Source organism: Eptatretus burgeri, chromosome 8, assembly GCF_056783735.1.
Source record: "Eptatretus burgeri isolate ZD-2024b chromosome 8, Ebu_testis_v1, whole genome shotgun sequence".
Taxonomy (NCBI): Eukaryota; Metazoa; Chordata; class Myxini; order Myxiniformes; family Myxinidae; genus Eptatretus; species Eptatretus burgeri.
In genome coordinates this window covers 15,930,161-16,002,249 of record NC_140968.1, presented here as the reverse complement: position 1 = coordinate 16,002,249, position 72,089 = coordinate 15,930,161, and the positions used below count along the sequence as shown (strand labels likewise).

At 45.0% G+C, this 72,089-nt stretch overlaps 2 protein-coding genes and 1 pseudogene across 3 annotated transcripts in view; 2 read left to right on the top strand and 1 right to left on the bottom strand.

The window, feature by feature from the left end:
- Window positions 1-6,894, bottom strand: part of LOC147021192 (uncharacterized) — a 33,905-nt gene extending 27,011 nt beyond the window's left edge. Inside the window, exons 1-2 of the mRNA XM_085893685.1 lie at window positions 6,660-6,894; window positions 2,944-3,376 (exon numbers count right to left, since the gene is read on the bottom strand). Of these exons, the coding sequence (XP_085749811.1) occupies window positions 2,944-3,364 (421 nt within the window). The 5' untranslated portion in view covers window positions 3,365-3,376; window positions 6,660-6,894. The remainder of the gene's footprint in view (window positions 1-2,943; window positions 3,377-6,659) is intronic.
- Window positions 6,895-25,369: 18,475 nt separating this feature from the next.
- LOC147021191 (uncharacterized) lies at window positions 25,370-56,175 on the top strand (annotated as a pseudogene). Its single transcript, XR_015061324.1, has 5 exons — window positions 25,370-25,616; window positions 28,343-28,478; window positions 31,445-31,877; window positions 54,309-54,443; window positions 54,580-56,175. The product of XR_015061324.1 is annotated as an uncharacterized LOC147021191 (transcript).
- Window positions 56,176-56,378: 203 nt separating this feature from the next.
- LOC147021190 (uncharacterized) lies at window positions 56,379-62,903 on the top strand. The gene is made up of 2 exons (XM_085893684.1): window positions 56,379-56,882; window positions 59,761-62,903. Exon 2 carries the CDS (start codon window positions 59,767-59,769, stop codon window positions 61,426-61,428), a length of 1,662 nt encoding a protein of 553 aa, XP_085749810.1. The 5' UTR covers window positions 56,379-56,882; window positions 59,761-59,766; the 3' UTR covers window positions 61,429-62,903.
- Window positions 62,904-72,089: the final 9,186 nt, after the last annotated feature.

The following is a 72,089-nucleotide window of genomic DNA, read 5'->3' as shown; positions in this document are numbered from 1 at the left end:
TTCATTCTGGCTGCGTGCCAAATAAGGGTAGGTGTCATTTTCTGCTCAATGGGCAACGCGCAGAACAGAGCCGGGGCAGTCCTTCGCAGGAAGGCGGTGCTGCGATACGCCATCCACCCAATGGGAGCAGGCGAGGAGAGAGTGGACCTTGCCCCAAAAGGACGACGAAAGATGATTGAGGATTGCGTCCCGTCTGCTCGAGCGCGCTTCTGTCTGGGTCTGCGGCTGATTGCATCGCGCGCATCCAAGGCGTCTCGTCTAATGCATGACAACAATCGGTCGACCATCTCAACACGGGAGATCATGTCGTCTCGCCTCCTCTGGTCCATTCTTTGGCGACTGGTGCTCCGGGAAGGTGCAGACGTCAAGCCTCGCGAACGCGGCCAGGTAGCCAGCACATTCTCTTCCCTCAGCTCATCTTCCCTCCGAGCTGGAGGGGAAATAAAGACCTTAAAGTCCATCTCTTTCTGTGTGTGTGTGTGTGTGTGTGTGTGTGTGTGTGTGTGTGTGTGTGTGTGTGTGTGTGTGTGTGTGTGTGTGTGTGTGTGTGTGTGTGTGTGTGTGTGTGTGTGTGTGTGTGTGTGTGTGTGTGTGTGTGTGTGTGTGTGTGTGTGTGTGTGTGTCCGTGGGCCCTGTCTCGAAGTATAATTGTTTAAGGAATTGTTGTACATTTGATACCCTTCTTTATTCGGGCAACTCTGCCCTTACGTGATCCCCTCGTACCCCGATTATTGTTTTTAAATTCCCCTCTTGTTGAATGTACCAGTTCATTCTTTGTCATTTCTGCCATTGGTTTGTCACGGTGCGTATTGGGGATTAGGAAGGCCATTGTTGCGGTAATTGTGCATTTGGACCAATGGGCCTCGGTAAACATCAGCTCGGGCCACACACGGTAATGGCTCGTTCCACTCGAGGCTTGTCGAGGGTGTGAATTCCCCGGTAAGCTTTTCCGCGTGGGCACTTTGGTATATTGAAGTTGGCAATTAACCCTACTCCACGTGGTCGAATTATTGGCGATTCATGGTCCTGTCAGGGACCGTGCCTTCCGGACTTATCCGAGGGTCACGACCTAAATTCCGGTGTGTTCGTTGGAGCCGACTCCACTGCTCCCTCTCGGGGTCGTGCTCACCACCGATACCCAGCCCCACAACAATATGAGCTCGACTGAGTGCCATTCTCAATATATTTTTGTTCAATATTAATATTTATGTTCATTGCACGTGTTCAAGAAAGGATGATGGAGAGGAGTTCAGGTGTGCCAAGGAAGGACTTTGTATGACAAAGGATGCAGAGTCAGTCGCTGACTTTTGAGGACAACTTTGAAATGTGGCTTGTGCAAGAAAGATCATGGCTGACAGTGAGACCGAGGATTTGAAGTGAATGAGCTTCAGGAAGATTGTTAGAAAAGTAGATGGGGTGGGGAGGAGAGGGGGAGGGGGTTACCAGATAAACCTTATGGAATGGGATAATGAGAGTATAATACTTGTCAGGATTGAAAGACATATTGAAAGTGTTTTGCCTTCTTGAGATTTTGTTAAGGTCTGGAGAGGGGGAAGATGCTGCAGGCTACCTGTCTGAAGAAAGAGGGATGTCAGCACAGAGTGAGATTACCAAGAAACACACAAAATAGGATTTTCCAGAGTCAGAGATCATTCATGAAGATTAGGAATTGGACTGGACTCAAAAACTGCTTTGGGACACTCCAGCCTTCACAGGGAGAAGAGATGTTGTTTCGTCTGCAGCCTGTGGCTGCTGGTTACATCATTTTTTTTATATTCGCATGGCTGCGCCGCTAATTCAGTGCCCATGTTACGAGTAAGCTGGTACTCATTTTGCAGACCTCAGAAGGATGACCAGCTGAATCAACCCACTTGGTGTGATTTTAATGGAAGCTCGTTTGTCATCAATCCAGTCATTAAAGAAAATGCTTCTTCCTTTAAAATCGTATTGAAATGCTTATCTTCCCTTCTTTATCTGGCATCAGCACTCCACGTGTTCTTCTTCATTATGATTTATTTTTCCTATTCTTCTTGTTCTGCTTCTTCAACACAGGCGTATATTGTAAACCTGTCTCACGGAAACGCTGTTTCTGTCATCCGTCCTCAGGTTGTACAGGTCGACCTTTCTCTGTGCTTTGAACAAAAATGCCATCCACCCATCCCACGATGCTCATCTCAGAAAGTGAAATATAGGACTCATGGGAAGGTGTGTGCAGAGGTTGTCTGCACACAACAATCAAATCCCATTCACGATGTTTTGCAGTCATACCCCTCCATGTCAGTACTCTCTCAAACATCGACTCCAAGCCCACGTCCTTCCACATGTCCCACTCTTCAGCATCCCTCCACTTCATGTCCCCTCTTTCTGCATCCCCCTGAAGCCATCCTCTTCAAACTCCCCCCCCCCCACTCGTCCTGCCCCTCGTAATTTACCTTTCATCTCATCCTCTCCCACATCTACTCAGCCTACGCCCACGCAAAACTATCTCCGCCATCCCTCAATGTGGGTACCTCAAACATCTGAGGCCTCTACTCCATCCTAGCAGATCTTTCAATCCAGGTTGCAGCTCACAGCCCAGATATTATGTGGTGAACTAAATCCTTTCTCCAATGGGATGTCCCTCATTCTGTCCATGCCTATATCAGTGGCAAACAAACTACTTTCTGCATGTGCATAATTTAAATGTGCTGTTACAAGGAAATTTTACACAGGCGGAGGCCATTTGGCTGATCTTGCCTGCGTCAATTAAACACTGAACACTTTGGAATTGAATGTGAGTTGGAAGAAAAAACATTCACTTTGCATATCAAGAATGTAAATGTCTTCGACAACAAAAAAATTGTTCCAAAAGAGATTCCATAAGTTACAAGAAAAAAAAAACACATCAATGGTTGACATCAAGGCATTTTTTGACGTGATAGGTTGTATAAAATAGTGACATACCAGACTTGGGTGTGAATCCATCATCATGATGGTGGAGGTTGCAGACATCACTGAAACCGATTCCCCGGAAACCAGGAACATTTTCCAGCTGCACCTTCTGGAAACCACGAAACTTTTGGCAGAAACTGGAAAGTTCTCGAATAACATTCTCCAAGTTGACGAATAGACTTCCCAACAGAGAAGAGCCTGCAAGCTGGACAACCTGCAGCTTCAAAAAAGATTTCACAAATTTACAGAAGTCAGCATACATTGCAAATTTAAATTTCTCTTTGGCGAGAGAGAGGAGCTCTGTTCGCAATGAATCGGAGTCTGTACAAACTCGAAGAACCTTCTGATTCTCAATTACAAGTATACTGATCACTGCTTGGGCTGTTTCTGCTCTCAGACCTTGTGATTGGAGCCATTCCAAGAAGTTGTCCATTTCACCGATGACCTGCCAGGGACACAATGCTTGCGTTAACAAAGGAAAGTTTATCCATGTTATTTTCTGGACTGTGTATTTTATCCAACCAATGCAGGGATTTACAGCCAGTTTGTTCACGCCATGTGCGCTGGCAGAACGGCCTTGAGGTAGGCACACTTGCCCCCGAGTTATGTAGCTTGGGTTTGAATCCCGACACGGCTATAAACTGTCGCCGTGGTAAAGGGAAAGGAAAGCGATTTTTTTCACAGGAAAAGCGATCAATGTGTTTGCCATCCTTCGGAGGAACATTTAACTGGACATCCCCTCTCACAGCATTAGTTGGTGGATGTTAAAAATCCCATGGCAACTTCCTCGAATCGTAGGCCAGCTATCACCGGCACACTGCCCAAATTCCAAATTTCTTCTCGAATTTACAGGGGGGCTCCACATCAGTGGCACAGCAATGATGCAACCATCAGCCACTGCAATCAAGATGAAAGAACCAAAAGAATAAAGCATGAAAGAACCCCTCACCTCAACTCTCCTGCATTGCTCTCTCATTATTGTTTCATGAGAAAGCAAATAATCAGTCCATGAGCAAAATTGTAATGCATCAAAAATAACACCATGTTTGCACAAAATAAGGACAAAACAAGCAGAAAAGCCATGGTCGGGAAGAACCTCTTATTCCTTTTCTTCTCCCTCATTTCCCTTTCATGGACACCCAGCAGGATTGAATACAAAACCGACAAAAAGGGTGGAGGAGCTCCTTATGAGCCAATGGCCATCCATATCTGGTGCCAACTGCATCTGTGAACGTCCTCATGCAATTGATTACCTTGCCTTGGAGTTTGGTGGCAGTATTTGCACTCTGGCCACCACAATACACTGTGAGAGCAGTGGGAGCAGGAGGCAGTGGTGAGTGGGCAGTGAGAGCAGGAGGCAGTGGTGAGTGGGCAGTGAGAGCAGGAGGCAGTGGTGAGTGGGCAGTGAGAGCAGGAGGCAGTGGTGAGTGGGCAGTGAGAGCAGGAGGCAGTGGTGAGTGGGCAGTGAGAGCAGGAGGCAGTGGTGAGTGGGCAGTGAGAGCAGGAGGCAGTGGTGAGTGGGCAGTGAGAGCAGGAGGCAGTGGTGAGTGGGCAGTGAGAGCAGGAGGCAGTGGTGAGTGGGCAGTGAGAGCAGGAGACAGTGGTGAGTGGGCAGTGAGAGCAGGAGGCAGTGGTGAGTGGGCAGTGAGAGCAGGAGGCAGTGGTGAGTGGGCAGTGAGAGCAGGAGGCAGTGGTGAGTGGGCAGTGAGAGCAGGAGGCAGTGGTGAGTGGGCAGTGAGAGCAGGAGACAGTGGTGAGTGGGCAGTGAGAGCAGGAGACAGTGGTGAGTGGGCAGTGAGAGCAGGAGGCAGTGGTGAGTGGGCAGTGAGAGCAGGAGGCAGTGGTGAGTGGGCAGTGAGAGCAGGAGGCAGTGGTGAGTGGGCAGTGAGAGCAGGAGGCAGTGGTGAGTGGGCAGTGAGAGCAGGAGGCAGTGGTGAGTGGGCAGTGAGAGCAGGAGGCAGTGGTGAGTGGGCAGTGAGAGCAGGAGGCAGTGGTGAGTGGGCAGTGAGAGCAGGAGGCAGTGGTGAGTGGGCAGTGAGAGCAGGAGGCAGTGGTGAGTGGGCAGTGAGAGCAGGAGGCAGTGGTGAGTGGGCAGTGAGAGCAGGAGGCAGTGGTGAGTGGGCAGTGAGAGCAGGAGGCAGTGGTGTGTGGGCAATGAGGGCAGGAGGCAGTGGTGAGTGCGCAGTGAGGGCAGGAGGCAGTGGTAAGTGGGCAGTGAGGGCAGGCAGTGGTGATGTGGCAGTGAGAGAAGGCAGTGAGGGCAGGCCGTGGTGAGGAGTCGTGTTGGCAGGCAGTGGTGAGGAGGTAGTGATGGCAGGCAGTGGTAAGGGGGCAGTCAGAGCAGGCAGTGGTAAGGGGTCAGTGAGAGCAGGAGGCAGTGGTGAGTGGACAGTGAGAGCAGGAAGTGGTGAGTGGCAGTGAGAGCAGGCAGTGGGGAGGAGGCAGTGATGGCAGGCAGGGGTGAGGAGGTAGTGAGAGCAGGCAGTGGTGAGGGGCAGTGAGAGCAGGCAGTGGGGAGGAGGTAGTGAATGCAGGCAGTGGTGTCATAGATTGGGTCTTGTCAAGGGATACTGTGTGGTTGATGTTGTATATTCTTCGTCCCAAAACACCCTTTTCCCAGCAACGAATTTTTTTTTTTTTAATTTCTTGTATTTCAACACCCTGGTGATATCCCAGTATGATGGGGGTGAGGCAGGGTGGTGGGGCCGGCCTATTGGGGGTGGGCTTGGGTCAGCTGGTTGGGGGTGGAGCTGGGCATGGGCGGCAGGACCGGCCTGATGGGGTGGGGCAGGCCTGATTGGGGTGGGGCAGGGGGGGGGGGCCAGCATGATGGGGGTGGGGCCGGCCTGATGGGGGGCAGGGTCGGCCTGATTGGGGGCAGGGCCGGCCTGATGGGGGCGGCCGAAGTGATCGGGATGGGACAGGGTCGGCCTGATTGGGGCAGGATCGGCCTGATTGGGGCAGGATCAGCCTGATTGGGGGGGCAGGGTCGGCCTGATCGGGGTGGGGCAGGGCGGCGGGGCCGGCCTGATGGGGTGGGGCAGGGTCGGCCTGATGGGGTGGGGCAGGGTCGGCCTGATGGGGTGGGGCAGGGTCGGCCTGATGGGGTGGGGCAGGGTCAGTCTGATGAAGCGGGCAGGGCAGCGGGTGCAGTGCGACACGGAAATGGGGGGGGGGGGCAGTACCTTCCTCCGAGTTTGAGATTTCCAGAATGATTTCCTTTTGAAGTCCAATTTACCTGAGATGGAATGTCCGTGGAAGGTTAACGAGGATGTTACATTTCAGACCCACACGATGTTTATGAGTTTTTGGATTATGAATCAGGTTTTTCATCTCCATTCGGGTTCTGAACGTTAAATATCCCACGGAACAGGTAAAGTAGGTTATCGTACCTCGTGCCCTTGTTACACCTCCTCATGTAGATATCAAATTGGATTTACAAGTTAACTATTAAAGGTTTCTGGTAGTTTTGTAGTTAAAAGGAAGAATGAGGTTTAATCCTCGTTGTAGGAAGTTTAGTGACGATGTGATATAAAACAATGTGGTGAATCAAACAAAACGAGTTAAAATCACCTCATGAAATCAACAATCAAACACCTCAACAAACATTCAATAAAAACTCCATTAACTTTCCTTCATTTCCATCATCAAGGAACAGAAAATTATTTTATATTTAAATTAACGCTTCACGGATCTTTCTCAATGTTAATTAAGAATTCCGAAAATACCTCTTCGATCAGTTCCTCCTCGACCACGAGGACCTGAGTTCGAGTTCCGGTTCAACTTTTGCCGAAAATCGATGGTTTGGTTCCTTCCAAAGACGAGATTATAATTAGAAATTTATCATTTGTCTCCTCTTGAGCCTGAAGTCCTTCACACACCTCCGACTCATCGCTGCTTTCTTCCACAGGCCTCACTCTCTTCGTGCCCCACCTCCCCGGAAGCTCTTGCGGAGGACGAAAACCACTTGCGCATGACACGCCCAGTCAGAGGACACGCCCAGTCGGAGGACACGCCCAGTCGGAGGACACGCCCAGTCGGAGGACACGCCCAGTCGTCGTGTGCCACTCCACCCTTCATTCCGTCATTGTTGTGGAATCGAAACAAGCCGATTTCACGATGGAGGCTTTAATTCACCCAATCAAGGTGATATCTGAAAGCATAAACAAAACACAAGTATAAATATTAACAATCGTAATAAGACAGTAAATTGTAAACACAATACATTACTTTAAACGAGATCAACGAACGTCTCACCGAATCACATTGCGAAGACACCTGAAACGCCCGGATCTCACAGCTTACGACAACGACAACAACAACACTTTAAAGATTCATCACATTCACCCCACCTTTAAAGTTCAACCAAACAACTCCCAAGATATTCACGAGGGTGTCTGATCCGTTCAGATCGCCGCGATGGGGACCGTTTAACTGATGACGAGGTTTCAGTTGCACTCGTTTCCTCAGCTAAAGTCTGTTTCTCTGCCGAAGGAGAATTGCTCGGTGTTACCTCTCCATTTTCGAAACCAGACTGCTGTTGCTCCACAGGTAGGTCATCACCCATCACGTTCCCAGATGGAACATCACCAGGAGGTGCCAAATGTCATAGTGATACAGTGGTCTCCCGGCCATCAGAAAGTCTGACGTGGGCATTCTCCGGATTTGCGTCAATGAATTGGACTTCATCCACCGAGGGATCAAACTTGCTCTGGCGTTCTTCTCCCCTCATCAGAACAGTGCCAGAAGAAGCCAACCAGGTGGGTATAGAATGTCCGCTGGTAGATCGGCGCTGGTAGCCAAACAGTCGTTCGTGTGGAGTGGCATCATAGTCCAGCAGCCATTTCTCATATGAGGCCAAATAAGGAAATTCGTTCAACACCCCCTACAGAAAAGGTTTGACTTGACAGGGTGGTAGAATAAACCCGATAGAACACCTCCAGGTCGTATGTGGTTTCAAATTGTGGCATCATTAAAATTCTACAGGCCATTATACAGACCAAGGGTACTTACCAAAAGGGTCACTCTGGGCTCGCAAAATTTAGGGGGAGGGGTAACGTAAACGTGAATATCTTTGTCTGGACAACCAATTTTCAACATTGAGTTATCATTGGCTTCCTATTATAATTCTCTATCAGAATATGGACAGTTATTTGAAAATGGCTTTTGCCATGGCATCAACAAAGCGAAAATATCACACTAATTCAAAGTTTCTGACATTTTTAATTGTGTTCTCATATGAAGGTGAACGGTGTTTCTCAATTACTACTGGTATGTATACATTTTGGAAATCAAACACTTAAGAAAGTATTGTTCTGCAGAAATTCATATACATACAGAGGCACAAATAAAGAAAACTGCAACTGTAATTTTTAGCGTTCGTCTTTTACTAGTGTATAGCAACACGGAAGCACATACATCAGAGCCAAGCATAATCGTTGTCTTTGGCAACACGGAAGTACATTAGTGAAAGCCGAGTATAATAGTTGTCTCTGGCAGCACGGAAGCTACTCATTCATCATAGTGGATGATAATAGTTATCATGGTAGGCACTGGGAGCTGTGCATAACATCACAGAAGCACATTAGTGAGAGCGAGGAATGTACCACAGCATTGAAGCCACTCCAGCTGGGTGCTTTTTGTTTTTCTGTGGCGAAGAGCTCCCTCCACCTCAAACAGCTTCATTGGTGTCAACTTTATCAATGCCCAATGAAGATCCATCTTACAGGTTGCCGAATGCAAGTTTCATTGCATTTGAACCACTCAGCTTGTATCTTCCTGGCGAAACTGGTAACAGCAGGCCGCTTTCCGTATGCACTGTACTCTCTGAAGGATTGGCACATCCCAGTGGATTCAAGTGTCCGTTTTCTTTTTGTCTAGTCTGAATAGACCCTCGGCTCGGGGACTGGACCAAAGTGCCCTCGTTGATAGAGGACTGCTGTAGTGGCATGAGTTGTCCTCTTTCCATCGAGTCTCTTCAGTCATGTCATTATTGTCTGCTGCCACCTGGACAAAGACGCCTGGGGAGATGTTTGATGGGAATACCGTACCAAAGATGTCGCTCTTGGCTAAGATCTCCTGTGTAAGGCTTGTGTTCGTTGCCTCAACATCATCGTAGGAGTAACAGTGGCCGATTCTGCTCAGCATGGGAATGAGCTGTTTTGACCTCGTCATATGGCGAACTGCAATTCCCAGGGCCACATGCTTGGGCATGTTAGTTGTAGCATGAGTCGCACAGTGTGCAACATCGTGAGCAAGCATCAAAACACGTCTTTCATCTGATGAGTTGCTACATTCTGGTGCGGAAAACTCATCTTCATCTTCCTTTTCTGGTTTGGCAATAACCCAGCGTAGTAGCCAGTAAAGACTGTCTGGTATCACAGATTTGGATTTTGTCAGGGTTAGATCCATGATATTAGGTAGTCGGACTGATATGCCTTGGCATTCATTGATCTCCGACTTGATGAGTTTCGCAGTGCGGTACAGCAGACTCACCCTGTCGCAATCATCCATCGCTGTTGAGGGCTGTTTTCTTGGTACACCCGTGGCTGTTGTGGTGTTACACTGATAGGCAGAGTTGATGACATCTTGAAGAGATATGGAGCTTGAGTACAAAAGCTCAGACTTACTTAGATCATATGGCTTATGGAAGACAACGTCATCTCCAAAGTATTTGTTTAGTCGAAGTTTGAGTCGCTGGGTAGTGTTGCTGTCGACTGCCACTCCCTGTCTGCGCAGAAAATGATTGTATCTGCCCATACCAGAAGAATTGTCATATCAAAGGCCTTCCCACCATTCAGGTCAGCAGAGATATATTCAGCCAATTGCTTGAATGCCGTATCGTAACAAGTTTCTTGTCTCCCTTCATGGAAGCCAGCATACTGCAGATTAGCTTTGCTGATGTGTGAGGCATGGCAAGCTCTGTGGTATCGAGCTTCTGCTGCCACTAGATCGTTATTGACAGCACCAGTAGTCCGTAACATGTCCTCATCGCCCTTTGCGTTCGCTGCTTGCACAATAGTTTCAAAAGCTTGGAAAGTTCTGACCATGGTCATCTCCTTTACCCTTCTGTGTGTTTTCTTCTTGCACAAGAGGCACATAGTCCAGTCAGTGGACATTGACTGGGACCTGGATACCCTGGAGGTCTCCGTCAAACTTGTTTCAGATTGTGTGCCAATCTTAGATTCTTCTGCTGGTGGCAGATCTTCTCCTCTGCATGTAACGCAGGTTTTCTTTGCTTGTTCATTTTTCGCAGCAATTTGAGTGCCATTTAACATCCGCAGTTGCCAAACTATCAAAATGTGATTTTAAACGTTCTTATACTTCATCTCGTCGGAGTTCCAGTGCTGCAACAAGTGTCTGTATGGAGGTATCTCGGGCTTTCCTCAGTGCCTCGTTTGAGTCCATCTGACAAATTATGCACTTGTGAAAGTTAGTCAACTTCTGTCTCTTTACAGGTAAAAGTTGCACTAATACCTGACTCTCTGAACTGGCCATTGCTTCAGTTGCTAGTAGGATTCTTTCAGATGTTCAATCTGGAATGACACAGAAAAGCAACTATGTTAACCCACAGCCTCTTTTACCATCATTATTAACACTTGTGCGGGCCCGGAGGTGCGTGCCCGTAGGTGCGTGCCATAGGTGCGTGCCAGTATGTGCAGCTTCGTTCCTTCGCTCTCGTAAACGATGACTAAATTGGGGCATTTTTTCAATTAGATCGGACCAACCGTATCATAAATGACCATAACTTGGGAAACACCTGGGAAACATACTCAGGTCCCCAGCGTCAATTGTGATGTCATATCAAACGAAGAAGAAGAATTGTGACGTCACCTCTCTCTCTCCCCCCCCCCTCACCCATCCTCTCTCCCCCCCTCTTCTCTCGCCCCTCTCTCTCGCCCCCACTCTCACTCACCCCTCTCTCACCCCCTCTCTCCCTCCCCTCTATCGCCCACCTCTCTCCCCCCTCCTCTCTCCCACTCCTCTCTCCCCCCTCCTCTCTCACCCATCTCTCTGTAAATTTATTCACAAATGTCTACCAAGCACAACGATTAATTCAAACCTTGGGAAAAAAACAGCTTTCAAACCCTTGGGAAACAGCTGTTTCCCTTGGGAAAATTCAAACCTTGGGATTAAATAATAATTTGAATAATAATCAAACCTTGGGAGTAAATAATTAAATTAATTAATAATTAAATAATAATCAAACCTTGGGATTAATTAATTAATTCAAACATTGGGAAAGAACAGCTTTCAAACCTTGGGAAACACTTGGGAAACAGCTGAAATGGATGAGGAAGAACGATATCAAACTTTGAAAAGGCACATACTCAGGTCCCCAGTGTCGATTGTGACGTCATACCAAACGAAGAAGAAAAATAATGGACGTCAATCCTCCAAAAAATAATTAATTAATTAAACAAACATTAATTGTGACGTCATTCGTGACATCGTAGCACCGTGTCCTGTCATTGGTTGACAAATAAATGGCCGTAACTTGGGAACCGCTTGTCCGATTGATATCAAACCTCGAAAAGGCACATTCGCGGGGCCCCGGCAATATTCCTGGCAAGTTTCAATCCGATCGGACCGGTGGTCGTCTGGTTATTAATAATTTGGGAAAAAATGGCATGATAAGGTGAGAAGGTGGAACGACATCTTCAGCTGCCGTATATAAACCTTTTCAACACTGAAAAAGCAATAAAATGACCGTAACTTGGGAACCGCTCGTCCGATTGACATCAAACCTCGAAAAGGCACATCTGCAGGGCCCCGGCAATATTTCTGGCAAGTTTCAATCAGATCGGACCGGCGGTCGTCGAGAAACGGCGGTCGCAGACACACACACACACACACACACACACACACACACACACACACACACACACACACACACACACACACACACACACACACACTGCTGGAATTATAGATGGACTAGTGCATGCCCGTAGATGCGTGGCCATACGAGCAAACACTCCCCCCGCAAAAAACTCAAACCGCGTGCCAGAAACAACAACCACACAAGCCGTTCCTTCGCTTTCACGTGCCCGTACGTGAGTGGCTGTACGTGTAAAAAAAAAAAAATATATATATATGTATATATATATACATATATATATATATATATATATATATATATATATATATATATATATATATATATATATATATATATATATATATATATATATATATGTTTATACTTTAAAACCACTTGCCAGAAACAACCACACAGGCCGTTCCTTCGCTCTCGCGTGGCCGTACGTGCGTGGCCGTACGTGCGTGTCCGTACGTGCATGGCCGTACGTACAAAATAAAATAAAAAACTTTCAAACCGCGTGCCAGAAACAACTACCACACATGCCGTTCCTTCGCTCTCGCGTGCCCATATGTGCGTGGCCGTACATGCAAAAAAAAAAAAAACTTTCAAACAACCACACAGGCCATTCCTTTGCTCTCATAAACGACGACTGGATTGGGGCATTGTGTTTATCTATAAATGCGGATAAGAAATCGAGAAATTATTAGAATACAGTAAGTCATCACTATCCATAAGTAGTGCGTGCCCGTACGGAATGTTCACATCATTCCATGAATTATCGCTTGCATTGAAGTAACAACTGCTGTGATACTTACACACAGAGTTAATTAAAATCAAGTTTACCTCCCTGTCTTTGCTTGCCATGACATTCGCTGCCATTTACCATTGGCACTCCTACCCCACGGTAAGTGAGGCACCGATCGATCCCCATCGTAACCAGCACGGCACGTGACGTCATCGTCGGCCGGCCGTGCACCAGCCTACGCAGCCACGCCTACGCAGCAACGTGTCCTGTGATTGGTAACTAAATGGAGCATCGGCCACGCCTACGCAGCATGTGTCCTGTCATTGGTTGGTAAAAAATGGCCATAACTTGGGAATCACTTGTCCGATTAATATCAAATCTTGAAAAGGCACATCCTCAGGTCCCCAGCAATATAGCTGGCAAGTTTCAATTAGATCGGATCAGTGGTTGTCGGGAAACAGCGGTCACAGACACACAGAAACACACACACACACACACACACACACACACACACACACACACACACACACACACACACACAGATTGCTGGAATTATAGATAGATGAAATGAGGTCAATGAGATGACAAATGAAGGGGTTGAATGCAGACTGCAGAGCAATGAGTAAGGAAACCCGTCGTTGTGAATTGTTTTTACCACCAAATTGAGATGTATTTCGTTGGCAAGCATGTTGAGTGGAGCTGAATTCCTTAACACCTCCAAAGGCCACAGCGTTTTGACAATTGGAAACAAAAAAAGTTGTGCACTTTTTTTGATAAATTATTTTCGGAACAATTTTTCTTCAACAAATAAATAATAATAAAAATCGTCTCCATGTACATTGTACACACCTTTATCTCGTTAGCATTTCTTCATAAACAACATCGCTGAGGAAACGGCGCTTCTTCTTTGTTTCCTCGTCCAGGGCAAGAATACGGAGGCTTTACTGGCCAATTATTCAATTAGCGCCAACGTATTTTGCCTTTTCGCAAGGAAAAACACGAAGAGAAGAGAAAAGAGAAAAGAGAAAAGAGAAAAGAGAAAAGAGAAAAGAGAAAAGAGAAAAGAGAAAAGAGAAAAGAGAAAAGAGAAAAGAGAAAAGAGAAAAGAAATTCCCGTAAACCCGTAATGGCGAACCTGAACCCTGAAAAAACGCGTAATGGCGAACGCGGCTGAGTTTCTCTTCCCCATGACCATGGCGACGCAGCAACGCTTCCTGTCATTGGTTGATTAAAAATGGCCGCAGCAACGGTTTCTGTCATTGGTTGGTAAATAAATGGCCATAACTTGGGAAGCACTTGTCCGATTAATATCAAACCTTGAAAAGGCACATACTCAGGTACCAACTCCCCAGCAATATATCTGGCAAGTTTCAATTAGATCAGACCAGCGGTTGTCGAGAAACAGTGGTCTCTCTCACACACACACACACACACACACACACACACACACACACACACACACACACAGACACACACACACACACACACACACACACACACACACACACACACACACACACATTGCTGGAATTATAGATAGATAGTGTGATCATTATTCTGAGATATCTTTGGGAAAAATGGCATGATAATGTGATAAGGTGGAACAACACCAGCTGCCATATATACACCTTTACAACACTGAAAAAAGCAATAAAATGGGCGTAACTTGGGAACCGCTCGTGCGATTGATATCAAACATTGAAAAGGCACATCCGCGGGTCCTCGGCAATATTCCTGGCAAGTTTCAATCAGATCGGACCGGCGGTCGTCGAGAAATGACGGTCGCAGACAGACAGACACACACAAACACACACACAAAGATTGCTGGAATTATAGATAGATGACATTTTAAAACTTTATTTTTGGAATTATCTCGTCTATAAGAATTTCATAAAAGATAGACTAACATAGCATTTTTTAGTCCAGCAGTATGAACCTGTGAAAAATTCAATTGTTCAACAGAAAAGTTTGACTTGATAACTTAATATGCTCGAAAAGATGCCTAAAACATAAAAAAGCTCATAATATTTGATTTGTTTGTGATTTTTACCTCTTGTGGTTGTACAGTTGAATGAATATCGAAATTTCTGCACATATTCTGAAAGAGAATTATAATACGAAGCCAATGATACCTCAATATTGAAAATTGGTTGAGTCTGGACAAAGATATTCACGTTTACCTTACCCCTCCCATAAATTTTGCTAGCCAACAGTGACCCTCTTGGTAAGTACCCTTGGTATGTATAATGGCCTATAGAATTTTAATGATACCACAATTTAAAACCACATACTACCTGGAGGTGTTCTATGGGTTCTATTCTACCACTCTGTCAAGTCAAACCTTTTCTGGAGGGAGTGTTGAACGATTTCATTTTTATTTCATGTCCTTGCTCCTGGACTATCAGTGGATGTGGAGAGTCACGACCGAACAGAATGCAGAGCATCGGCAAGAACAGCCTCCACTGCACAGTCTTCAGTTCTCACGACTTAAGCACTTAGGTCACAGCTTTCCAGATGATACCATTGTATCTTTCCACCAGTCCGTTTCCGTGTGGGTTAAAGCCAGTAGTTCGACTGGTGGCAATGCCGCGTCCATACAGAAACCGCTTGAGTTCTTCAAACAAAAAGGAAGATCCTCGGTCAGAGTGTATATAAGAAGGCATACCAAAGATTGCAAAGAGTTGGCAGAGGCATTTTATGACGGTTGCTGAAGTCATGTCAGCACATGGAAAGGCAAAGGGAAACCTTAAAAACTCATCAACAACAGTTAACACATAGCGATTGTCCATCACTGATGGCAAGGGTCCTTTAAAATCGATGTTTCGCCTCTCGAAAGGCAAGGTAGCTTTGATGGGATTACTTGGGGTGGCCTTATGGAATCTCGGTTTGAGTTCAGCGCAGACTGGACAAGATGCACTCATCCTTGGAACTTCTTCGACAGAAAAGGGTGGATTTCCGCAGCGCACGAAGTGGGCCATCCTTGTTACACCTGGATGGCATAATCAGTTGTGGAGATCTTGCAAGGTTTTGCCGTTAATAACTGAAAAGCAAATTCGTGAAAAGGCGTCGGCAGCAGCGTTTTCTTTCCCCGGGCGATAAATATGTCATAGCTGTAGCATGACAGCTTGATGCGCCACCTCATAATCTTTTCCTTCTTATGTTTTCCAGCTTTTTTGTTATCCAACATAAACGCAACAGACCTTTGGTCAGGAAGAAACTGAAAATGATTTCCCAGCAGATAATGCCTACACTTCCCCAGTGCCTCCACAATCGCATACGCTTCCTTTTCTACTGCTGAATGCCTTTGTCGCCACCAGAAAGAGTCCACGAGAAGAATGCAACACGTCTCCCGGACTGTAAAGTGTTGCGGCAATAGCGTGATCCGAAGCGTCGGTTTCAACTATGCAAGGGACAGTTTCATCTGGAGCCATCGCAACGGAGTTGAGAATGTCTTGCTTGAGAAGTTTGAAAGCTTCAACAGCAGCTAATGATAGAGGGAAGCTTTTACACTGTGCAAGGGGAGGAAGCTTTCAGAAAGTTTGCAATCCACTGTGAGCAATGAGCAATCATTCCCATTGCCCGATGCAATGAGGGCAAATCATGTGGGGGTGGAAGCTCCTGAAGTGGTCGAAGGTGCTCAGGATCTGGTTTAATTGTTCCATTTTCAATTGTATGGCCAAGGACGTCGAGAGATTTTGCAGAGAATTCGCATTTGTCATTGTTCAATCTCAGATTATACTTCGAAGTGACATTGAGAAATTTATTCAGGTTTTCATCATGTTCTGCTTGGTTCGATTGACCGTATCCTTGCTCTTCGTGTCTTCAGCAAACACAGACGAGAGTTTTGGCAGGGGCTGCTTGCAGCCTATGTTGATCTCTGTAAAGCGTTCGATTCAGTGAATCAGGATGTCCTCTGGAGGAATCTTAGTTTTCGTGAGGTGCCACCAAAATTGATCGATCTGATATCTGAACTCTACTCTGGTACTGAGAGTGCAGTGAAGTGGGGTGGTACCATCTCTGACTTATTTCCAGTTGTTACTGGAGTTCGTCAGGGGTGTGTACTGGCCCCAACACTTTTCAGCACTTGTATGGACTGGATTTTAGGGAGGATGTCGGAGAGATCAAGCTGCGGTGCATCGTTTGGGAATGTCAAGATCTCGGACCTTGATTTTGCAGACGATGCAGTCATCTTTGCAGAGACTTTTGATATCCTTTTGGGGGCCCTCGAGGTGCTGAATGAGGAGTCGGAGCCACTGGGATTACGGGTTTCTAGGGTCAAAACTAAGATCCAGGCTTTTGGTGACATCTTGGATGCTGCTGTCCTGTCTGTGTCTGTTTGTGGTGAGGATGTTGAGGTCGTGGAGAGATTCACTTGCCTTGGCAGTGATATTCATGTCTCTGCTGGCTGTGAGTCAGAGGTCGATAGACGTCTGGGTCGGGCCTGGGGAGTCATGGATTCACTGGATCAGGGGGTGTGGCGCTGCCGGTACCTGTGCGGGAGGACGAAAGTCCGAGTCTTCAGGTTCTTGGTACTTCCAGTCTTGCTCTATGGATGCAAGACTTGGACTCTGACCAAGGATCTGAGACGGAGACTTAATTCCTTTGGTACCAGGTCTCTATGGAGAATCCTTGGCTATCGCTGGTCAGATTTTGTGTCCAACGAGCGGTTGCTGAGAGAGACTTGGATGAGATTTGTTACCTGCATAGTCCGTGAGCGTCAGCTGCGGCTGGATGGACATGTGGCTTGTTTTCCTGACGCTGATCCTGTTCACCAGATTCTCTCAGCGAGGGAGTATCATGAGTGGAGGAGGCCAGTGGGCCAACCACGTGCCTCATGGTTGCAGCAGGTTGACCATCATCTCAAGGAGATGGGGATGGGCCTGGCATCTGCCTGGGGGATGGCCAGACGGAGGCCCCTGGAGTACCGGCGGAAAGTGGACGCAGCGACGCGCTGTTCTGGCACGTTCCCATACCTGACCTGACCTGCCTGGTTCTTTCCACACACCGTAACATTGTCCACGTAAGCAAACGTATTCTCGAGATTCTCCTCCAAGATAACATTGTTGATTATCGTCTGGAAGCTTGCAACGCCATTAGTAACGCCAAATGGAATCTGGCGGGACTGATATAGTTTTTGACAGGCTTCGAACGCTGCAAATGGTTTGTCTTCTTCTGTTTTGGGAATTTGATGATAGGAGCTGCACAAATCGATTGTACTAAATATCCGATATTTATCTACATTTCCTACCATTTCGTCTATTCACGGCAATGGGTAGGCATTGAGTGGAGTGAAACGGTTCATCGTTTGTGAGTAATCAATGACCATCCGCTTTCGATGATTATGGTTGGTTGTAACTAATAATTGGGCACGCCATGGAGACTCGTTAGGTTCAATGATTCCTTCATCAAGAAGCCTCTTGGTTTCGGATTCAATAAACTTGGTATCTGCGCTGGTATATCAGTGTGACCTCAGGGCTATTGGCTTACAGTTGGGAGTGAGGTTGGCGAACAATGAAGCTGGAGAAACAGTGGCAAGTCCGCAAACTTTTAGAGATAGCTTGGCTCCACCAAAGGGAATCTCAACACTAGAATGCTGTTTCAAGAAATCGTGACCCAGGATGAGGTCAGCGCATAGGTCCTGGAGAACTAACAGCCGAACATCACTGTAGGTATGTTCTGATAAGATCAGCTCAACATTGCAATATCCCTGAACATTTGAGTACAGGGAAGTGGAGGCCATGGAAACTTTACTGTTGGCAGGGAAGAGCTTCCACTTGTGGGTTTTTACCAAATTTTCACTCACGAAGCTTTCGGAGCTTCCAGTGTCGATCAATGCTGTGACTGAGTGCCCATTGATCTGCACTTTCACAACAGCTTTAGCAAGGCAATCCGGCGAAGCAGAAGACTGCATTGCAAGAGGCAGGGGCGTGCCCCTTGTCCCTGCCAGGAAGGCAGGGGCGTGCCCCTTGTTCAATTACGCCACAGAGAGCACCTTTCCCATGACATGCCGGCCAACGAGGGTTGAGATGGCCACAGAGAGCGATTTTCCCATGGCACGTCGGCCAATGCGGTTGAGATTGCCATAGAGAGCGAATTTCCCACAGCACTCCGGCCAATGGGGTTGAGATTGCCACAGAAAGCGACTTTCCCACGACGCCCCATCGAATGAGCATGCAGAGCTCCTCAGACAGCGATCTGCTCACCCCGGAGGAAAAAGGAATACATAGAAACACCAGGCTGGGGGAGAAAAAAGGTGTCATGGTCATGATTGATCGTCGTCGTCGTCGTGGAGGTCATCATCATCGTGTTGTGGGTTCGAGTCCCGCCGGCTGGCTAGTTCGTCTGGTCCTGGATCATCGTCGCCTCTGATCTTCTCCTTGGTCTTGGTTGATTGGTGCATGGCTTGTTGGAGAGTGCGGTACCTGGTGCTTGGAGCGGCATTGTCTTGCTGGTTCGAGTCCCGCCGAGCCGGATCGTCGAACACCACACGAGGGGAACAGGTCCAAGCACAGGCTCTGGTCTCCAACTCTCCTTTCCTTGAGCTGGAAGCCTTCAATAAAGACCCGACAGGGTCCGTGTGTGTGTGTGTGTGTGTGTGTGTGTGTGTGTGTGTGTGTGTGTGTGTGTGTGTGTGTGTGTGTGTGTGTGTGTGTATGGGCCTGCCCGTCTTCACGCAGAATTGCATTTGTGCTTGTGTGTAAATTTGCATTTCTTATTGTCATGATATTTCTGCTCTTTGTGTGTTCCCTTCCCCCTATTGTAAATAAATACCCCTATTGTTGAATGTTCCAGCTCGTTTCTGTGTTTCTTTCATTGGCTTAGCATGGTGCGTGTTGGGAAATTGGGAAACGGTAAATTGTACATTTGGACCGACGGGTCTTGGTAACCATTGCTCGGGTTACGCACGGTTCTAGCACGATAACGGCTCGTTCCGCTCGAGTCTGCCAAGGGTGTGAATTCCCCGGTAGCTTTGCCACGTGGATACTTAGGTATATTGAAGTTGGCAATTAACCCTATTCCACGCTACCGAATCATTGGGGATTCACGGTCCTGTAAGTGACCCGTGCCTTTCGGAGTTCGCCGAGGAGCACGATCTCGATTCCAGGTGTTTGGTGAAGCCGACTCTACTGCTCCACCTTGCGGTCATGCTCGCCGCCGAAACTCGGCCCCACAACAATTGGTGTCAGGAGCAGATTTCGAACCCCTCCTCCTCCGTAGAGAAATTCACGGGATTCAGATCAGGCATGTACAGAGCAACCCCCCCCCTTGCCCCCAAAATTGCGAGCATCTCTAATTTTATTCTCAACATGCAACATGGCGAACCAAGATGGGCTGAAGCAGGTGGGTGTAGATATAATAGTAGGTTTAAAGGAATCCGTGACCCAGGACACCACCTGTGAGGAAGAAACACCCTTACGAGTCCAGGAGAGACCTGAAAAAAATGAAATCGTTCAACACTCCCTACAGAAAAGGTTTGACTTGACAGAGTGGTAGAATAGCCCCGAAAGAACACCTCCAGGTTGTATGTGGTTTTAAATTGTGGTATCATTAAAATTCTATAGGCCATTATACATACCAAGGGTACTTACCAAGAGGGTCACTGTTGGCTAGCAAAATTTATGGGAGGGGTAAGGTAAGCGTGAATATCTTTGTCGAGACTCAACAAATTTTCAATATTGAGGTATCATTGGTTTCGTATTATAATTCTCTTTCAGAATATGTACAGAAATCTCAATATTCATTCAACTGTACAACCACAACAGGTAAAAATCACAAACAAATCAAATATTATGAGGTGTTTTTTTATATTTTAGGCATCTTTGAGAGCATACGAAGTTGTCAAGTCAAACCTTTCTGTAGTGGGTGTTGAACAATTGAATTTTTCACAGGTTCATGCTGCTGGACTAAAAAATGCTGTGTTAGTCTATTTTTCATGAAATTCTTCTGGACTAGATAATTTCAAAAATAAAATTTTAAACTGTCATGTTCATAATGATGGGAAACGAGGCTGTGGGTTAACATAGTTGCTTTTCTGTGTCATTCCAGATCGAACATCTGAAAGAATCCAACTAGCCAACTGAAGCAATGGCCAGTTCAGAGAGTCAGGCAGTAGTGCAAATTTTACCTGAAAGAGACGGAAGTTGACTAACTTTCACAAGTGCATAATTTGTCAGATGGACTCAAACGAGACACTGAGGAAAGCCCGAGATACCTCCATACAGAAACTTGTTGCAGCACTGGAACTCCAACAAGATGAAGTTTACGAACGTTTAAAATCAGATTTTGACAGTTTGGCAAACGCGGATGATAAATGGCACTCAAATTGCAACGAAATATGGACAAGCAAAGAAAAGCTGCATTACATGCAGAGATCTGCATTCTCACCGACACCAACAGAAGAATCCAAGATTGGCACACAATCTGAAACAAGTCTGACGGAGACCTCCAGGGTATCTCGGTCCCGGTCAACGTCCACTGACTGGACTATGTGCCTCTTCTGCAAGAAGAAAACACAGAAGGGTAAAGGAGAAGACCCTGGTAAGTACATTCTAAGCCTATGAAACTATTGTGCAAGCAGCGAACGCAAAGGGCGATGAGGACATGTTACGGACTACTGGTGCTGTCAGTAACAATCTAGTGGCAACAGAAGCTAGATACCACAGAGCTTGCCATGCCTCATACATCAGCAAAGCGAATCTGCAGTATGCCGGCTTCCATGAAGGGAGACAAGAAACTTGTGACGATACGGCATTCAAGCAATTGGCTGAAGATATCTCTGCTCACCTGAATGGTGGGAAGGCCTTTGATACGACAATTCTTCTGGACAGATACAATCATTTTCTGCGCAGACAGGGAGTGGCAGTCGACAGCTACACTTCCCAGTGACTCAAACTTCGACGAAAGAAACACTTTGGAGATGACATTGTCTTCATTAAGCCATATGATCTTAATAAGTCCGAGCTTTTGTACTCAAGCTCCATATCCCTTCAATATGTCATCAACTCTGCCTCTCAGTGAAACACCGCAACAGCCACGGGTGTACCAAGAAAACAGCCCACAACAGTGATGGATGATTGTGACAGGGTGAGTCTGTTGTACCGCACTGCGAAACTCATCAAGTCGGAGATCAATGAATGCCAAGGCATATCAGTCCGAGCACCTCATATCATGGATCTAACCCTGACAAAATCCAAATCTGTGATACCAGACAGTCTTTAATGGCTACTACACTGGGTTATTGCCAAACCAGAAAAGGAAGATGAAGATGAGTTTTCAGCACCAGAATGTAGCAACTCATCAGATGAAAGACGTGTTTTGATGCTTGCTCACGATGTTGTACACTGTGTGACTCATGCTACAACTAACTTGCCCAAGCATGTGGCCCTGGGAATTGCAGTTCGCCATATGACGAGGTCAAAACAGCTCATTACCATGCTGAGCAGAATGGGCCACTGAGACTCCTTCGATGATGTTGAGGCAACCGACATAAGCCTTACACAGGAGATCCTAGCCAACAACGACATCTTTGGTACGGTATTGCCATCAAACTTCTCCCCAGGCATCTTTGTCCAGGTGACAGCAGAAAATAATGACATGACTGAAGAGACTCGATGGAAAGAGGACAACTCATGCCACAACAGTATTCCTCTATCAACGAGGGCACTTTGGTCCAGTCCCCGAGCCGAGGGTCTATTCAGACCAGAGAAAAAGGAAACGGACACTTGAATCCACTGGGATGTGCCAATCCATCAGAGAGTACAGTGCATACGGAAAGCGGCCTGCTGTTACCAGTTTCGCCAGGAAGATACAAGCTGAGTGGTACAAATGCTCTGAAAGCTTGCATTCGGCAGCCTGGAAGATGGAACTTGCTTGGGCATTGATAAGGATGACACCAATGAAGCTGTTTAAGGTAGAGCTCTTCACCACAGAAAAACAAAAAGTACCCAGCTGGAGTGGCTTCAATGCTGTGGTACACTCCTGTGTTCCCGTTCGCACAAACATCGGCTGCTGCCCTATGATCGATGGTTCCCAAACAGAGTTCAGCACCGCATACACAGTTATGAAGAATGTGCTTCCATGCAAACATGCACAACTATTATGATTCGCTCTCACTAATGTGCTTCTGTGTTTTAATGCACAGCTCCCAGTGTCGACCATGATAACTATTATCATCCACTATGATGAATGAGTAGCTTCCCTGCTGCCAGAGACAACTATTATACTCGGCTTTCACTAATGTACTTCCGTGTTGCCAAAGACAACTATCATGCTTGGCTCTGATGTATGTGCTTCCGTGTTGCTATACACTAGTAAAAGACGAACGCTAAAAATAACAGTAGCAGTTTTCTTTATGTGTGCCTCTGTATGTATATGAATTTCTGCAGAACAATACTTTCTTAAGCGTTTGATTTCCAAAATGTATACATACCAGTAGTAATTGAGAAACACCGTTCACCTTCATGTGAGAACACAATTAAAAATGTCAGAAAGTTTGAATTAGTGTGATATTTTAGCTTTGTTGATGCCATGGCAAAGGCCATTTTCAAATAAGTGTACATAATCTGATCGAGAATTATAATCGGAAGCCAATGATAACTAAATATTGAAAATTGGTTGAGTCGAGACAAAGATATTCATGTTTACCTTACCCCTCCCCCTAAATCTTGCGAGCCCACAGTGACCCTCTTGGTAAGTACCCTTGGTATGGAAAGTGGCCTGTAGAATTTTAATGACACCACAATTTGAAACCACATACTACCTGGAGGTGTTCTCTAGGATCTATTCTACCACCCTGTCAAGTAAAACCTTTTCTGTAGGGGGTGTTGAACCAATTTCCTTATTTGGCTTCATATGAGAAATGGCTGCTGGACTATAATGCCACTCCACACGAACGACTGTTTGGCTACCAGCGCCGATCTACCAGCGCCGATCTACCAGCGGACATTCTATACCCACCTGGTTGGCTTCTTCTGGCACTGTTCTGATGAGGGGACAAGTTCGCCAGAGCAAGTTTGATCCCTCGGTGGCTGAAGTCGAATTCATTGACGCAAATCTGGAGAATGCCCACGTCAGATTTCTGATGGCCGGGAGACCACTGTATCACTGTGACATTTGGCACCTCCTGGTGATGTTCCACCTGGGAACGTGATGGGTGATGACCTACCTGTGGAGCAACAGCAGTCTGGTCTCGAAAATGGAGAGGTAACACTGAGCAATTCTCCTTCGGCAGAGAAACAGACGTTATCTGAGGAAACAAGTGCAACTGAACCCTCGTCATCAGTTAAACGGTCCCCATCGCGGCGATCTGAACGGATCAGACACCCTCGTGAATATCTTGGGAGTTGTTAGGTTGAACTTTAAAGGTGGGGTGAATGTGATGAATCTTTAAAGTATTGTTGTTGTCGTTGTCGTAAGCTGTGAGGAGATCCGGGCGTTTCAGGTGTCTTCGTAATGTGATTCGGTGAGACGTTCGTTGATCTCGTTAAATTAATGTATTGTGTTTACCATTTACTGTCTTATTACGATTGTTAATATTTATACTTGTGTTTTGTTTATGCTTTCAGCTATCACCTTGATTGGGTGAATTGAAGCCTCCATCGTGAAATCAGCTTGTTTCTATTCCACAACAGTCACGGAACTAGAACGGGCACTCGTAGAGCGCATACCTTCGCGGCAGCCACTACTTACCTTTGTATTAAGTTGTCCACAACGCATCTCAATACAAATATGGATTTCGTGACCCCCATGATCTTTGACCCACAACCGCTACCTAGGGTGACAATAGTACGACACCTTGTGTCATTTCAGAAGATGGGGAATTGAACACTGAACAATTTGGAGTTAATTTGATGTAAATCAGAAACATATTAACCGTTTTCATCATGAAAAAACGATGTTGACCTTTTTGTGACCTTGACCTTTGATCCGATCGCTCCCAAAATCTAATGGATTTGTCCTTTCATGATACCAAAGAAATACAAAACAATTAAAGCCTCTTTGCGTTTTTTTGTTTTTTGCGTTAAGTTGTCCACAATGCTTTCCGATATAAATGTGAATTTGTGGGAGCCCCTTGACTTTGACCCCAACCGCTGCCTTGGGTGACAAAAAATTACGATACCATGTGTCATATTGGAGGATGGGGAATTTAATTTTGAACATTTTGGAGTTAATTTGCTGTAAATCAAAACAAAATTGACAATTTAATCGCGAAAAAACGATTTTGACCTTCTTGTGACCTTGACCTTAACCTTTGATCCGATTGCTCCCAAAATCTAATCGATTTGTCCTCTCGTGATGCCAAACACATCCACAAAATTTCATGACAATCTGCGAAGTGGTTTTTGTGTAATGTTGTCCACAACGCTTCCCAATCAAAAACTCCATTTTGGTGACCCCCTTGAGCTTTGACTTCCACAGACTAACTAGGGTTGCAAACATTATACCATACGCTATATCAGTGGATCGGGATTTGAATACTGAACATTTTGGACTTAATTTGATGTAAATCGGAACAAAATTGACACTTTAATCGGAAAAAAACGATTTTGACCTTTTTGTGACCTTGACCTTGACCTTTGATCCGATCGCTCCCGAAAGCTTCGCCTGGCGTCCTTGAGTAACTGCACATCATCTCTGAAAATTTCATGCAAATCGGTCCAGCAATTTTTGCGCAATGTTGTCCGCACACATATTTACCAATAAGTAAATACACAGGGTCAATACAATACCTTCGTCAAACGAAGTTTGCGAAGGTAATTAAGGGTGGAGCGGCACACGACGACTGGGCGTGTCCTCGACTGGGCGTGTCCTCGACTGGGCGTGTCCTCGACTGGGCGTGTCCTCGACTGGGCGTGTCCTCCGACTGGGCGTGTCCTCGACTGGGCGTGTCCTCCGCATGAGCTTCCGGGGAGGTGAGGAACGAAGAGAGAGAGGCCTGTGGAAGAAATCAGCGCTGAGTCGGAGGTGTGTAAAGGAGTTCAGGCTCAAGAGGAGACAAATGATAAATTTCTAATTATAATCTCGTCTTTGGAAGCAACCAAACCATCGATTTTCGGCAAAACTTGAACCGGAACTCGAACTCAGGTCCTCGTGGTCGAGGAGGAACTGATCGAAGAGGTATTTTCGGAATTCTTATTTAACATTGAGAAAGATCCGTGAAGCGTTAATTTAAATATAAAATAATTTTCTGTTCCTTGATGACGGAAATGAAGGAAAGTTAAAGGAGTTTTTATTGAATGTTTGTTGAGGTGTTTGATTGTTGACTTCATGAGGTGATTTTAACTCGTTTTGTTTGATTCACCACATTGTTTTATATCACATCGTCACTAAACTTCCGACAACGAGGATTAAACCTCATTCTTCCTTTTAACTACAAAACTACCGGAAACCTTTAATAGTTAACTTGTAAATCCAATTTGATATCCACATGAGGAGGTGTAACAAGGGGACGAGGTACAATTACCTACTTTACCTGTTCCGTGGGATATTTAACGATCAGAACCCGAATGGAGATGAAAAACCTGATTCATAATTCAAAAACTCATAAACATCGTGTGGGTCTAAAATGTAACATCCTCGTTAACCTTCCACGGACATTCCATCTCAGGTCAATTGGATCCACAGGAAAATCGTTCCGGAAATGGAGAACTCAGAGAGAAAATGCTGTCGCCCCCCCCATTTCCGTGTCGCACTAAACCCGCTGCCCTGCCCCCCTCATCAGGCCGACCCTGCCCCCAATCAGGCTGACCCTGCCCCCCCAATCAGGCCAACCCTGCCCCCCCAATCAGGCCGACCCTGCCCCCCAATCAGGCCAACCCTGCCCCCCAATCAGGCCGACCCTGCCCCCCAATCAGGCCGACCCTGCCCCCCAATCAGGCCGACCCTGCCCCCCAATCAGGCCAACCCTGCCCCCCAATCAGGCCGACCCTGCCCCCCCAATCAGGCCGACCCTGCCCCCCAATCAGGCCGACCCTGCCCCCCAATCAGGCCGACCCTGCTCCCCAATCAGGCCGACCCTGCCCCATCCCAATCCGGCCAGCCCCACCGCCCTGCCCCACCCCCGTCAGGCCGGCCCTGCACCCCCCCCCCATCAGGCCGACCCTGCCCCACCCCGATCACACCAGCCCCGCCGCCCTGCCCCCCCCCAATCAGGCCGGCCCCGCCGCCCTCCACTCCCCCCCCAGGCCGGCCCCGCCTCCCCCCCCCCCCCCCCCCAGGCCGATCCCGCCGCCCTGCCCCACCCCAATCAGGCCGGCCCCGCCGCACATGCCCAGCCCCACCCCCAACCAGCTGGCCCAACCCCATCCCCAACAGGCCGGCTGGGATATCACCAGGGTGTGGAAATACAATAAATTAAAAAAAATAATTCGTTGCTGGGAAAAGGGTGTTTTAGGATGAAGAATATTCAACATCAACCACACAGTATCCCTTGACAAGACCCAATCTACGACACCACTGCCTGCATTCACTACCTCCTCCCCACTGCTTGCATTCACTACCTCCTCACCACTGCCTGCCATCACTGCCTCCTCCCCACTGCCCCTCACCACTTCCTGCTCTCACTGCCCCCTCCCCACTGCCTGCCAACACGATGCCTCACCACTGCCTGCCCTCACTGCCTTCTCTCACTGCCACCTCACCACTGCCTGCCCTCACTGCCTTCTCTCACTGCCACCTCACCACTGCCTGCCCTCACTGCTCTTCACCACTGCCTGCCCTCACTGCCCACTCACCACTGCCTCCTGCCCTCACTGCGCACTCACCACTGCCTCCTGCCCTCACTGCGCACTCACCACTGCCTCCTGCCCTCACTGCGCACTCACCACTGCCTCCTGCCCTCACTGCGCACTCACCACTGCCTCCTGCTCTCACTGCGCACTCACCACTGCCTCCTGCTCTCACTGCGCACTCACCACTGCCTCCTGCTCTCACTGCCCACTCACCACTGCCTCCTGCTCTCACTGCCCACTCACCACTGCCTCCTGCTCTCACTGCCCACTCACCACTGCCTCCTGCTCTCACTGCCCACTCACCACTGCCTCCTGCTCTCACTGCCCACTCACCACTGCCTCCTGCTCTCACTGCCCACTCACCACTGCCTCCTGCTCTCACTGCCCACTCACCATTGCCTCCTGCTCTCACTGCCCACTCACCACTGCCTCCTGCTCTCACTGCCCACTCACCACTGCCTCCTGCTCTCACTGCCCACTCACCACTGCCTCCTGCTCTCACTGCCCACTCACCACTGCCTCCTGCTCTCACTACCCACTCACCATTGCCTCCTGCTCTCACTGCCCACTCACCACTGCCTCCTGCTCTCACTGCCCACTCACCACTGCCTCCTGCTCTCACTGCCCACTCACCACTGCCTCCTGCTCTCACTGCCCACTCACCACTGCCTCCTGCTCTCACTGCCCACTCACCACTGCCTCCTGCTCTCACTGCCCACTCACCACTGCCTCCTGCTCTCACTGCCCACTCACCACTGCCTCCTGCTCTCACTGCCCACTCACCACTGCCTCCTGCTCTCACTGCCCACTCACCACTGCCTCCTGCTCTCACTGCCCACTCACCACTGCCTCCTGCTCTCACTGCCCACTCACCACTGCCTCCTGCTCTCACTGCCCACTCACCACTGCCTCCTGCTCTCACTGCCCACTCACCACTGCCTCCTGCTCTCACTGCCCACTCACCACTGCCTCCTGCTCTCACTGCCCACTCACCACTGCGTCCTGCTCTCACTGCCCACTCACCACTGCGTCCTGCTCTCACTGCCCACTCACCACTGCTTCCTGCTCTCACTGCCCACTCACCACTGCCTCCTTCTCTCACTGCTCTCACAGTGTATTGTGGTGGCCGGAGTGCAAATACTGCCACCAAACTCCAAGGCAAGGTAATCAACTGCAGGAGGATGTTCACAGATGCAGTTGGCACCAGATATGGATGCCATTGGCTCATAAGGAGCTCCTCCACCCTTTGGTAGGTTTTATATTTAATCCTGCTGGGTGTCCATGAAAGGGAAATGAGGAAGAAGAAAAGGAATAAGAGGTTCTTCCCGACCATGGCTTTTCTGCTTGTTTTGTCCTTATTTTATGCAAACATGGTGTCATTGTTGATGCATTACAATTTTGCTCATGGACTGATGATTTGCTTTCTCATTAAACAACTCGAGGGGGAGCACTCGGTAGAGTGCAAAACCTCCGCCGCCAATACTGCAAGGTCACTCAAGTGAACCTGATATCCTATTCATTCAATTTAACGTCAACAGTGCTAACAGAGTTATAGTTTGCAACTTTCCCTTTTACTTTTAACTTTTACATACTCAATTCATTCGTCATAACGAGATTCCTTGAGACAAATTTATTTTACGTGGGTAAATCCACCTGAAGTTTCAAAATCAGCTGCAATTATAATTTTGGCATGTTTTTTTTTTGTTGGAAATCACTTATAACATGTTGAAATGCAAAAACAAAAAAATCGAAATTTTGTTGAAAAAAAATTTGCAAATTTTTTTCTCTAACTATATTTTTGGGTGGGGGGGGGGGGGTTAAAACACTTAAAACATGTAGAAATGCAAAAAAAAAAAAAAAATGGATATTTTGTTGAAAAAAAAAAGTTGCAAAAATTTTTTTTCTCCAACAATTTTTTTTTTGGGGGGGGGTTGGAAATCACTTAAAAAATGTGGAAATGCAAAAAAAAAAATTCAAATATTTTTTCAAATTGGCCACCATAGCAGCCATATTGGATTTTGGACCAAGTCCAAAATCTAATGGCATGATCCTTGGACCAGACCTACCCCCCCCCACCAAGTTTCGTCGAAATCTGTCGAGGAGTTTTTCTGTAATACTGTTCACAAACAAACAAACAGAAAGGGGTGAAAACAGAAACCTCCGATCTTCGATGGCGGAGGTTAACTCGAGGGGGAGCACTCGGGAGAGTGCAAAACTTCCGCTGCCAATACTGCTGGGTCACTCAAGTGAACCTTATATCTTATTCATTAAATATGATGTCAACAGTGCTGACAGTTATAGTTCTTTTCTCCATTTTTTGGGGGGGGAGGGGGAGGGTGTTGGAAATCACTTAAAACATGTAGAAATGCAAAAAAAAATTTTTTTTTTCTCCAACAATTTTTTTTTTGGGGGGGGGACCAAATCCAAAATCTAATAGCATGATCCTTGGACCATAACTAACCCCCCACCAAGTTTCGTCGAAATCCGTCGGAGTTTTTCCTGAATACTGTTCAGAAACAAACAAAAAAACCAATGTCCGCAGCAGCCACAGGCTGCATACGAAACAACATCTCTTCTCCCCGTGAAGGCTGGAGTGTCCCAAAGCAGTTTTTGAGGTCCAGACCCGTATCTTGCCAAAAGGTGACCACGTGTGACTTCTTTAAGGTCACACTGAGGTGAACAGAGCTGCTATCCACCAGGAGCGACTCCTTGAGGAATATCTGCCTACGAGAGATTCCGATGAGAATTGTTCGACAGAATAACCATGAAAAATATGCGTTTGCCTCATAACGTCACCAAATGACGTCATAATGTCTCAAGCTTGACATATCTAGAAAGCACTCATCGAGGTGTTCAATTTGAGGTACTACACGATTTGGTTCCCAAAACTTGAAAATTTGACCTTGGGGTCAAATGTTTGACCTCAGGCGCTAATCATGAAGGTCAAGGCCGATCGCGACCAAAAATTAATCAGCTGAGCGCTAGACCATGAACTATATTCCCATGAAGTTTGAAGACTATCCGATCAAAATTACTCAAAAAATAAGGGTTTCGTCGACTCCCCTGATTTGTGACAAAGTGACTTTGACCTTTGACCTTGACCTTCAAAATTGTATGTGCTGAAAGGGATCTCAATAGGACTGATATGCGAAGTTACAAAAATTTCCAATGATAACTGTGCTCTGCAGAATTTTGTATACGTGATTACAGACAAAAAAATAAAAATAAAAAAAACATACAAGCTGACTAACATATCTTGCAAAAACTTCGTTTTGGCAAGATAACAAAAAAAACATATGAAGGTCAAGGCCAATCGCCACCAAAAATTAATCAGCTGAGCGCCAGACCATGAACTATATTCCCATGAAGTTTTAAGACGATCCGATCAAAATTACTCAAAAAATAAGGGTTTCGTCGACTCCCCTGATTTGCAACAGTGACCTTGACCTTTGACCTTGACCTTCAAAATTTTATGCACTGAAAGGGCCCTCAATAGGCCTCTGATATGCGAAGTTACAAAAATTTCCAATGATAACTGTGCTCTGCAGAATTTTTTATACGTGATTACAGACAAACAAAAAAAAAACATACAAGCTGACTAACATATCTTGCAAAAACTTCGTTTTGGAAAGATAACAAACAAACAAACAGGGGTGAAAACAGCAACTTCCGATCTTTGATGGCGGAGGTTAATAATGAGAGAGAGAGAGCAAGGCAGGGGAGTTGAGGTGAGGGGTTCTTTCACCCTTTATTCTTTTGGTTCTTTCATCTTGATTGCAGTGGCTGCTGGTTGCATCATTGCTGTACCACTGATGTGGAGCCCCCCTGTCAATTCGAGAAGAAATTTGGAATTTGGGCAGCGTGCCAGTGATAGCTTGCCTTCTATTCGAGGAAGTTGCCATGGGATTTTTAATATCCACCAACTAATGCTGTGAGAGGGGATGCCCAGTTAAACGTTCCTCCGAAGGATGGCAAACACATTGATCGCTTTTCCTGTGTGTGAAACACCACGGCGACAGTTTATAGCAGTGTCGGGATTCAAACCCAAGCTACATAACTCGGGGGCAAGTGTGCCCACCTCAAGGCTGTTCTGCCAGCGCACATGGGGTGAACAAACTGGCTGTAAATCCCTGCATTGGTTGGATAAAATATAGAGTCCAGAAAATAACATGGATAAACTTTCTTTTGTTAACACAAGCATTGTGTCCCTGGCAGGTCATCGGTGAAATGGACAACTTCTTGGAATGGCTCCAATCACAAGGATTGAGAGCAGAAACAGCCCAAGCAGTGATCAGTATACTTGGAATTGAGAATCAGAAGGTTATTCGAGCTTGTACAGACTCCGATTCATTGCGAACAGAGCTCCTCTCTCTCGCCAAAGAGAAATTTAAATTTGCAATGTATGCTGACTTCTGTAAATTTGTGAAATCTTTTTTGAAGCCGCAGGTTGTCCAGCTTGCAGGCTCTTCTCTGTTGGGAAGTCTATTCGTCAACTTGGAGAATGTTATTCGAGAACTTTCCAGTTTCTGCCAAAAGTTTCATGGATTCCAGAAGGTGCAGCTGGAAAATGTTCCTGGTTTCCGGGGAATCGGTTTCAGTGATGTCTGCAACCTCCACCATCAGGATGATGGATTCACACCCAAGTCTGGTATGTCACTATTTTATACAACCTATCACGTCAAGAAATACCTTGATATCAACCATTGATGTGTTTTTTTTTTTTTTCCTGTAACTTATGGAATCTCTTTTGGAACACTTTTTTTGTTGTCGAAGACATTGACATTCATGATATGCAAAGTGAATGTTTGTTTTTTCTTCCAACTCACATTCAATTCCAGTGTTCCATGCTTAATTGACGCAGGCATGATTGGCCAAATGGCCTCCGCCTGTGTAAAATTTCCTTGCAACAGCACATTTAAATTATGCACATGTGGAAAGTAGTTTGTTTGCCACTCATATTGGCATGGACAGAATGAGGGACATCCCATGGGAGAAAGGATTTTGTTCACCACATAATATCTGGGCTGTGAGCTGCAACCTGGATTGAGAGATCTGTTAGGATGGAGCTGAGGCCTCAGATGTTTGAGGTGCACACATTGAGGGATGGCGGAGAAGGTTTTGGGTGGGCGTTGGCTGAGTAGATGTGGGAGGGGTGAGATGAAAGATAAACTATGAGGGGCAGGACGAGTGGGGGGGGGGAGTTTGGAGAGGATGGTGTCAGGGGGATGCAGAGAGAGGAGACATGAAGTGGAGGGATGCTGAAGAGTGGGACACGTGGAAGGACATGGGCTTGGAGTTGATGTTTGAGAGAGCACTGACACGGAGGGGTTTGACTGCAAAACATCGTGAATGGGATTTGATTGTTGTGTGCAGACAACCCCTGCAAACACCTTCCCATGATTCCCATGTTTCACTTTCTGAGGTGAGCATCGTGGGATGGGTGGATGGCATTTTTGTTCAAAGCACAGGGAAAGGTCGACCTGTACAACCTGAGGACGGATGACAGAACCAGCGTTTCCGTGAGAGACAGGCTTACAAAATATGCCTGTGTTGAAGAAGCACAACAAGAAGAATAGGAAAAATAAATCATAATGAAGAAGAACACGTGGAGTGCTGATGCCAGATAAAGAAGGGAAGATAAGCATTTCAATACGTTTTCAAAGGAAGTAGCATTTTCTTCAATGAATGGATTTATGACAAACGATCTCCATTGAAATCACACCAAGTGGGTTGATTCAGCTGGTCATCCTTCTGAGGTCGGCAAAATGAGTACCAGCTGACTCGTAACATGGGCACTGCATCAGCGGCGCAGCCACGCGAATATAAAAATAAACCAATGTCACCCGCAGGATGACCCGTATCTTGCCAAAAGATGACCACGTGTGACTTCTTTAAAGTCACACTGAGGTGAACAGAGCTGCTATCCACCAGGAGCGACGCCTTGAGGAATATCTGCCAACGAGAGATTCCGATGAGAATCGTTCTACAGAGTAACCATGAAAAATATGCTTTTGCCTCATAACGTCACCAAATGACGTCATAATGTCTCAAGCTTGACATATCTAGAAAGCACTCATTGAGGTGTTCAATTTGAGGTACGACACGATATGGTTCCTAAAACTTGAAAATTTGACCTTGGGGTCAAATATGTTTGACCTCAGGCGCGAAACATGTAGCTCAAGGCCAATCGCCACCAAAAATTAATCAGCTGAGCGCCAGACCATGAACTATATTCCCATGAAGTTTGAAGACGATCCGATCAAAATTACTCAAAAAAATAAGGGTTTCGTCGACTCCCCTGATTTGCGACAGTGACCTTGACCTTGGACCTTGACCTTCAAAATTTTATGCGCTGAAAGGGACCTCTATAGGCCTCTGATATGCGAAGTTACAAAAATTTCCAATGATAACTGTGCTCTGCAGAGTGATTTATACGTGATTACAGACCAAAAAAAAAAAATATATGCAGGTCAAGGCCAATCGCCACCAAAAATTAATCAGATGAGCGCCAGACCATGAACTATATTCCCATGAAGTTTAAAGACGATCCGATCAAAATTACTCAAAAAAATAAGGGTTTCGTCGACTCCCCTGATTTGCGCCAAAGTGACCTTGACCTTTGACCTTGACCTTCAAAATTTTGTGCACTGAAAGGGACCTATCGGCCTCTGATATGCGAAGTTACAAAAATTTCCGATGATAACTGTGCTCTGCAGAATTTTTTATACGTGATTGCAGACAAAAAATAAAAATAAAAAACATACAAGCTGACTTACATATCTTGCAAAACTTCGTTTTGGCAAGAAAAAAAAACCAGGAGCGACTCCTGGAGGAATATCTGCCTACGAGAGATTCCGATGAGAATCGTTCTACAGAGTAACCATGAAAAATATCCTTTTTCCTCATAACGTCACCAAATGACGTCATAATGTCTCAAGCTTGACATATCTAGAAAGCACTCATCGAGGTGTTCAATTTGAGGTCCGACACGATATGGTTCCGAAAACTTGAAAATTTGACCATGGGGTCAAATATGTTTGACCTGAGGCATTAACCATGAAGGTCAAGGCCAATCGCCACCAAAAATTAACCAGCTGAGCGATAGACCATGAACTATATTCCCATAAAGGTTGAAGACGATCCGAACAAAATTACTCAAAAAATAAGGGTTTCGTCGACACCCCTGATTTGCGCCAAAGTGACCTTGACGTTTGACCTTGACCTTCAAAATTTTGTGCACTGAAAGGGACCTCTATAGGCCTCTGATATGCGAAGTTACAAAAATTTCCAATGATAAATGTGCTCTGCAGAATTTTTTTATACGCGATTACAGACAAAAAAAAACAAAAAAAAAACATACAAGCTGACTTCCATATCTTGCAAAACTTCGTTTTGGCAAGATAAAAAATGATGTAACCAGCAGCCACAGGCTGCATACGAAACAACATCTCTTCTCCCTGTGCAGGCTGGAGTGTCCCAAAGCAGTTTTTGAGGTCCAGTCCAATTTCTAATCTTCATGAATGATCTCTGACTCTGGAAAATCCTCTTTTGTGTGTTTCTTGGTAACCTCACTCTGTGCTGACATCCCTCTTTCTTCAGACAGGTTGCCTGCAGCATCTTTCCCCCTCTCCAGATCTTGACAAAATCGCAAGAAGGCAAAACACTTTGAATATGTCTTTCAATCCTGACCAGTATGATACTCTCATTATCCCTCTCCATAAGGTTTATATGGTACCCCCCCGCCCCCCCTACTCTCCTCTCCACCCCATCTACTTTTCTAACAATCTTCCTGAAGTTCAGTCACTTAAAATCCTTGGTCTTACTGTCAGCCATGATCTTTCTTGGACAAACCACATTTCAAAGTTGTCCTCAAAAGTCAGCTACTGACTCTGCATCCTTTGTCATACAAAGTCCTTCCTTGGCACACCTGAACTCCTCTCCATCATCCTTTCTTGAACACGTGCAATGAACATAAATATTAATGTTGAACAAAAATATATTGAGAATGGCACTCAGTCGAGCTCATTGTTGTGGGGCTGGGTATCAGTGGCGAGCACAACCACGAGAGGGAGCAGTGGAGTCGGCTCCAACGAACACACCGGAATTTAAGTCGTGACCCTCGGATAAGTCCGGAAGGCACGGGTCCCTTACAGGACCATGAATCGCCAGTAATTCGACCGCGTGGAGTCGGGTTAATTGCCAACTTCAATATACCTAAGTGCCCACGCGGCAAAGCTTACCGGGGAATTCACACCCTCGACAAGCCTCGAGCGGAACGAGCCGTTACCGTGAGTAAACCAAGCGGATGGATACTGAGGCCTATCGGTCCAAATGCACAATTACGGCAACAATGACCTTCCTAATCCCCAATACGCACCGTTGCAAACCAATGGCAGAAATGACAAACAACGAGCTGGTACATTCAACAAGAGGGGAATTTATCAACAATAATCGGGGAACGAGGGGAGCACGTAAGGGCAGACTTATCCGAATAAAGAAGGGTATCAAATGTTTAAGCAATTCCTTAAACAATTTTACCTTGAGACAGGGCCCACAGACGCACGCACGCACGCACGCACGCACACACACAGTAAGAGATGGACCTCGAGGTCTTTATTGCCCCTACAGCTCGGAGGTAAGACGAGCTGAGGGAAGAGAATGTGTTGGCTATCTGGCCGCGTTCACGCGGCTTGACGTGTGCACCTTCCCGGAACACCAGTCGCCAAAGAACGGACCAGGGCAGCCAAACCCAGAGGAGTCGAGACGACGTGATCTCCCGTGTTGAGATGGTCGACCACTTGTAGTCATGCCTGAGACAAGACGCCTCGGATGCGCGCGATGGAGTCAGCCGCAGACCCAGACAGAAGTGCGCTCGAGCAGACGGGACGCAATCCTCAATCATCTTTCGTCGTCCTTTTGGGGCATTGTCCGCTCCCTCGTCGCCTGCTCTCATTGGGTGGTTTTTGTGTCGCGGCTCCGCCTTATTGCAAAGGACCGTCCTGGTTCTGGTCTGCGTGTTGCCCATTGGGCAGAAAATGACGCATACCCTTATTTGGCACGGAGCCAGAACGAAACGCTTCGAGACCATTTTTGGTGCGACGTCCACACCGCCTGGGATGTGGAATTCCGCCCACACACATGCCGGCGAGCGCGCGAAGAATTCCGCAAACAGAGTGTTGTTGTTGTCGTTGTTGGGGTAAAAATCCTACCTATAAAATAACTGTGCAGCGCACGTACACTTAATTACCCAGTAAACATAGGACGGGACCCCACCAAGAAACACATCCTTTCCAATATAACTGATATATTAGGACCTGAATGTTGAGTGCTAATGGCTGCCAGATTCGTATCAACAGCTCGACCAGGCTGAAAAGTTTACGTTTTGTATCGCACTGACAGGCCAGATCTGGATCCGGACCTGAACCAAAATCTAATCGGATTTTTTGATTTTTTTTTTTGTATACCTTGTCGACGCTCATATGAGGTCAGGTCAGGAATGGGAGCATCCGCCAGAGCAGCGCGTCGCTGCGTCCACTTTCCACGGGTACTCCAGGGGCCTCCATCTGGAAATCCCCCAAGCAGATGCCCGGCCCATCCCCATCTCCTTGAAATGCCGATCAACCTGCTGCAACCACGAGACACGTGGTCGGTCTATTGGCCTCCAACACACATGAGACTCCCTCGCTGAGAGAATCTGGTGAGCAGGATCAGCGACAGGAAAACGAGCCACATGTCATACAGCCACAGCTGACGCTCACGGACTATGCAAGTAACAAATCTCATCTGAGTCTCTCTCAGCAACTGCTCGTTGGACATAAAATCCGACCAGCGATAGTCAAGGATTCTCTGAAGAGGCCTGGTACCAAAGGAATTAAGTCTCCGTCTCAGATCCTTTGTCAGAGTCCAAGTCTCGCATCCATAAGCAAGACTGGAAGCACCAAGGACCTGAAGACTCGGACTTTCGTCCTCCCGCACAGGTACCGGCAGTGCCACACCCCATTATCCAGTGAATCCATGATTCCCCAGGCCCGACCCAGGAGTTTATTGACCTCTGACTCACAGCCGGCAGAGACATGAATATCACTGCCAAGGTAAGTGAATCTCTTCACGACCTCAACATCTTCACCACAAACAGACACAGACAGGACAGCAGCATCCAAGATGTCATTGAAAGCCTGGATCTTTGTTTTGACCCAGGAAACCCGTAATCCCAGCGGTTCCGACTCCATATTCAGCACCATGAGGGCTCCCAAAAGGATATCTAAAGTCTCCGCAAAGATGACTATCATCTGCGAAATCAAGGTCAGAGATCTTGACATTCCCAAACGATGCACCGCAGCTTGATCTCTCCAACATCCTCCCAATAATCCAGTCCAAACAAGTGCTGAAAAGTGTGGGGGCCAGTACACACCTCTGACAAATTCCAGTAACAACTGGAAATAAGTCAGAGATGGTACCACCACATCTCACAGCACTCTCAGTACCAGAGGAGAGTTCAGACATCAGATCGATCAGTTTTGGTGGCACCCCACGAAGACCAAGAATCCTCCAGAGGGCATCCCGATTCACTGAGTCGAACACTTTACAGAGATCAACATAGGCTGCAAGCAGACCCTGCCGAAACTCTCGTCTGTGTTCGGTGAGGACCCAAAGAGCAAGGATATGGTCAATCGTTGACCTCTTTGGTGTAAAGCCTGACTGCTCTGGAAGCTGGTGCTCAAGCAGATGGTGGCGAACCCTATCAAGAATTATCCGAGCGAAGACCTTGCCCGGCACTGAGGGCAGCGTCACCCCTCGGTAGTTGTTGCAGTCTTGGCGATCACCCTTCCCTATCCAGAGAGGGACAACAAGGCCCCTCTTCCAGTCAGTTTGGATAATGCAGAGCTCAGAACTGCATGCAACGACATGAGTGCAGCATTTCCATCAGCCTTGAGAAGTTCAGCATGGATGCCACAGATCCCTGGAGCTTTACCTCATTTCAACCGGCTCACCGCAGCCTGTGTTTGCACAAGCGAAGGTAGACAACAGTTGATTGGAGGGTCAGCAACAGGGATTGTAACACCCCTGACGTCCAATTCGACAGCTGGTGGATCAACCTGGTACAACCGATCAAAGCAACCGGCCCAGCGGGCCTTCACTTCGGACTCCTCTGTCAAGAGCCTCCCACCCTCTGCTCCAACTACAGTGCACCGAGGGATGGTCTTGGATGAACGCAATGCGTGAATTCCCCTGTAAGCAGGACTGGAATCCCTTGACCACAGGTGATGCTCTACCCCCTCACAGATTCCTCGGACATCGGCCTCCTTGTCCGCCCTTAGCACACTGCAGTTTTAGGCCTCAGCTCCCTGAACAGCTCAGCTCTGCCATTCAGCCTGACACTGTGACACCATTCTCCTGGATGTAAGGTGCAACTTCAGGGTTGCTACAATAAGCCGGTGTTTAGTATTGAGGAACTGAGCACTCCGATAGTCCCTGCAGTTCTGGATCATCCTTCAGCGATCATCAATGAGGACATGGTCAATCTCCTTTGCCACACCGACAGCGTTGGAATAACAGGTCCAGTGATGAGCTTGTGGGTGCTGACACCATGAACCGGCCACCCTAAGTCCATGACTTCTTGCAAAGTCAAGGAACTTAGTGCTATTCTGGTTCATAGTTCCTGACCCATAGGGACCAACACATGTCTCATAACCATCCCCATCAGTTCCAGTCGAGGCATTTTCATCCCCCAAAACAAGAAGTGTATCTCGTCTGGGGCGCTGATCAACCACAGACTCGAGCTTGGCGCAGAAAGCATTCTTCACGGTGAGATCACTCGCCTCAGTTGGAGCATAAACAGAGACCAGGGAAATGATACTTGAGTGACGAATCCTCAGTCTCCTACGCTCGTTGACTAGTGTTCCCTCAATTATTGTTGGAGTCAGCTCATTTGACACAGCTGCAGCAACTCCTCGGGAATGCTAACCATCAGAGTGACCAGACCAATAGTAGGTTTTACCACCCACCATGATCTCGCCGCAATCCGGTCTCCGAACTTCAGAGAGTGCTGCAATACCGATGTCCAAACGCTTGAGCTCAGATGATAACAGAGTCAGGTGCTCATCCTCTCTTCGGGTGAGGACATTCCAGGCACCCACCCTAAGGGACCGCCTCAGATTAACCCAAGGAAGGGACCGCCGTCTGGTGGACGACAACTCAGCACCACTCCGACACACTCTCCCGCAATCTGACCCGGGAATGTTACCCCGTGTTTTCCCTCCTATCATCCAAGATTGGGGGTCCTGAAGGCTTTGCCCCAATCCCGTCATCCGGTGAGCTGCCCTGTGAAGGGAAGCTGCACAGGAGGTACTCCAACGGAGTGTGTTTTCAGATCTCTTTGCGTTTTTGTGTTTTGCGGAATGAAGGGTTTTATGGTGGCCGTAATGCAAATCTTGCCACCAACCTTATGAGAAGTAACCCAACTGCAGGAGGATGTCCGCAGACATAGTTTGGCACGAGATATGGATGGCAGTTGGCTCACAAGGACCTCCTCCACCCTTTGACAGGTTTTGTTTTTAATCCTGCCAGGTGTCCATATCATACACCCTCCTCACCAAAAAACCTGGTGGTGGAGAGGGTTTTGTCGCCGACGAAAGTCCGAGTCTTCAGGTCCTTGGTGCTTCCAGTCTTGCTCTATGTATGCGAGACTTGGACTCTGACCAAGGATCTGAGATGGAGACTTAATTCCTTTGGTATCAGATCTCTTCGGAGAATGCTTGGCTATCGCTGGTCGGACTTTGTGTCCAACAAGCGGTTGCTGAGAGTGACGCAAATGAGATTTGTTACCTGCATAGTCCGTGAGCATTCCCGGGTCAGATTGCAGGAGAGTGTGTCGGAGTGGTGCTGAGTTGTCGTCCACCAGACGGCGGTCCCTTCCTTGGGTTAACCTGAGGCGGTCCCTTCGGGTGGGTGCCTGGAATGTCCTCACCCGGAGAGAGGATGAGCACCTGACTTATCATCTGAGCTCAAGCGTTTGGACGTCGGTATTGCAGCATCAGCTGCAGCTGTATGAACATGTGGCCCATTTTCCTGATGCTGATACTGCTCACCAGATTCCCTCAGCGAGGGAGTCTCGTGAGTGGAGGATGCTAATGGGCCGACCACATGCCTCGTGGTTGCAGCAGCTTGATCGGCATCTCAAGGAGATGGGGATGGGCCAGGAATCTGCTTGGGGGATGGCCAGAAGGAGGCCGCTGGAGTACTGCCGGAAAGTGGATGCAGCAACACGCTGCTCTGGCACATGCTCCCATACCTGACCTGACCTGCAGCAAGTCACAGATCTAATCTGGCCTGACCTGACATCTCGTATCAGAGCTAACACATAATGCACAGCTAGCAGGGCATGAGACCAGAGAGGTGGGAGAGGGAAGGACAAAACCGTGGAGAACAGAGACATTAGGAGATCTGTGGAAGGGAGAGGGATGAGGCAGGGAGCATTTGGAATACAAGATGGACATTACAGGGACTTTCAGGAAGGAAAGCAGGGAAATTGAACGAGGTGGGTTTGGGCTGGATCAACAGGGGTAGAAAAGATTGAGGGTTTGGATGGCGGAAGATAAGAGGTGGTGGTGAACTGCCGTTTTGAAGACGTGGAGCGAAGAATGGGATTGAGCAGAGTGAGGGAGTTTCGTCTAAAGGCAGGAAAAAAGTGGAATGAAAGTGTTAAGGTGAGCAGTAATTCGTGATTTTGAGAGGTTGACCAGAAGGGGGTTGTTGGCGGACCTTGAGCCCCTACAGAAATATGGTAGTGACAAATCACAGACAGAGCAGGGGGTGGTGAGACTGGGGAGGAGACTGTAAAAGACAGAAAGACCAGTGACCTGCCTGTGGTGAGAGAGTGAGAGGCCCAAAGACTCAGCCTCATCACGGAGAGACTAATGATCCGAAATGCCCTGGTTTCCCGAGCGTGATGCCGAGAATTGTGGGAGGCAGGAGCGCCAGCCCAGAGTGGAGAGCCGTACTCCATCAGGCTGCGGACAAAAGCTTTGTATGTGTTCAGGAGCTCAGGTGGGCCGAGGACGGACTTTGCACGACGGAGGATTCCCAGTCGGCGACTGGTTTTGGAGGCCAGGTTGGAAATGTGGCTTTGCCAGGAAAGATCATGGCTGATGGTGAGACCCAGAAGCTTGAATGAAAGGAATTCTTCCAGAGGATTGTTGAAAATTTGATGGGTTGGGGGGGTGGGGGAGTGTTACCAAGTGGTCCTTTCGCAGAGACAAAGTGAGTTTGATGTCTGGATTGAAGGACATGTTCCACGTGTTGGAGCAGTTTGTGATTTTACCCAGATCTGCAGAGCGAAGAACCTGCTGCTTACCAGTCTGAGGGATGACAGATGGTACGGCAGAGGGTGGAGTCATCAGCAAAGATGAGTCGGAGAGATCGTGATCTGGTCTGAAACCAAATTGATGATCGGAAATCAAGCCATTGGAGAAGAGGAAGGATTTAATGTCTGAAGCGATGATGGATTCCATAACCTTGCTGATGATTGGGAGAAGGCTGATTGGTCTGTCGTTACAGGGATCTGTTTTTGCACCTTTTTTTGCAGGGAAGTAATGTTTGCTGATTTCCAAGCAGATTGCAAATGATCTTCAGCAAATGAGAGGGTGAATAGAACAGAGAGAGGGTGAGCAAGAGCAGAGGAGCAGGTTTTTAGGACATGTGGGCTGATGCCGTCTGCAACGGTTGCAGAATCTGAGCCGGGGTTTGACAGCAAGCTCTCCACCTTGTCAGGCGAAAAGGACACAAATTCCAGGGGCAGTTGGGTGCGACGGGGTAAAGTGGGTAGAGAAAGCGATGGGTTTCGGCCACAAGATTTTGATGCAAACACCGAGATTCTGCATTCAGCCTTTTCACGCGTTGTATCAGCAGTGCATCCATTTGAGGTGAGGGAGGGGATGGAAGGGGAACACACACCAGAAACAGATTTGATTAGATGCCACCAGCATTTGGAGGAGGGAGAGAGAGAGTTGACAGGGAAAGACTTGAGCTTAGAAAGTTGTTTTCTGGCTCTCCTGAGGGTAGATACACACTTGTTCTGAGCTTTATGGAGGAAACTGAGATTACCCTCAGGGTTTACTTTCCACGAGGCAAAGGCAAGTTGTTTCAGTACAACTGCCTCGCCACAAACTTCAGTGAACCATGGGCGAGAGGAAGGGTCGAACAACTGAAGACGAGAGGGGATAAATCTGTGCATGAGGGAGAACAAGTTTCTTGGAAAGAATTCCCAGGATGAGTGGATGTTGGAGAAAGTAGTGATGGCAGACCAGTCTCGAGGTTTGATGGCTGCTTGGAGACCCTGCCCAGTAGGCTTGAGTGGAATGCCAGACTCGACGGCGGTGAGGTGGTTCTCTGATAACAGCCAGAGAGATGTCCACTTTGACAAGCATGTGGTCAGAAGAACTAATTGGAGCAGAGGAAGAACAACATATATTTTCAGGGAAATTTGTCAAAATCAGATCCAGAAGAGACAGAGTACCGTTGGTTGAGATCCGGGTCGGGAAATTAACAGATCGTTTCAGTCCCAATGAGTCGCAGAAAGCTTTTGCTGAAGTGCCATGACAGCTGAGAGAGATTCCCACACCTCGCCAACTGGCATGATTACAATTGTTGTCACCACATCTGAGGAAGAGAGAGTTTGGATGAGAAGATAGAAGTTGGTCCATGTTTTCAGATAGAGAGGTGTAAATGGAGTCATCACTGTTTGGTGGACGGTACAGTACACACATAAACATGAGGTGGGAGTGCAGGGGAAGCCGTAGCCACCAACAGACGTTTATATATAAATATATTCTTCTTCGTTTCGAGCTTGATCTTGATTCCTGGGAGTGTGGGGGAATGAGGGCAGTGCATGGAGAGTGAGGAATGGAGTCTTTGATGAAGAGAGCAATTCCTCCACCAGGACGAGGCTCAGTTCTGTCATTCCGGAGGAGGGAGTAACCAGGGAGAGATACTTTGGAGTCAGAGACGTCTTGAGCTGGTAAAGTTTCTGGAAGCAGATTATGTCTGGTTTGTCAGTGACAACCTGTCTGGAAAGATCTGTAATGTTTGAGCGAAGGCCCCAGATATTTGAGGTCCACACTGTTTTGAGTGAGGAGGCTTTGGGTGCAGGTGTAATCGTTGGTGTAATCGTTGTAATAATGGTGGAAGTCGTTGGTGTAATCCTCAGAGAGGTCATAGTTGAAGGCGGCCTTGAGCCACTCAATGTTTCGAGCAGCAGTGGCAACTGTCCTTGATGTCCTGCCAAAACCCGGATCAAGAAAGCTGGAACGTGAGTTTTGTGCTTCTCTCGCCCGTTGGTGTGATGCTCCATATGCAGTTAGGCGACGCTCTCTCTCTGCAGCTGACTCTGCTTGCCTGGCTCTTTCACGAGCAGATCGATCAGCAGTTAGCTGTTGCCGTGCGCGTGCAGTTCGAGAATTCAAATAACAGGAGGAGAATGTGTATGTTTAAAAAGTCAACGAATACGAACATTTTGTATTTCAAAAAACCCAAGCGTGTTTAACCATGAAGCCTTTTGTTACGATTTATATGCCGGCGCACTATTCGAAAGGCATTTTTTTTTCTCATGGAAATTTTATTATATATATATATATATATATATATATATATATATATATATATATATATATATATATATATATATATATATATATATATATAATTTAGCCTGGTGTGTTGGCGCAGTGGTTAGGGCAGCGGCTTGGGATCCAAATGGTCCTGAGTTCAAGCCCCGTTGGGCTACTGAATTAATACACCAGGGGGTTGACTCAGCCTGTCATCCTTCCGAGGTCGGCGAAATGAGTACCAGTGTACTGGGCCGGTGTATACCCCGGTCAAAATAGGTGTACCATATCCCTGTGTCGTAAGAGGCGACCAGGGTTGTGTCAGGAAGGGCATCCGGCGTAAAACATGTGCCAAATCACTATGCGGATCATACGGATGATCCGCTGTGGCGACCCCTAACGGGAGCAGCCGAAGGAAGAAGAAGATATATATATATATATATATATATATATATATATATATATATATATATATATATATATATATATATATATATATATATATATAATTTTTTTTTTTTTTATTAAATAAGCCTGGTGTTGGCACAGTGGTAAGGGCAGTGGCTTAGGACCCAAAAGGTCCTGAGTTCAAGCCCCGTTGGGACACTGAATTAATATATGTATGTATATATATATGTATATATATATATATATATATATATATATATATGTATGTATATATATATGTATATATATATATATAAACCAAGTCGAAAACACCAGGGGGTTGACTCAGCCTGCCATCCGTCCGAGGTCGGCGAAATGAGCACCAGTTGTACTGGGCCCGGTGTATGCCCCGGTTAGAATAGGTGTACCATATCCCTGTGTGTCGTAAGAGGCGACCAGGGTTGTGTCAGGAAGGGCATCCGGCGTAAAAACGTATGCCAAATCATTATGCGGACAACAAAACGAATTTCCATACCGGATCGGTCGAGGCCCGGGTTAACAACGACCGCCACCGATACCGGTGGTCAGCAGGGTACCAGTGGAAATTGTGCTACTGCTGGGCGAAGGAGGAGAAGGAGACTGGGAAGGCGAGTCCGGAGGCAGTGGGAGAGGGGGAAGGGTAGAAGTGTGGAGGTGAGAGTTGGAACTCTGAATGTTGGGACGATGACTGGCAAAGGGCGAGAGTTGGCTGATATGATGGAGAGAAGAAAGGTTGACATACTGTGTGTACAAGAGACCAAGTGGATGGGGAGTAAGGCTAGGAGCATTGGAGGTGGTTTCAAACTGTTCTGCCATGGTGTGGATGGGAGGAGAAATGGTGTCGGGGTAATCCTGAAGGAAGATTATGTCAAGAGGGTATTGGAGGTGAGGAGAGTGTCTGACCGAGTGATGAGTGTGAAGTTGGAAATTGAAGGGGTGATGATGAATGTCATCAGTGCATATGCCCCACATATGGGGTGTGAGATGGAGTATAAAGAAGATTTCTGGAGTGAGTTAGATGAAGTAGTGGAGAGTGTATCCAAGGATGAAAGAGTGGTGATGGACATGTTGGGGAAGGGAATAAAGAGGATGAGGAGGTGATGGAGAGGTACGGTCTCAACAAGAGAAATGTGGAAGGGCAAATGGTGGAAGAGTTTGCAAAAAGAATGGAAATGGCAGTGGTAAATACATATTTCAAGAAGAAGGAGGAACACAGGGTGACATACAAGAGTGGAGGAAAGTGCACACAGGTTGATTACATCTTAAGTAGGAGATGCAACCTGAAAGAGATTAGTGACTGTAAGGTTGTGGCAGGGGAGAGTGTAGCTCGACAGCATCGATTGGTGGTCTGTAGGATGACTTTAGAGGTGAGGTTGAGGAAGAGAGTGAGGGCTGAACCAAGGACCAGATGGTGGAAGCTGAAGGAGGAAGACTGTTGCGTGAAATTTCGGGAGGAGGTGAGACACGCGTTGGATGGTGGTAAAGATGGGTGGGATGATTGGGCAACGACAGCAGAAGTTGTGAGGGAGATAGCTAGGAAGGTACTTGGTGTGACATCTGGACAGAGGAAGGAAGATAAGGAGACTTGGTGGTGGAATGAGGAAGTACAGGAAAGTATAAGGAAGAAGGGGTTGGCGAAAAAGAAGTGGGATAGTCAGAGAGATGAAGAAAGTAGGCAGGAGTACAAGGAGTGGCGTCGAAAGGCAAAAAGAGAGGTGGCAAAGGCCAAGGAAAAGGCATATGACGAGCTGTATGAGATGTTGGATACAAAAGAAGGGGAAAAGGATTTATACCGATTGGCAAGACAGAGGGACAGAGCTGGGAAGGATGTGCTGCAGGTTCGGGTGATAAAGGACGCAAATGGGAATGTGCTGACGAGCAAGGAGAGTGTGTTGAGAAGGTGGATGGAGTACTTTGAGGAGCTGATGAATGAAGAAAATGAGAGAGAGAGAGAGAGAAGGTTGGAAGAGGTGGAGATAGTGAATCTGGAAGTGGGATGGATCAGTAAGGATGAAGTGAGGACTGTTATGAAGAAGATGAAAAGTGGAAAGGCGGTTGGCCCAGATGGTATACCAGTGGAGGCATGGAAGTGCTTAGGAGAGATGGCAGTGGGGTTGTTAACCAGATTGTTTAATAAAGTCTTGGAAAGTGAGAGGATGCCGGAGGAGTGGAGATTAAGTGTACTGGTTCCGATTTTCAAGAATAAGGGTGATGTGCAGAGCTGTGGAAATTACAGAGGGATAAAGTTGTTAAGCTTCACCATGAAGTTGTGGGAAAGAGTAGTGGAAGCTCGGTTGAGAGGAGAGGTGATGGTCTGTGAGCAGCAATATGGGTTTATGCCAGGAAAGAGCACCACTGATGCGATGTTTGCTTTGAGAATGTTGATGGAGAAGTATAGGGAAGGCCAGAAGGAGTTACATTGTGTGTTTGTGGATTTAGAGAAAGCTTATGAGAGGGTGCCAAGAGAGGAGCTGTGGTATTGTATGAGGAAGTCGGGAGTGGTGGAGAAGTATGTGAGGATCGTGCAGGATATGTATGAGGACAGTGTGACAGCGGTGAGGTGTGCGGTAGGAATGACGGACCGGTTTAAGGTTAAAGTGGGATTGCACCAAGGATCGACCCTGAGCCCTTTCCTGTTTGCAATGGTGATGGACAGGTTGACGGATGAGATCAGACTGGAGTCTCCATGGACTATCATGTTCGCGGATGACATCATGATCTGTCGGGAGAGTCGGGAGCAGGCTGAAGCGAGCCTTGAGAGGTGGAGGTACGCACTGGAGAGAAGGGGAATGATAGTCAGTCAGAGTAAGACGGAGTACATGTGCATAAATGAGAGGGAGGGTGGTGGTATGGTGCGGTTGCAAGGAGTTGAGGTGGGGAAGGTGGATTGGTTTAAATACTTGGGATCAACTGTCCAAAGTAACGGAGAGTGTGGGAGAGAAGTGAAAAAGAGAGTGCAGGCAGGATGGAGTGGGTGGAGAAGATTTGCAGGAGTGATTTGTGACAGAAGGGTAGCTGCAAGAGTGAAGGGGAAAGTATACAAGACGGTCATGAGACCAGCTATGTTGTATGGTTTGGAGGCTTTTTGTTTGGAGGTTTGTATGTTCCACTAACAATAAGACAGGAAGCGGAGCTGGAGGTGGCAGAGTTAAAGATGCTGCGATTCTCGTTGGGAGTGACGAGGATGGACAGCATAAGGAATGAGTATATTAGAGGGACAGCGCAGGTAGGACGGTTTGGAGACAAAGTGAGAGAGGCGAGATTGAGATGGTTTGGACATGTGCACAGGAGGGAAACGGAGTATATCGGGAGAAAGATGTTGAAGATGGAGCCGCCACGCAGGAGGAGAAGAGGAAGGCCAAAGAAGAGGTTCATGGATACGGTGAGGGCAGACATGCGGGTGGTTGGAGTGTCAATGGAAGATGTGGAGGATAGAGCGAAATGGAGACGGTTGATCCGCTGTGGCGACCCCTAACGGGAGCAAGCCGAAAGAGGAGGAGGAGGAGGAAGAAGAAGAAGATATATACATATATATATATATATATATATATATATATATATATATATATTAAATATATATTTTTTCATTTTTATGGAGAGCCACTTAGCGTATCCTGGAGCTGAATGTTAGTTTTATATATATATATATATATATATATGTGTAAAGTTTCATCAAGATTGGTTCACTGGTCTCGGAGCTTATTCATTACAAAAAACAGGACTGCCATATATATAGTCATCCCCCGTTTATTGCGGGGGTTACGTTCCAACCCCCCCCCCCACCCGCGCGAGAAGTGAAAATCCGCGATGAATGGACGCCTCCCCCAAAAATGCCTAAAAATGCCTATTTTTTTTTTTTATAAACGCGGTGTATAAACACGATTGGGTTTGATTTCTATATTGCGAATGTTAAATGCTGTGTTGTGTATTAATACGTTTGGGTTTGATTTACATTGAGTGACTATTTAACGCTGGGCGGTGTGTAAACACGATTGGGTTTGATTTATATCGAGTGAATATGTAACGCTGGGCGGTGTGTAAACACGATTGGGTTTGATTTATATCGAGTGATTATTAAACGCTGGGTGGTGTATAAACACGATTGGGTTTGATTTCTCTATTGCGAATATTAAACGCTGCGCGGTGGATAAACACGATTGGGTTTCATAGGCTCCTGATGTTGGCTTGGTCCTTCTTGATGTAGCGTATGGTCGATTCATTCAAACCATAATGGCGTCCAACTGCGGCAAACCTTTTTCCTTCCCGAAGCATATCGAGCACCTTCTCCTGGAGCGTCAGGACCTTCCTCTGGCGCTTCGGTTCCTTGCCAGAAGCCTTAGAAGGTGCAGGGCGTTTGGGTGGCATCGTAGGGCTTGGAGAAAAAAACGTAGAAAATATTCGAAGTTCACAAGTGAAACTTTGTCTCGTGCGTTGTGTGACTGGTCGAGTGCCACGTGTTATAATTTATTGCTTAAATAATTTATATTTTATATATTATTACCGTGATATACCGGGGGAATTCGCAGAAAAAATTAGTTAGGTTCCAAGGGAAAACCGCGATATATATATATATATATATATATATATATATATATATATATATATATATATATATATATATATATATATATATATATATATATATATATATATATATATATATTCTTCTTCGTTTCGAGCTTCATCTTGGTTTCATTCTCTTTCTTCTCGCCACGCTTAGGGGCCGAGGGTCTATGCCTTTTACCACCCCGGAGCTGTGGCGGTGCCCCCGGGCTATATGTCGGGGCAGGTCTCGAGCAGCCATTGGGTTGTATCATCATCCAAAACATGCAGACTGTGTGCCCCGCTTGGGGAACGGCATATGGGACAGCCAAGGATGACATGGTCTGCGGTTTGTTCCTCCACACCACACTCACAAGCCGCAGAAGGTGCCACACCCCATCTGTGCATATTTGAGCGGAATCTTCCAACGCCAGTATGTAGACAGTTTAGTCGTACCCAAGCCAGTCTTGGCAAGGGCATTCCGATGGTATGGGAACCGACGTCGGGAATGAAAGCGCGGAGTCTGGTGGAGTTCGTCCGCCATTCCGCACTCCAGTTGTGATCCGCCCAGTGGGCCGCACTGATGTTAAGGTCGTTGGCGTTTTTCAGCAACAACTGTGCAGCAGGCACAAATGGGTGTCTCGAATTTAGTCGCTGGGGCTGCTCATTTGATGAAATAGAGAGCTTGAGATGGAGCAAATGATTCGTCTCCAGTGCCTGGCGAGTGAGAGCTAGAGTGGCTTCTTCACGGCGAAGCTCAGCGGGTTGGATGCCTGCGAGGATGGAAAGGTTGTCCTTTGGTGTGGGACGCAGGCATCCAGTCACAGTACGCAAGGCGCCATTGATGGCAGTGTCAATCTGGTGGGAATGAGCAATGCGGCACCAGACGGGCGCACAGTACTCGGCGGTGGAGTAGACCAGGGCTAAGGCTGCTGTACGTAACGTGACAGCACCCGCACCCCAGCCGGAGCCCACCAGTCGTCTTAGCAGCGCGGCGCAGGATGTTAGCTTTTTGCGTAGTGACTCCAGGTGTCGGCGGTGCGTGAGCGACCTGTCCAATGTTACCCCAAGATATTTTGGCTCGGGGCAGAAGGACAGGGGTTTTCCATTGATGTTGACGTTTAGCTCATGTTTTGCTTCACTGTTGTTCAAGTGGAAAGCTGCCGACACTATTTTGGTTTCACTGAGCTTCAATATCCATTTCTAGAGGCATGCCGATAAAGTAGACATGTCATGGCTCAGAGTCCCCTCTGGTGTTTCCCACTTCCTTGCTGGGTATACGATCGCCAGGTCGTCCACATAAGCGTACTTTGTGGAGACATTGTTCGGCTGGTCGTGGGTGTAGATATTGAAGAGGAGGGGGGGGGGGCAGGACCGATCTCTGCGGGACGCCGTTCTTAAGGCGTCGTAACCTGCTTCGCTGTCTGCTACTGGTGGTGAGGGTGAAGCTTCGGTTGTAGACAAGTTCCATGATCTTACGGACCATGTGCCTGTCTGGGAGCAGGCGGAGCAGCTTGCAGGTGAGGCCACGGTGCCATACGGTGTCGTAGGCGGCTGGGAGATCAAGGAACACAGCACCGGCCTTCTTTTTTGCCTCAAAGCAGTCCTCGATGTCTTGGGTCATAAGAATGACTTGATCTACGATTTCCCACTCCAAAAACCAGCTTGCTCCCATTGGAGAAGCGGATCTATAATCGGTTTGATGCGGGCATAGATAAGACGCTCAAGGATTTTGAAGGGGACACAAAGGAGAGATATCGGGCGATAACTCTTCGGGTCCCCTGATGGCTTATGAAGCTTGGGGATTGCGACTACTCGGGCTCTTCTCCAGGTTTTGGGGATTTTGAGGTGGCGCAAGCAGGAAGAGAGGAATTCACATAACCAGGACTTCAATGCAGAGCCAGCATGGAGTATAAGTTCCGGGCAGATGTGATCGGGGCTCGGAGACTTGTGTGGCTTCAGTATTTGGAGGGCGGTGGCGAGCTCATCTGGGATGAAGTCATCGGAGATACTTTCGCCGTCTGGTGTTTCTGCTCTCCAGAAGTCAGACACCTCTTTGGCCACAAGTCGAGATGACTTGCGGTCCCTCGCTTCGTACACCCCGTTCTTCACCAGCTGGGTCACAATGGTGTTAGCAGAAACGGGTACTGGCGAGGGGAGTGTGCTGACCGGCCAGTGAGGTTGTTAATGATAATCCATGCTTTGCAGCTTGAGTGCGAGAAGTCGATGGTGTTGACGGCTTCGGTCCACCGCTCAAGCTTCCTTTGGTCGAGCCGTGAGAGTATATTGGAAGCGGTGCCTGGTGGGGCACAAAGGAAGGAGCGGTAGAGAGTCTCGCACTTAGAATCCCAGCATGGCATATAGTTGTTTCCGCGGCCACGTGGGATTGCTTTCTTCGCCGCAGATGTTATGGCATTGCAGAAGTCCTGGTAAGCCTCGTCCATATTGATGGTATCGGGTGGTGGTAGACCCGTGATGGATTTATTTGTAAGGAGGCTGCAGCGATTCCAGTCGGCCTTTCTGAAGTTCCATCACCTCACCGGTGCGCTTGGGACAGGTGCCACAAGCTTAAGAGCAGTGATAAGTGAGGGTCGATGTTGGGACCGCGGGAACTTCTCAAGCACACGTCTGTCAGGAAGTGGGCTATCAGGGTCGGCACTCGCTAAGGCCAGATCGGGGTTCGTTCCCCAGCGTCCGGAGAGGAAACTGTCTATGTCCTTCGGATTGTAAAGGACAGCAAGGTTGTTGTTTGCTGCCCAGGCAGCCAGACACTCTCCGTCGTTGCTTGTGATGTTATGTCCCCAGTCAACATGCTGGCAATTAAAATCGCCAGCATAGAGACTGGGGGAGGGGAACGTGGGTAAAGACCATGGGGATATCCGTGAGGGTGGGGGCTTGTCGACGTTGATGATGTTATAGTTTGCAACATCAACGCACACCCACTCAATCTCGGCATCAACCAGACATTGACCGACGAGAGTCCAGCTCAGGCTCTCGTGGACAAACGTGGCAAGGCCGTGCTTCCTGCTTTTAGTAGACCCAGCTAGTGCATAGTGTAGAAAGACTAGCTTATCTGCAGAGATGCAGTGGGTCTTGGAGGACGACGACGAGGGCCCGGTTCTTATGGGCAAGCTGCTCAATGACATTGATATTGCTTGTCGGAAGGCCCTCGACTTTCAGCTGTAGTATTGTGGGTCGACGGTACTTGTCGGCGGCATGAACACCACCGCACCCTAAAAAGGGCGGTTCCCTTGTCACCTGCTGCTGAAAAGCCCGGGTGGAGGCTCGGATAGGACAGGCTTGGTTTCGCATCCCGTAGTATTTGCTACTTACAGGAGGGACCACGTGAAGGTGCCTATCTCCCCCCCATATATATATATATATATATATATATATATATATATATATATATATATATATATATATATATATATATATATAGTTGTGGTTTCCCGCCCATTCGGCGTGCGGACGGCCACCTCAGCCCAATCGCGGCCGCACGCGACCACCGAACGAGCAATCCAGTCACAGCTTTCCGGATCAACACCGGAATCCAGCTACGGGTGTGTTTTAATCACACCGTAAATTTGCCAAGTTTTCTGTCCACGCACAACAGGGTCCAATCGCCAAATCTCGATTTACCCAAGTATGTGCGCAGACAGAAATGCCGGGAATTTACACCTCGGCGGGAGCTGGCACGGAACGAGCAATTCTGAAGTCGCTCGCTCCTTTTGCGATTTGCCAAGCGGGGATATATCGCTCGACCCCGCCGGAACCGATTACTTTATCGGCTATTAAAAAGTCAGCGAATATCCCGTACGCAAGTATGGCAGTTCAATGATGGAAGAGGACGCAACGAGCAGATGAACATTTAAACCAGCACATTTATTTACAAGACACGTAAGCAATACAGTACAAATGGACAAGCACATATGCAATGAATGGGGGGATGGGGACAGGACGCGAGTAAAAAGAAAGCCTACAGCCGATGTCTATAGTTATTATTGTTCACTTAACCAGGTTTACTTAGTGGACACGGCGCCACAACTCTCATACAAAAACCCCGAAAAGAAAAGGAAGGAAAACGTGACCGTGAGGTGGATTCTCAGGCTCCGTTCTCCTCGATCTGACCTTGCGCTCGTCCGACCCAGAGAGAGAAAGAGCTGGCGTCTTGGTGCCTTCGACCTCGTCACGACAGACCCAAAGCCTTCCTCACAACCACCCAGAGAGCGTGGTCCAGAGAGCCTTAGCGCATGCGATCCAGCGAGCGCAATCCAGAAAGCCTTAGCGCAGTCCAGCGAGCGCGATCCAGAGAGCCTTAGCGCGCACGATCCAAAGAAAGAGCTCCCACAACCAACGACCCAGCCACGACCTTCCTCACAACCACCGACCCAGAGAGAGAGAGCGCGATTCTCCTCAGCACTTCTTTTATAGCCCCCCCCCTCACCCCCTCACTTCTTCCAGCGCTCGAGGGAAACTTCCAGAAGAAGCCGTTTTCCCGCTCAATCGGGGCCCTTCCCTCGCCGCTCCACCGCATTCATTTTCGTCTTTGTCCTTTTATAGCGGTTGGAATCCACCGCGTTGGCCGGCAGAGATGTTATTCGTTGGGGGGGGGGGGCGTCGTCTGTTCTTCCTCGACGAATGCCAGGCTTCTGGCAACCGTGTGCTGAGGCAGAAATGCTGTTGTGGTCATTGCAATGGTGGTGTGGTTGAGGTGGTTGTAATGGTGGTGTGGTTGGCGTTGTGGTTAAGGTGGTTGTTGTAATGGTGGTGTCGTTGGCGTTTTGTGGAAGGAGATGAGGCGATGCGGTTGTGGTTAAGGTGGTTGTTCCAAAATAAAGACAGCAAAAGAATAAGGCCACCTTAAAGATCACAGCCCGGTGACATGAATAATAATTCCCGCGAAACATCGATGGGGAAATCTAATCTAAACACGTACTTATCGGCATTACTGATCTCATGGACCTGTATGGTGTTCTGTGCATTTCCACAACCGTAAATATATATATATGCCTGGTGTTGGCGCAGTGGTTCGGGCAGCGGCTTGGGATCTAAAAGGTCCTGAGTTTCAAGCCCCGGTGTGCCACTGAATTAACACCAGGGGGTTGACTCAGCCTGTCATCCTTCCGAGGTCGGCGAAATGAGTGCCGGTGTATACCCCGGTTAAAATAGGTGTACCAGATCCCTGTGTCGCAAGAGGCGACCAGGGTTGCGTCAGGAAGGGCATCCGGTGTAAAACATGTGCGAAATCACTATGCGGATCATACGGATGATCCGCTGTGGCGACCCCTAACAGGAGCAGCCGAAAGAAGAAGAAGAAGAAGAAGAAGACATATATATATATATATATTTGTATATTTCTCGTTGTAAACACCTTGATTCCTATCCTGTAATGTCAGCAACATTATGGAGCCTCGTTCTCACAGCGGAAGTGATGTTTATTCCATACTACTTGTTGACCGGATATATATTTGCAGTGTTTTCAACTTCATGTCCTTCATTGTTTTCAGATGATGTATGTCCTGTAAATTTGGAATCCAGACGACACAAAGGTTCATCTGTCTCAGAAACTTTAAGATATGCTTCTGAAAAGGAAGATTCAGTTGTTCATTTCACAAATGGCAGTCCTGTCTGTTCTGCAACAGGTGAGCAGAAACCTACAAAATGAACATTCAAACTTTTGAATTGAGGCTTTATAAAATTTTCAAAATTGTGAAATATTTTGCATTTTGAGGTTGACAGAAAAAAGGTAAAATAACTTCCTTCTCTTTGTTTGTGTAGAACAATCAAGGAGTCCAGTTGGGCAGATAAGGTCCAGGAGCAGCTTGATTGTGAAGAAGATGTCAATTTTGAAGAAACAATCCCAAAAACAAGACTCACGAGCTTCAAACTACAAGTATACATCTGATGAAAACGGCACAAATATCAATATTCAATTAAACAAACCCCAAAAGGTAATCGAAAGTCAAATGTGTAATATATGCAATGAAGATTTTACTTCACCAAGAAACATCAAAATACACACGAGGACCCACAGAGGAGAATGCCCAAACAAATGCTCAGGATGTGACAAAGGTTTCTCTCAAAAAGGTAATTTGAAAATACATAATATGAAGATCCACACAGGAGCGCCACCTCACAAATGCTCCACATGTGATGAAGCTTTCTCTCAAAAAGACTCTTGGAATAAGCACATGAGGATCCACACAGGAGCGCGACCTTACAAGTGCTCCGTATGTGATAAAGGTTTCTCTCAAAAAGGCGATTTGAAAATACATATGAGGATCCACACAGGAGAGCGACCTTATAAATGCTCCATATGTGATAAACGTTTCTCGCAAAAAGGCAATTTGAAAATACATATGAGGATCCACACAGGAGCGCGACCTTACAAGTGCTCTGTATGTGATAAAGGTTTCTCTCAAAAAGGCTCTTTGAAAATACATATGAGAATTCACACAGGAGAGCATCCTTACAAATGCTCCATATGTGATAAAGGTTTCCTTCAAAAAGGCAATTTGAAAATACATATGAGGTTCCACACAGGAGAGCAACCTTATAAATGCTCCATATGTGATAAAGCTTTCTCTCAAAAATACTCTTGGAATAAGCACATGAGGATCCACACAGGAGTGCGACCTCACAAGTGCTCTGCATGTGAGAAAGTTTTCTCTCAAAAAGGCGATTTGAAAATACATATGAGGATCCACACAAGAGAGCGACCTTATAAATGCTCCATATGTGATAAAGCTTTCTCTCTTAAAGACCATTTGAATGCGCATATGAGGATCCACACAGGAGAGCGACCTTACAAATGCTCCATATGTGATAAAGGTTTCTCTCAAAAAGGCAATTTGAAAATACATATGAGGATCCACACAGGAGAGCATTCTTGCAAGTGCTCCAAATGTGATCAGGGTTTCTGTCATAAAAGCAATTTGAATCAGCACATGAGGATCCCCTCAGGAGAGCGACCTCACAAATGCTCCATATGTGATAAAGGTTTCTCTCAAAAAGTCAATTTGAAAATGCATATGAGGATCCACACAGGAGAGCGTCCTCACAAGTGCTCCATATGTAATCAGGGTTTCTCTCATAAAGGCAATTTGAATAAGCATATGAGGATCCACACAGGAGAGCGACCTCACAAATGCTCCACGTGTGATAAAGGTTTCTCTCAAAAAGTCTATTTGAAAATACATATGAGCATCCACACAGGAGAGCGTCCTTACAAATGCTCCATATGTGATAAAGGTTTCTCTCAAAAATTCTATTTGAAAATACATATGAGGATCCACACAGGAGAACATCCTTACAAATGCTCCATATGTGACAAAGGTTTCTCTCAAAAAGGCGATTTGAAAATACATATGAGGATCCACACAGGAGAGCATCCAAAAATCCATGCAAAAAGAACAGATAATACATGACCGAAAATAGATGCTTCGTACAAATATCTCGGAATAGAAGAAGGCCCCCAGCGACAAAACAAAATATTGCAAAAAATAATCAGCAAAGAGAAGTCTGCAAATTTCTCTAGAATTTGCATCATGGGTTTGAGGGTGATGAAAATATTCATAAAATATTGCCAATTAACTTGATTGAAAAGTAAATGTATTGTAACCCTTTCATGAAAAAATGTACTCAAATATGGCATGATTATTTAAATTCTCTGTGCTTGAACATGTATTTGTTATCATAATATATATTTGCATTTTATACAACCTTATCTCTTTCTTTGTTGAAAGATTATCAATCTGCCCAGTAAAGGTGCCCAAAACAGATTGACATTTCAAGCAATCTTTAATCATTTTTCAGGACAATAACATCACCTATTGTTTATGTATTGCATTACCATGTAAACCTGTACTATCCTGTTCCATGGTCGGGTTGTCGGCGACTAAACCGTCTCCCCCACCAGGTTTTTTCGTGAGGAGGGTGGTTGGATATGGACATCCAGCAGGATTAAAAACAAAACCTGTCGAAGGACGGAGGAGCTCCTTGTCAGCCAACGGCCATCCATATCTCGTGCTCAAATGTGTCTGCGGACGTCCTCCAGCAGTTGGTTCACTTTTTGTTAGGAGGTTTGTGGCAGGATTTGCACTCCAGCCACCGTAAAACCCTTCATTCCGCAAAATGCAAAAACGCAAAAAAAAATTCTTAAAACCCACTCGGTGGGAGTACCTCCTGTGCAGCTTCCCTTCGCAGGGCAGCTCACCAGATGACGGGATTGGGGCAATGCCTTCGAGACCCCCAATCTTTGATAGCAGGGAAACCACGGGGTAACATCCCTGGGTCAGATTGCGGGAGAGTGTGTCGGAGTGGTGCTGAGGTGTCGTCCACCAGACGGCGGTCTCCTTGGATTTACCTGAGGCGGTCCTTTTCGGGTGGGTGCCTGGAATATCCTATCCCTAAGAGAGGATGATTACCTGTCTCTGTTATCATCTGAGCTCAAGCGTTTGGACATCGGTATTGCGGTACTCTGAGGTTCGGAGACCGGATTGCAGCGAGATAATGGTTGGTGGTTACACCGACTATTGGTGTGGTTGCTCTGATGGTTACCTTACTCAAGGAGTTGCTGTAGCTGTGTCCAACAAGCTGACCTCAATGATAATTGAGGTAACACCGGTCAACGAGCGTATGAGACGAAAGATTCGTCACTCCTTCCGTGTCATTTCCCTGGTCTCTGTCTGTGCTCCGACTGAGGTGAGTGATCTCACCATGAAGGATGCATTCTACGCCACGCTCGAGTCTGTGGTTGATCAGTGCCCCAGACGAGATACACTTCTCGTCTTGGGGGATTTCAGTGCATCGACTGGAACTGATAGGGATGGTTATGAGACATGTGTTGGTCCCCATGGGTCAGTGACTCTGAACCAGAATAGCACTATGTTCCTTGACTTTGCAAGAAGTCATGGACTTACGGTGGCTAGTTCATGGTTTCAGCACCCACAAGCTCATCGCTGGACTTGGTATTGCAACGCTGGTGCTGTGGCAAAGGAGATTGACCATGTCCTCGTTGACGGTCGCTGGAGGATGATCCAGAACTGCAAGGTCTACCGGAGTGCTCAGTTCCTCAATACGACACACCGGCTTGTTGTAGCAACTCCGAAGTTGCACCTTACATCCAGGAGAATGGTACCATCCCAGCCGAGGCTGGATGTTGGCAAGCTCAAGGATGAGAGAGTAGCTGAGGTGTTTGCGAACAAGTTGAGTGGAGATTTGAAGAGTCTGGGTGCTTTGGGAGGTCCTGAAGAGTTGTGGAGTGCCTTCAAGACCACCATCCTTGATGTTGCCGGGGGATGTCTTGGAACTCACCACAGGGCAATGAAGAATTTTGTCTCACAAGGGACACTGGATACCATTGACCACAGTTGCAGGGCCAGGCTGAATGGCAGAGCTGAGCGCTGTTCAGGGACCTGAGGCATAAAACTGTACATGCCCAAATGGTGGATAAGGAGAACTATGTGCGAGGAATCTGTGAGGGGGTAGAGCATCACCTGTGGACAGGTGATTGTCGTCCCGCTTCAGGGGAATTCGCGCATTGTGTTCATCTAAGCACATCCCTCGGCACACTGCAGTTAGAGCAGAGACTAGAAGGCTCTTGACAGAGGGGTCTGAAGTGAAGGCCCGCTGGGCTGGTTACTTTGAGCGGTTGTTCCAGACTGATCCACCAGCTCTCGAGTTGGACATCAAGGGTGTTACAATCCCTGTTGCTGACCCTCCAATCAACTGTGGTCCACCTTCGCTTGTGGAAACATGGGCTGCGGTGAAACCGTTTAAACTCGGTAAAGCTCCAGGGATCTGTGGCATCCATGCTGAACTTCTCAAGGCTGGTGGAAATGCTGCACTCATGTCATTGCATGCAGTTTTGTGCTATGCTGGGAAAACAGGCGTCATCCCAACTGATTGGAAGAGGAGCCTTGTTGTCCCTGTCTGGGAAGGGAAGGATGATCGCCAAGACTGCAACAACTACCGAGGGGTGACGCTGCTCTCGGTGCCGGGCAAGGTCTTTGCTCAGATAATTCTTGATGGGGTTTGCCACCATCAACTTGAGCACCAGTGTCCAGAGCAGCCAGGCTTTACACCAAAGAGGTCAATGATTGACCGTATCCTTGCTCTTCGGGTCTTCACCGAACGCAGACAAGAGTTTCGGCAGGGGCTGCTTGCAGCCTATGTTGAGCTCTGGAAAGCGTTCGATTCGGTGAATCTGGATGCCCTCTGGAGGATTCTTGGTCTTCGTGGGGTGCCACCAAAACTGATCGATCTGATGTCAGAACTCTACTCTGGTACTGAGTGTGCTGTGAAATGTGGTGGTACCATCTCTGACTTATTTACAGTTGTTGCTGGAGTTCGTCAGGGGTGTGTATTGGCCCCCACTCCACACTTTTCAGCACGTATATGGACTGGATTTTCGGGAGGATGTCAGAGAGATCATGCTGCGGTGCATCGTTTGGGAATGTCAAGATCTCGGAGCTTGATTTCACAGATTATGCAGTCATCTTTGCGGAGACTTTAGATATCCTTTTGATGGTCCTCGAGGTGCTGAATGAGGAGTCGGAGCCGCTGGGATTACGGGTTTCCTGGGTCAAAACTAAGATCCAGGCTTTCAATGACATCTTGGATGCTGCTGTCCTGTCTCTGTCTGTTTGTGGTGACGATGTTGAAGTCGTGGAGAGATTCACTTATCTTTGCAGTGATATTCATGTCTCTGCTGGCTGTAAGCACTGAACAACAAATTTCAAAAATTTTTTTTTACTGGAGATGTGTAAAGTGATTAAGACTAATTTGGGTACGCTGATTTCAAAAATCATAACCGTTTTGCTGTATCACGTCAGGATTTTCAGGAACAGAAATATTCCCATTGCCTAGAAGTCAGGATTTCAATGAAATTTGCATATGTCTTTAACATGTCTATTTCGTACAATTGTTGTTAACTTGTGTTATATTTCTTTCTTTCAGATAAAGATGAGTGGGCGTTCCTGTACCAATCATCCTGACAACTTCTGTTATGTCTGTGGTCGGTATACCAAAAAAGATCAACAGCGAAGTATATCTACAGCAGTGAAAATGAAGGCCGCCTACTTTCACTACTTCGGGTGTAAGGTGGGGGACCAAGAACAGAGCTGGGCACCACACATCTGCTGCACAAGCTGTCACACAACCTTGACTCAGTGGTTGGTGGGCAAGCGCGCGAGCGTGCCATTTGCGGTGCTCATGATATGGCGTGAGCCGCAGAATCATCATGATGATTGTTATTTCTGCTGCACAAGCATCGCCGGCTTCAACAAGAAGAATAAAGGTCACATCAAGTACGCTGACTGCGTCTCTGCTCGTAAACCTGTGCCTCATGATGACGAGAACCCCGTTCCAACACCTCCAGCTGATCAGAACATAGCTGTAAGCAGTGGTGAAGAGGATGGTGATGATGAACCTTTTGAACCCGACAATCAAGAATCACACCTTCTGAACCAGGGAGACTTAAATGATCTTGTAAGAGATCTCTCACTGTCAAAGGCGAAGGCAGAGCTGCTTGGATCAAGGCTGCAGCAGTGGAATCAACTTGAACCTAACACCAAGATATCCTTGTTCAGAGCACGTCACAGAGACATGGCTGAGTTCTTTGAAATGGAAGACACGATGACATTCTGCAGTGACATCAACGGTCTGTTGAAAGAACTTGGATGTGATCACGATCCTGCAGACTGGCGCCTCTTCATCGACTCAGGGAAGAACAGCTTGAAGGCTGTTTTGCTCCACAATGGCAACGAGAAACCATCAGTCCCACTGGCTCACGCGTTCGGCATGACAGAGACCTATGAGACTATGCGGAAGCTGCTTGATTCCATCAAGTACAATGACTTCAACTGGCACATCTGCGGAGACTTGAAAGTGGTGGCGCTGTTGTTAGGGCTGCAGTCAGGCTACACGAAATACATGTGCTTCCTTTGTCTCTGGGATAGCAGAGACGACAAGAATCACTGGACGAAGAAAGATTGGGAAGAGCGAAAAGAGCATGTACCTGGTCGACACAACGTGAAGCATGTCGCCCTTGTCGACCCAGCCAAGGTTTTCCTTCCACCACTCCACATAAAGCTCGGCTTGATGAAAAGTTTTGTACGGGCAATGGATCTGAATGGGCGTGGGTTTTTATACCTCAAGGAAAAGTTTGGCAACACCTTGTCGGAGGCCAAGATCAAGGCTGGTGTCTTTGTTGGACCGCAAATCCGACAGATTATGAAGGACGAAACTTTTCCGACAACTCTAAACCCCAAAGAGCTGGCAGCGTGGAGGAGCTTCAAAGCTGTGACGGACAACTTCTTCGGGAACGAGCGCGCGGACAACTATGAAGAAATAGTGCAGCAGCTGCTGGAGTCCTTCAGGAAACTTGGCTCCAGGATGTCCCTGAAAATCCATTTCCTACACCAGCACCTGAACTTCTTCCCTGACAACTTGGGAGCAGTCTCGGACGAGCACGGCGAGCGATTCCACCAAGAGATTTCACTCATGGAGACGCGTTACCAAGGGCGGCACAACCCGAACATGATGGGCGATTTCTGCTGGTTCCTGCATCGTGAAACTGACACAGAGCAGCACAAACGCAAAGCCAAATGCCTAAAGCATTTTTAATTACATTCTAGTGGAGTTTTTCTGTAATTTCTATAATTTTGAAGCATTCATGATGAAATAAATGAATAAATGAATTTTTGTAAATTTCATTGAAATCCTGACTTCTAGGCAATGGGAATATTTCTGTTACTGAAAATCCTGACGTGATACAGCAAAACGGTTATGATTTTTGAAATCAGCGTACCCAAATTAGTCTAAATCACTTTACACATCACCAGTAAAAATTTTTTGTTGTTCAGTGAAGTCAGAGGTCACTAGATGTCTGGGTCGGGCCTGTGGAGTCATGGATTCACTGGATCATGGGGTGTGGTGCTGCCGGTACCTGTGCGGGAGGACGAAAGTCTGAGTCTTCAGGTCCTTGGTGCTTCCAGTCTTGCTCTATGGATGCGAGACTTGGACTCTGACCAAAGATCTGAGATGGAGACTTAATTATTTTGGTACCAGGTCTCTTTGGAGAATCCTTGGCTATTGCTGGTCGGATTTTGTGTCCAACGAGCGGTTGCTGAGAGAGACTCGGATGAGATTTGTTACCTGCAGAGTCCATGAGCGTCAGTTGTGGCTGTATGGACATGTGGCATGTTTTCCTGATGATGATCCTGCTCACCAGATTCTCTCAGTGAGCGAGTCTCGTGAGTGTAGGAGGCCAATGGGCCGACCAAGTGCCTCGTGGTTGCAGCAGGTTGACCGGCATCTCAAGGAGATGGGGATGGGCCTGGCATCTGCCTGGGGGATGGCCAGACGGAGGTCCCTGGAGTACCGGTTGAAAGTGGACGCAGCGACGTGCTATTCTGGCACATGCTCCCACACCTGACCTGACCTATTGTTTGATTTTATTTTGCTAATAAAGGGATTTTGTTGCATGAAATTATTTTGGTGTCTCAAAGTTTGGGTGGAGATATTATTCTTGCCCCAATGGAATGCTGGTTTCAGGAAATATCCAGATGTGTTTTTACACTTCAGCTTCAGATTATAAATCTTTCCCTCGTCTTCTCAATCCAGACCACGGAGCCATATGTGATCCCTCCAAGCACCAAGATGGTATGATGTCATTCTGTGCTGAGGTTGAACTCACCTCTCTGATCTCTGAATATCAAACAAAATTCCTATCAACCTTTAGTTCATAAATATTCCTCAGCCCTTCCAAACTAAGCTGACCTCCAGATTGCTGCTGTCACAAAGCTGGGAATGATCTCCATCTTGAACCCTGAACATGTCAGGGTGGCATTAGCAACTGGGAAAGAAAAACAGACTTCATCTCACTGAACACTATATGAGAATGCAATGTTCCGATGTACTTTGGAATCAGAAGAAGACTGTTGCTTGTTGAAGCGCCTCTGAATTTTCCATATGGATATGTTGTGCTTGTTCGTTTTTGCATATGTTTTATTGTTTTAATATTGTTTTGCATGTGTTCGTTTTTGCATGTATAAACATTTGCATATGTTTTATTGTTTTAATAAATGACATGTACAGGAGGAATTGAGAATTTCTTCAACAATTTAGCAAGCCAGAGGCAGGAGCATAAAGACCTGGAGGAGGGTGGTTGCAGAGTGGGCTGATGGCAGACACGGGTGAACAAACCAGATAAGGTGAGGGACTTTAATCCCTGTGGGAAATTCATTTTCATGAATTCAAGATCTGTTTGAATACAAGTCGACCAACATGATCAGCGTTTGGCCTGCAAGAACATTTATTTAATGTAAAATAAATAAATAAAATAAGATTCAAAGATATAAATGGGTGGATGGGTGAATGTGCGGGTGGAGCTTGTCTGGATGGGTGGACAATTTTTTTTTAATTAACCAATGCATCTTGTTTTGCTCACTCATTGAACCAAGAAAGATTTGTTCATTCTCAAATTCCTTCAATCGATTAATTTTCTTTGCACAATAATCCCCATCTAAAATATTGAAAAACAAAACATTTGAATCTTTATATTTTTTAGGATACCCATTTTGTGCCATTACGAAATGAGAAATTTCTCTTCATGCTCTTGTTTGACCAGCTCCTGAGCCACATATCATTTTGAGATTATAGTAAATTGTTTTTTCATTGTTCAATTGATAACCATCAAAGTTGTCAGTCCATTCAAGGATATTTATTTTTTTTCTTTACATCCTCCAACTTATTAGTTTTTAAATTGATTCGCTTATTTGTTTTATTTACCTTTGTTTTAGTTATTTTTTCAATAAGACTTATTTGATAGTTTTCACATTCATTATGTTTTCCATTTATATACAAAGACTGAGATTTTCTCCACTCTTTAGTTTGATTTATACTTGGTTTGACCATTTATATATTTTGAAAAAACGTGGCGGTTGCCCTAAAGAAACCCTAACCCATCTTCCCATTGTTAAAACACAATCTATTTTATATACTCTATCATACAAAATCCATATGGAACACAATCTATTCCATTATCGAAAATAAATCTCTTCTCATCAAAGGCTCCTAATGCCTTTTTATTTACTTCTTCACTATATATATATATATATATATATGTCATGTTTATAACTTCTTATTGTATCCATTTTCCTATATTCTTCTTTCTTATTCATCAAACAATTGTAATAATTTCTAAAAGTTATTGATTTCTTTATTACATATTTCTTTATTCCCTTTAACCTCTGATCAATCTGATCACCATACTTATAAGCATATGCCTTTGCTCTCAATCCAATAAACTCACTCATTACTTTTCCACCCAACTCATCCTTAAACTTACCAATTACCTTTTCATTCTTTTTGGAAAATAACTCTCTTCTTTCAAAAATTACTTGGATCATATACTCCAATATTTTTCTTCATATCTTGATAAACATCATCAGTTTTTATATCTGGGATAAAACTATCAGTGTCCATATACAACAACGAAACATTTTCACCATACTCTTTCTTTAAGCCATTATACAAATAATCATACATCAATATCTTTGATAAATCAAGAATGGCTGTTCCAATACAAATTTGTTTATCATTACAATACTTTCCTTTTCCATATGAATAGCAGAAAAGTTCTCTGAAAAAAACCTCTTCTCTCTTAAAACTTGGTTTATTTATCAATCTCGAAGCTTCTTTGCAAGATTTTGCAAATCTTATGTTTTGCCTATTTCTAACATTCTCCTTTGTCTTTCCAAAGACAGCATTATTCATCAATTTATAGAATTCCCCTTCAAATTTTACTTTTGTATTTGTTCTCATATCTGTATTAAATTTAATATACTTTTTCATCCAAGGACTTTGTTTTAATTTTAAAACTCTATGAATTTTAGCGACTCTCAATCCTTCTATTCAAAAACTGTTTTAAGCTTCTCTGATGCAAAACATATCCCTCTTTATCAAAGAATGTTGTTAATAACTTTACTGTTGATTTGCCTTTAATATTAAAACTTTTATGATAATCACTTAACCATTCTTTCTTTGGGGTTTCTTTCTCATATGCAAAAGGAAGGTCTTTCTGCTTATTATGAAGATCACTCAAATCAACTTCAAAATAATAACCTTCTTCTTCCTCATTCAATTCCTCTTGAGAAGAAATAACAATATTCATCAAAGCCTTTTCATAATCCTTTTCTTCCACCCACTCTCATTTACCATAAGGCAGAGATTGAGACATTGCCCATCCATACAAATTATTAGCATCAAAATACATCAAATAATTACAATCTTTTTCACTATCATAATTTGGAAGATATTTATTATTTGCTTTGGCATATCTTTTTGAACATACTTGTGATATTCCACCTCTCTTAGACTTTTCAATCATCAAAAGCACATCTACATCACTGATTAAATCCATATCTTGTTTTGTCATTTTTGACATTGCACTCCAAGCGAAACCAGGAGCTGTGATATAGTGGGCAGGATCTAATCCATAACAATTTTTATTATGACAGAGTGATCTGAAAGCTTCAAACACATCAGCTCACAATAAACATCTGTTTTTAGATACATATCATGATATTCTCCAAGGTTCTTTATCTTAAATATTTTTCAAATTTCTTGTGCGTGTTTATATTCCTTATCACTTATCTCTTCTTCATAAAGGTTATGATAAAAACTTTCTTTTGAAGGAAGTTGTGTTTCTTTAAATCTCATAAATAAATCCATATAATCATAAGGATAAATTCCCTGACTTGAAAGAATTTTCTCTTAACTTTGAATTTCATTCCTTGTTTGAATTCCCTCTCTCGTTAGAATTTCCTCTTTAATCAGAATTTCATCTTTCATCAGAATTTCCTCTTTAGTAAGAATTTCATTCATTGTTTGAATTTTCTTTATAATTAGAATTTCTTCATTAATTTCCTCATTATTTAGAATTTCCTCTTTACTTTGAATTCTCTCTTTAATCTGAATTTCCTCTTTAGTTTGAATTTCCTCTTTTGGAAAGAATGAATTAAGATTTGGAAAAGACCCCGTGGAGCATAGATTTGATGCTAGGTTGGCCAGTGGTGTTCCCATAAACTTGTAAGAATCTAGCAACCGAATACGAGTTAAAGGTTTTGTGAATATCATTTTTGTAAAGGAAATATACTTTTAACTTGTGTTTGTTATGGCAGAAATATTCCCTGGTGTTTTTGAAAGTTCATTTATAAATAGATGTGCATCATAGTTGGTGCTGTTGTGAAGAAAGACTGGAATAAAAGAAGGAAATTTAAAATTAAGATTACAACAGGAATGAGCGGGACCTCTATATTTACCAGTAAGATGACAATGATCCCTAAGTTTAGACTCCTCAATTTCCTCCTCACAAATATGACAGACATTGTTCTTTCTGAATTCTAATTTTTCTTCTTCGGTTTATTTCATCGGTTCATTTGTTTCTTTCATTAATTTAGTTTGTCTGATACAATCCTTTTCTAATCGTTTTACAAACTCTTGTGAAGCTTTTTTCCCCACTATAATGTTCAAGTTAATTATACTTTTCTCCAACAGATGATTTGATATAATCACAGAAACCACAAGGAATATGTTTTTGATATTTATTTGTATATGATTCTTTTGGATTAGGAGAAGCAATATTTATCTTTTTTAGGATACATTCAAAATCAATGTATATCACAAATGGGTGCATGATAGATTTATTATAATCTTCAAAATAAATCTTTTTACCAGGTTTAGGCATTGTAATTACCGATGATTTATGATTACTACAATACTTTGAATGTTGTTCTAATCGTTCTTTTGTGTGAAATGAATTAAGACATCGCTTACAAGGATATATTTTGTTTGCTGTTCTGAATACCTGAGAAGAGATTAATCTTGATAAATTATTGATGTATGTAAAATGTGAATTCTTTCCAACACTAAAATATAAAAGATCAATGTGTGTTTCTTCATTTTTAGAGTTGTTTGAAATTTTTAATATTTGAACTTTGTTTGTATCCGTTAATCCATATATATTAATAGAAAGATTATTATTTTTCTCAAATTTTGGAATATCTGCTCGTGGCATTGGGAATTTAAAATCTTTAATGTCCAAGGTATTCTCATATTTCATTTATTGTTTTACTCTTTCTGAATTACAATTTGGTGGATGCAAGTGAGCAAGAACAGACCAGAAAAAACATTTATTATCATTGTTCTTAATATTAACAACTGCCTTCTTTAGTTTTATTTCTTTTGGTAATTCAACATAAGAAGAAGCTTTAAGAGGGTATGACTTAAGAATGTGAATATCTAAAAAGATGATTTTTAAAAATATGAAATCCACTTCCTACCACTGTATTATTAACATCCTCCTCTTGTCTTGATAGTTCTTCATAAACCCCACTATTCAAAAAATCTTAAAATGATATAAAATGAAGATCTGTTCTCAAAAAAGGAGTTTGTTCTTCATCTTGTCTTTTCATATTCATTTTCACTGCCATATAAAACTTTAAAGTTTCCATTTCTTTGAATGTCTTTCTCATAACTTTTTCAACATCAGGTTCCACTATTTTGAATTGATTCAGCTTTTGATGATGGACCGGGTTCTCCAAATTGAAAAATCCTGATTCTTATATGCCCTTTAAATGTTCCATCAGTATTTTCAATATAATAGTCTCCCTTTACTTCAAACTCATTTTTCTTGTGTTTTGTGATTGAAGATGTCTATTATAACTACTCTTCAAAACATCCTTTGAGCAGATATCACCATGTTTTCTTTCCAACTCAAGAGGAGATATTTGATGAAATTAATTAAATGTATGTTTCTTGGTTTGAAGGTGTTTGTTAGAATATTTATATTCGTGATTACAAACATCGCAGTACCTTGTATTCACCATATTTGTGGAATAAAACTTTGCTTAAACTAAAATTTTCTTGATGAAAATTTTGTTTCATTGAAAGGTGAATCTGTGCTTAAAACCATTTTATCCTCCAACTTTTTCACTTCATAAATACAATGTTTCAAGACACAAAAGACAAGTTTCAATCAATCTCTGCATTTGTAAAAGATACTGAGGAGTATGTCAAGAATGTAAAATTGAACAAAGATAAATATAACAACTATTGGATAAAAACAATTATGGTGGATAAGAAGAGTTCTTCAATTTCCTTCAATGGAAGTGCTTTTCGTCTACCTGGGAGAACATCAATTAAAGTATCTTGAACAAAAGTTTCTGCTCTCCTTCTGGTAATATATTCAAAACTAGAAAAAGCAATGAAACAAGAAAAAATATCAAAAAACAAAAACCTTATGGATGAAGCTTTAGAAAGAAAAGATAAGACCATCTGTAATATGCAAGGAGAAATTTGTATTTTTTTTCAACAACCCTAAAGATGTAAATCCTGATGAAATCAAGGATGTAAATATATCAGGTGAAATGACATTTCGTTCAATAGTAGTTAAGGATCATTTTAAAATTACCTTTAATATAAAAAATGTTGTAGTTGAATCTGGTAATGAAAAAAAGTATATAGATATCGATGGTAATATTTTAAATACGAGTCAATATGCAACTGAGAGTATAGATGAATTTCAGTTTTAGTGAAGTTTTACTTTGTAAATATGCTTGACTTCCCTGATTCTCCATATGACAAATTTGAGAATTGTCCTGCATGTGAAAGATGGGGATTAAACAGAGTCAAAAGCCTTTTAACAATGTATATTCTGTGATTATCTTCTAATTAATGATAATAAAAAATTTAAAAAGGAAAATAATTCTTTTAGATTTGCACCAAAAATGAATTACTTTACAAGATTGATTTGAGAAATGCATGTAAAGTATGAGGGTGACAACACACCTTTCCTTTCAAGGGAAGAAACTGAACGTATTCGAGAAATGTTCAAAGGATTGTTGTTATATATTATTTATGGATGTGATTTTCAGGGAAATATCAACACAAGATATTGCATAAATAAAATAATGGATTATCTTGAAATTAAACCTGAACTTAGGATAAAATATAGAGTTTCTAAAAAAAGCCAATAATAAATTAAATAACCTGTTTTCCAAATATATCAATGAATGATTTTTTTACCCATTTGGGAAAATAAGATAAAATTTAACAATCATAAAAATCTTCCAATTTCATTAAGATGTCTCATAGTTGGTTCAAGCGGATGTGGAAAAACCTGCTTACTTTTGAAGATGCTCCTGACTCCCAACTTTTTCGATTATGATAATTTAATAATTTTCACAAAGTCGAGTTTTCAACCAGAGTATCAACTACTCTCACAAGGTTTTAATGCTGGTCTTCAAAAAGAATATATAATCGGTTTATTTAAACTTCAAAAAAACCTAAATGATTATAACATTGAAGATATAATTCAACTATTTTGTGATACACAGAGATGTAAAAAGAAATCAAAAACGATAACTTGTATTCTTCGTGATAATACGGATGATACACCGTCTCCCCAAGATTTGGATAAATCAAAAAAGAACCTCGTTATCTTTGATGATTGTGTTAATGAGAGAAACCAAACGGTAATGGACAGCGACTACACGAGAGGGAGACGTTCTTCTTGTAATTGTATTTATCTTCGTCAATCGTACTTTCAACTTCCTCGTCGTTCCATCAGAAACAATGCCAATACTTTAATTTTATTCAAGTTAAATTCAATAGATATAAATAATTTTTGGAAAGAAAATTGTTCTCCATTATGGAGTAAAAAGGAATTTGGGGATTACATGAAGCACACGACTGAAAAATATAAATATATTGTTGTGAAACAAGATGAGAAATTAAGGGATATATTTTTTTTATTTTATAAACAATTACATATATAAATGACAACTATTATTATAAATATTGTGGGTAAATCTGCTTCTGGAAAAAAAACTTTCATAAATCAAGGTTCTTGTTTGGTACAAATGAGAATATTGAAAATTTACTCAAAAAACACCCCGTGATACGCATTGTATCAACAACAACTCGAGCAATAAGACCTGGAGAAGTAAAAGGTGAAGATTATCACGATATTTCAGTGGAGCAACATATGCGATTGAGGAATGAAGGTCAAATATTTGAGGAGGTTTCTCTTGGGACAACAAAATATTCACATTGTAAGAGTGAGTTAAAGAAACTAAAATCTGGTGGTCTTGGGATATTAGAAACTCATCCAGAAGGAACGAGACAAATTATTAAACATCTGAGCGGAGTGAAGATTTTATCATTCGGTTTTGATGTTGATGAAGAAACTCAACACAAACGTATGAAAAGCAGAGATGCAAGTATTAGTGAAGAAGAAATTGCAACTCGTATTAATGTTCATAAAGAATTTGATGAAATATTTAAAGAAAAGGATTTAGTTGAACACATCTACTTGGATGATGAAGAAAAGGAAAATTTCCTGTTGATCTTTACAATTCATTAAATGATATTTTCCAATAAATAAATGGATGCGAAAGAAAGAGCAAGAAGATTTGAGGAACATCAAGAGTTGCTTTCAAAAGTTGTAAAACAACAGGAAGACATAAGGAAGAAACGCAGACAGAAACTAACGGGTGAAGAAGCATTTGAAAGAAAACAAGAGAAAATTTTTAAACCACTTTTAAAAACTTCCCAAGAAAAAATGAAAGATGTTTCCACAGTAGAATATACTCCTAAAAAACTTCAAATGTTCAAAGATTTTGATCAAATGACGGAGGAAGAATTAGAGAATTTTGGAGAATTAGAATATGATGATGAAGGTGTATTTCAACAACTGGAAGAGATCAATCGACCACCTGATTATACTGTGAATGCTCTTCAAAACAATGAATATTCAGCGGATTCAAAAACCAAAAGCAGGACTCATTCCAACAGAACAACCAGCAATATTTCATCTTGTTCTGGAAAAGGAATTGATATTAAATGATGAATAAGGTTTTTGAGGTCTGCTCAACCCCCTGTTAAACTCACCCCCAGATTAATGTTCCTTCTCACAAAAGATGGAAGACAAGCTTCAACTGTGAGGAATGAATTAATGTATTTTGATGAACCATCATATGAAAAATAATGATGATAGAGTATATATTGATCTGCTGAACTCTGTTGATTATAGGGTTCGTCTTTCTTATAAACGTAGCAAGAATGAGAAGGAGAAACACATTATTCAGGCTTTTAGTATCCTTGGTTCAGGTGTTAGTTTTCTTCCAAATGACCCATCACAATTAGTAAATAGACTGCTGTTGTTGTTAGGTAGTAAGAAGGCTGGAAATAATTGTTTTAATGAAGCATCAGCCATTTTATATCAGTTGATGAACCTGAAAATAATGAATAAATATCAATATAAAGACATTTTATCTCATATTAAATAAGATGAGAAGCACAATCCTGAGTTTTAATTTCACAACAAGCGACCACACATCTTCATTTCCATAGCCACTACAACTTGACCCAACAAAAGAATTTGAGGCATCTTTATTGTCGATGGAAACTTATAATTCCTGATTTCATATCACTGAGAAAAATGACAAGTTTAGTTATAATCCGGAAAGTGGATACAAAACGATAACAGTTTCACCCGGAGCATATGAGATTTCTCAAATATCTTCCGAAATTGCTCGTCTTATGAAAGAACAGGATGATGAACCAAAAAATATTGTTATCGATATTCAAAAACATACTTCAAAATCAACGATTAAACTTCAAAATAATGACAAGGTCGATTTCACAATTGATAATTCATTTAGAGAGTTGTTGGGTTTCTCCTCAAAAAAGATTTAAACTAATGGGACGTTTTACAGTGATAATGTCATTCAAATATCCTCAGGAATAAATTCGGTATTAATTCACTGTGATTTGATTGATAGTGCTTATAATGATGGAATAAAAACAAATACAATACTTTCTTCAGCGCATACTCAACCCCAATTGGTTATGAATTCAATATGGAACCCAAAAGTTTGGTTTCTCTCCTTGTGTCAGGAAAAACCATGCACAGAGTAAATTTTAGGATAACCGACCAAGATAATCGTATGATTTTTTTGATGGGGAATTTTCTCCATCAGAATTCACCGACTTGAAGTTTTCCAATAAATAAATACGATGGTTTTTGTGAGGAAACACGAGTTGGGAAAATATAAAATAATTACAGGGGATGGGGTGTTCCTTTCCCCATACTACAAGGGTGAAGGTATGTATCTTGGTAGAGGATACTATAAACCAAAGAGACAAAGGGGTGTCGGACATCAATTTTGAGGAGATGGGATAAATGATACTCTAATGGGTATCGGTACAACTATTCTTTA

Excerpts from the sequence above, each read along its gene's own strand:
- LOC147021190 (XM_085893684.1), top strand. The coding sequence starts at position 59,767 with ATGAGTGGGCGTTCCTGTACCAATCATCCTGACAACTTCTGTTATGTC.